Source organism: Paralichthys olivaceus, chromosome 6, assembly GCF_024713975.1.
Source record: "Paralichthys olivaceus isolate ysfri-2021 chromosome 6, ASM2471397v2, whole genome shotgun sequence".
Taxonomy (NCBI): Eukaryota; Metazoa; Chordata; class Actinopteri; order Pleuronectiformes; family Paralichthyidae; genus Paralichthys; species Paralichthys olivaceus.
The window spans coordinates 7,413,311-7,485,399 of NC_091098.1; the positions used below are offsets into that span (position 1 = coordinate 7,413,311).

The 72,089-nt window shown below is 39.4% G+C and overlaps 2 protein-coding genes across 2 annotated transcripts in view; both read left to right on the forward strand.

Moving 5' to 3' along the window:
• The first annotated feature begins 3,029 nt into the window (after positions 1-3,029).
• ctnnbl1 (catenin, beta like 1) lies at positions 3,030-53,177 on the forward strand. The gene is made up of 16 exons (XM_069527111.1): positions 3,030-3,201; positions 4,231-4,452; positions 6,666-6,772; positions 7,039-7,178; positions 7,615-7,712; positions 10,168-10,261; positions 14,501-14,592; positions 15,630-15,702; positions 17,008-17,066; positions 17,626-17,774; positions 22,960-23,141; positions 31,987-32,084; positions 33,458-33,538; positions 44,413-44,550; positions 45,823-45,895; positions 52,470-53,177. The coding sequence occupies exons 1-16, from the start codon at positions 3,172-3,174 to the stop codon at positions 52,556-52,558; spliced, it is 1,725 nt and encodes a 574-aa protein (XP_069383212.1). The 5' UTR covers positions 3,030-3,171; the 3' UTR covers positions 52,559-53,177.
• Positions 53,178-61,323: 8,146 nt separating this feature from the next.
• Positions 61,324-72,089, forward strand: part of LOC109630586 (V-set and transmembrane domain-containing protein 2-like protein) — a 42,934-nt gene continuing 32,168 nt past the window's right edge. Inside the window, exon 1 of the mRNA XM_069526608.1 lies at positions 61,324-61,583. Coding sequence (XP_069382709.1) covers positions 61,463-61,583 — 121 coding nt within the window. The 5' untranslated portion in view covers positions 61,324-61,462. The remainder of the gene's footprint in view (positions 61,584-72,089) is intronic.

The following is a 72,089-nucleotide window of genomic DNA, read 5'->3' on the forward strand; positions in this document are numbered from 1 at the left end:
AAAACTTAAGGACCTTGTAGTGTAGTAGAGCATAGCATAGCATAGTAGTATAGCATAGTTTATGCTTATTTCATGAAGTAAAGCTGCTTTGGTTTGAATGACTGACAGCCAATCAAAAACTAGCTGTGCTGTGTGTTTGTCGTGACGGACATGACTTTGTGGAAAAAGTAACATTGTTAATCTAAACAGTCAAATATAAGTCTGTAGCTGAACAAATTTTATTGGAATCTTTTGAACAGGTATTAGATATTATGGTAATACATCAGCCTGTGTTTTTTTTTATTAAATACTGAACACTCCTGGGTCTCCATAACAGAGTTCATGTGTGGTCTAGGATGTTCTGAGGCTCAAAACAAAGCAGATTTATTTGTCTTTATCCATGTTGGAAAAAATATTGAATACTATAGTTCAACTTATTTATCAAATTTTTCCAGCTCTTAAATTGAGTGTATTTATTCCTGCACAATCCGCACTGAGCCAAATCTTATGATGCACAACTGCTGAGAGTGAGGCACCTTTTTATTATTACTGTGACTTGTCAAAACATTTTCCATGAAAAAAGCCCATGGCTGTAGAACTTACTTACCAAAGGTTCACTTGGATCAAATTTAAGTCAGAATTTTCTGTCAACATGTTTATCTATAAATTGCTCTAAAGAAAAAATGTATATTGAACATTTCACACATGTATTATGATGTATCATTTTGCTACAGTCCCTGTCTTGTGCCCATCACATGAACAAGTGGCTCATCATCATTGTGCACACAGCGAACAGTAGCTGCCAGTGCATCCATCACCAACATAATCAATGATAAGCCTGGAAGCACATATAACCTTTGATTAATATACATTTTCTTGTGATAACTCACCATTAACATTCATTTTAAAGCACCAAGGCATAATTTTGGAAATATTGGTCTATTTGTATTATTAACTCAAATTCAGTTATTGACCTCTAAAAAATACTATGTCATTTGTTCAATCAAAGCTTTGTATTCATGTGACGCTGTCTGCTTTGGATTTCTGTGTACATTTTACTCTCTTTCACCCTGTAAGTTCAGGACATCAAGCTCCCCAGGAATGTTTTTTTCTCTAGTTGCTCTACCGTCACAGATCACTAGCCAGAGACTGGAGTGGCAATGGAGGCCTCTACTCACCATGCACCATGCATTTCCCAGGGATGCTCATTGAAAAGGTGATTTTCTGCCTGTCTGGAACAATGAGCCAGCTTGGCGTATCGAGCTCTGCTGGTATGCAACAAAATTGAGACCAGGATTTCATGTGCAGGTTGTGATGAGGAAATCATGTCTAATTGTATTTGTATAATGAGAGGACTGGATTGGTGAGGGAGCCTCAAGGCTTTTAGTCGAGGGAAAAACATATTTTTGTTAAAATGTGTAAATGTAGCAGTTAATTCCACCTCTGTCTAACCTGAGTGCTTGAGCTGAGACAGACAGGTGTGCTGGACTTAGAGTAAAGTCCCACCTGCTGCATCACTTCCTGCAGCCAAGATCTTTGGAAATACCCACTGCAACGCTGCCAGATCGTAGTCTGCATGTCAGTTTGCATTCAAGCCATTAAAAGATATGTTCTACTTGTAGCTCCTAGGGCCATGGCCGCAACCTCAGCTTCCCCTGTGTTTTTCTGTGTTTCCCCTTGTGTCTGTCTGCTGCTCCTTGTGTGTCTCTCTAAAGCTGCTTTCAGACATGCACTGAACTCCGGAGGAGGTGTATGTATGAACGCGAATGTCTGAGTGAGAGCCAGCCCCCTACAGTATAAAGTCTGCAGTGAGTCTTAAGGAGCCTATGTGGGAACACAGCAGGAGATCCTTTGCAGAGTTCACCTGCCAGAGGGGGACGTTCATTATGTTTCTAATGACAGACGGAAAAACGATTTTCAGTTCTGCTTCCTTGTGGTTTTTCCTTGTGGTTTTTACCTTTTTAATACTACTCAATCTGCCCTTTTCCTTCCAGTATTACAGAACTGCATTCTTTCTGGAAAATAAAACCATTTCAACCTGCTCCTGTAACATGTGTGCTAGACTTGGGTCCAGCACCTGATGAAATGAACAGTGTTGTGTTTCTGTTTTGACTTGCCTGCTTTTCTCTCCTTACAGTGCGATGTGCTCCGCTCCGTGTCCCTTTTCTCAAAACCCTTGTCCTATAAAACCTGATCCACTGCCCCCTTGCCCCCCCTCGCTCCCAACTCCTTTTCTCTTCATTAGATCCAACATAAAATATTCTTCTAGTTTATTTCAATCTCTGAGGTGACTCGTGTTTTGTCTTGACACCGAAGTTTCAAATGTGACTGTCATTTTGCAGTCATTTTCAGAATGGCATTATCATATTATATTTTTGTGCTGCCAGTAATGCTTATTTTAACTACTTTTTTCTGGTGTGGTACTTTGTGAATAGTAGTGCATCATATTTTATAAATGTATCATGTTTTATGGGACATCCTGTCTGCAAAGTAACCATAAAAGTAACTATAATCTGAGATTGTGTAACACTAAATAAAAAATGTGCTTTGCCATTAGTTTGGCAAAGCACATTTTAAGACCTGAAATGTGACAATATTAATCGTCTTTTTTAAAATTGCAATAGAAGACAAAACAGTACAAGTACATAACACAGAGGACCATAGTACAGTTCAATAACTTATAATATTATATTCTGGTTTTTATGACTAATTTGTATATATATTATTATATATTTGAATTTATTTATATATATATATCAGTTGGCTTGATGCTGGCACGCGTGTGTGTGTGTCAAAGAAGAGAAAGCCAGTAAAAAGAAAGAAAATAAAAAAAGGGAAAAAACTGAACTGAGCACAGAAGAGAAGAAAGATGTGAAATTACAGCCTTCTGTTTATTTAAAAAATATATTAAATTAATCAGAGCTCATTAGTAAGTATGGGCTTTATACATATAGATACGGTTAATTTAATTGTAGACATGACAAGTTATCACATTTTTAAACCTTGAGGGTTTTGTATTACCAGTGAATCCTTTACGACAGTATGTTGCTACGACAACAAACAACCCCCGTTTACGGCAGGCATGTGTACCAAGGAAGCTTGTTGTTAGCCGCACTGCTAACTGCTAGCTCTGGTTCTATTTCCTACACCTGGACTACACGGTGACGCGGTTGAGCTTTGTAACCGGGTCAGATGGATGTCGGAGAGCTCCTCAACTATCAGGTAGACATTTCACTCTGCGTGTCAGTGTCGGAACTCTAACTCAGCTAGCATTAGCTCACCTCATTCATTAGACGTCATGCTGTAGCTCTGCTAGCAGTTACTTCTGAACTTTAACAAAGCTTTAGCATTGTCCCGCTGTACTTTGTTGTGTCTGTGTGCGTTTGTTAGTAGACCACCAAAGAATAACACTAAGTGTTCCTTGTGTAGCACCTGACAAATGAACAACTAAACTCTAGGTGTTATTTCCATTAAACAACGTACGTACTACGTAGTTAGCGGGCTAGCTAAACAGTTAGCTCTGTGGCTGCAGAGACTGTAGAGAGAGCCTGCGATCATTAGACTGTAACTTAGACTTATGTCTTTGTTGCCATAACTAGTTTTACACACTGAAGGATTGAGATGAATACAAATGCGTCTTTGAGGGCCATTGCTTTGTCTAAGTCATTGTGTGCCAAATTCCATTCAATATTATCGTAATTGATGCATTTAAAAAAAAATGTATTTATTTGTTGATTCGGCACGTGTTTTACCTCTAAATAAGACCCAATTTCAGTAAAATGTCACCTCTTTACATGTTTTCAAAATGTTGTTATTTTCTGAGAGTAGCTGCTGATATTAGTGCAATTTGAAACAGTTTTTAAAGAAAGAACCAGATGGAAACTAAATGTAAAATGTGCAGTGATTTGTGTTTTCTAGTAGTTTCTGTAATTTTTATACAATTGGGCACATATGTTCCCTTTTTTGTTCGATTTAACACTTTCATGTGTTCTCTTGTCTACCCCAATTATGTTGATCTTATCTTATCACATACAGTGCCTTATGTTTGTGTCGTTATCTCTCATTCGATCAGTTTGCATGTGTCAAACTTTAGGAAGAATAGAGAGAGTCTACTTTCTGGTTCCACACCATTTTACACAGAGCACACTTCATTTCAAGATCTCACAGCATCCCTATAGATATGTACATCTCTAAATAGAGCAAATTCCTGTTCACACAATATAAATTCACCATCCCTTTTTTATCCTACAGCCTGATAGAGGGGCAAAGCGTCTCAGGCAGGATGATGGAGGAGCAGCAGGAGGAGAGGAGGACTCCAGAGGAGGGAAACGACAGAGTGTCAGGGAGTTGGCCAGGTACAGAGAAGCCGCAGCAGGAGTTGGGATTGAAGGAGGGATGGAGGCTGAGGAGCTGACTGGAGACAAGAAGAAGATCCTGGAGAAACTGATGGACCAGGATGAAGATGAACCTGAGGTGGGCAAATTATTATTATAGAATTGTCCCTTTTCCCTGCAAAGTATGTTTATTCTAAAATAATCTACTACCCTCTGAAAACAGCTTCTATTTTTACTTATAGCAATAAAAAGTGTCTTTTTCACTGTCAACTCAAAAAGTTAACGCACATATGTTTCCACATATTAAGCATCAGTTAGACACGCTGTCACTCACAGATAGCAGTTACACTATTGTAAGTCAGTATAAGTGATATGTACACATATAAGTTTTACTGTGTATTTACCATTGTTGTTGTTGTTGTTGCTGTTGGTTCTAGTTGAATTTTGTTCATCCCAGAGCGAACAAAGACAATATCTCCATTTCTTAATTATAAAGGGCCGGGATAGATTTAAGGTTGATTTTCCGAGCAGAGTTATTCTTCGTCATCTAAACCAGCCTAGTCTCATCAAAACATACATGTGACATCCATACAATGTTTAAAGTCACAACTGATTCATTTTCATTGCACAGTAGAGATGCTAGGATTATCTTCTACCAAAATAGGTTGAGGTTTATCAACAGTCGGCCAGTGACCAGAGATGAATGAAATTAAAATTGTAACATTGCAGTCAAACCACTTTTGTTAATCTTCATTGTTTTGTCTCATTATACTCTACACACTAAAAACTAATATGTATCCTTTCTGTTAAAATCCTGAATTATATCTTTATATCTTCACATTTGGGTGGAGATACCATTTGGAGACAATATAACTGTGATTGGTCCACATGGACTGCTTGTGTTTTCTCCAACAAGGTTCTCATGTTGTTAAAGATTGTTTAGAGTGAAGACAACATATATATGAAAAAGAGACTGAGCTGTCCTTTTCTGCCACTCATCTAACAAAGCCATGTCTACTTATAACCTTCTGCCTACCACCCCCGCTCTCCATCAAAGTAATTTAAACAGCATAAACACAGTGACAGAATGCTTTCTTATTCCGCCATTGCTTGTCTCAGTTAGAGACTGAAAGTGTAACACTAATATTGCGGGGGATAATAAATCTGCTGTATGATTCTATACTGTATGATGCAGGCATCTAGTGTTGTGGAGCTGATACGGAGAAATGTTATGTAGAACTATAACTCAGGACCTGGGGCTCCTATAAACCCTTTACCTGAAGCAGAAGTCCAGTTTAAGCCTTTGCCCGGGAGTTTGAAATCATAAGCTTCACTTACATACAGCCCCTCCAGATGATGTCAGGAGATATATGGAGTTCAGTGTATGTCTGAAAGCAGCTGAGGAAAATATGATAAGGGGGGCAAATGCAAATGCAGGACAAAACCGAGTTCACAGAGTATTTGTAATATGTGATTAATATTATTAACCTTCTAATGCTCTAATATTTCTAATATTCAAAAATATAAATACAGAAATTCAACCAACAGTTCTAAGCCATGTAATGGTTAAGTTCAGGGGTGACAATTACAGTTGAATTTATGAATCTCAACTAGCCTATTTGACTACTTGTAAACTAGGAGAACTAAAAGAAATAAAGTGGCTATTTAATAGATGAGCTTCACAAACTGTGTGCAAAGATTTGTGATAGTTCAAATTCTGGATATACTGTTTAGGTCAGAGTCTTAAGTTTGTCATCTGTGTTCACTCGACCTGAGTGGATTTTGAGTCCAGACATTTAAAACAACATTCACACCTTTGCAAAGGCAGTGGATGCAGAAAAAGAAAATGAAATGGAGAAACGTCTGGAGCAAAGAAAATAAAGTTTCTTTGCAATTATTCTTTTTTAGTACCTTTGTATCCATGTTATGAAGTGCATTAGTGAAGTGCACATCTATTATCCTGTTGTTATTATCCCTCACTGCGGCCTTTTAAAATATTCACTGTGTCAAGAGCTACTCAGAGAAAAGTGCTGCACTGTTCCATAATGTCAGACAATTGTAATTTCCCAACCTATCATTAATTGTCCAACACTTTACAGGCTTTTAAGCCATCATGAGGTCCAGCACATTCCCTTTCCAGTGAAATGCACTCAGGTTCCTCTGATTGTATAAAACTTCTGGGTACTCTGCTCCACTCACATAATTACTGTCATTCTGTATGGGCTCACATTTAAGTTTATTACCATGACATCTTTTGGTTGTTTTTACCTCAATAAAACCCTTTTTCTTTCTGTCTTGCTCTCCTCCTTTTTCCCACCCTTCTCTCTTTCCTATTATGTGCTTATCAAACAGGCAGAGCTGGTGGATGAGAGTTCAGTGAAGAAAATGATCCTGACCTTTGAGAAAAGATCTTACAAAAATCAGGAACTGAGGATTAAGTTTCCAGACAATCCAGAGAAGTAAGTCCATTAAATGACCACGTCAAGTGACAATGTTCATTTAGTTTGAGGATTTCATTGCATTTTTTTTGTAAATGACATACTGCAAAAGATTATACAACTTTTATGTGGTGACTTTACTACATTAAAAAAAAAAAAATGATATAACAAAATTTCATGAAATGTTTCTTTCTATCATAATCCTTGTAAAAGTCATGACCATTCCTGTGCTGCACTTAAGATTAATGGCTAACATGCAAACCAAAAATTCTTGTTTTCTAAACCAGGTTCATGGAGTCGGAGCTGGATCTAAACGACATTATACAGGAAATGCACGTAATCGCCACCATGCCAGATCTCTACCACCTGCTAGTGGAGCTTAATTCCGTCCACTCACTGCTGGGCCTCCTCAGTCATGAAAACACTGATATCCTTTCACTAATGGACAGATCGATGCTGTCTGTCAATTTTGATCCATTTGTCCTGATAGTATGACCCATATTTTTTTCTTTGGTCAGCAAATGTCTTGAAAGGACCCTATCTGACAATGAATTGATTTTAGTAGCAATTACTATGTCTTTAGCCTCATATCTCTTTGCCATGTTGCCATTGATAAAATCATATCAGTTAGACCCAACATTGCACTAGTTTATTAACTTAACTCAATTTGAACAACCAAGTTTATTTTTGCAGTAGGTACATAGTATATGGTAACTAAAACTATAGGCATCAACAGTCACGACACAAAAAGCACTGGACGATTTTACTGTGGTCATCCCGAGCATAGACTGGGCAACACTAATTTAATATCATAATCCCAGCAAATGAGCATCACCGTCTTCATTGTCCTTAGCCAGAACCACATGTTGCCATAGCGGTGGTGGACCTGCTGCAGGAGCTGACGGACATCGACACGCTCCAGGAGAGCGAGGAGGGGGCTGAGGTGCTCATAGATGCTCTGGTGAGTTCCTAGGTGATATTGATGAATCAGCACTTTGTGGAGTCAATACTTAAGTTTCTGGGCTCTGACATCTAAACCAGGCAGAGATGATTGATTCCCTTGTCTTTCCTAATGAATCAAAAGCGAGGCCCTGTCTGACTTCATTTACTGAAAAACACGCAGCCATTTTGACTTATTATGTTTTTGGACTACAAGCTGTTGTAATGATGCTGCTCCAGTCCAGTGTCTTTATATACTGTATATTATCCACTGATGCAATATAACATTTTTCTGCCAGAAGAAGCAGATTATCACCTCTGTCAATTTGGGATGTTTTCGCCCGTCCCTTTGTTAGTAAACCAGATTACAAAACTTGGTGGAAGGATTTAGTATAAGTCAGAGAAGAACCTAATACATTTTGGGTAGGATCTGGATCAGGGGGCAGACCCGTAATGTTTTTCTTTAACATTGTTTAATATGGCATTTTTCGAAATTTGTGTTAATTCATGGATCTTGATGAAAAAATAAGCATGTTTAGGATAATGATATTTATGAGTGTGTGCTATTTGGTGCAGATCTAAATAAAAATCCAGATCCAGTGAATTAAATGTATGGGACTGGTGGGCCTTGGTGAATGTATGCCCTCAACTGGGTGTCATTTTTAGTAATTGTAGAATTATGTTACAGTAAATTTTAGAATGTAACATGGTACAATAGATTTCCAGTTTTTCAACTTTTAAAACATTGTAGTTCAAATGGGGCTCAAAGATTCACACAATTAAATGATCTCTGTCTCAGTTTATTGATTATTAATTCATCATGTTTTGCCTCTGTCAGATGTTCTTGCAATTAAATGAATCAGTTTTATTAAGTGTCGTGAACTTAGTCAACATCTTAACATTTAATGTCATCTACACAATTACAGCACCTTCTTGCAGACTGTGTGTGTTGGCATCAGTTTTAAGTTTCAGATCCTCTCTCTTTCTCTCTCTCTCTTTCCATCACTGAGCTTGTCATGCTGTCTATGAGCCAGGGACAAATTTTGATGGCCAATTATGTTTGCTGACATTTTGCGGTACACACAAAGGTCAAACTACAATAATTTGGTGATATACTGTTAGACGAGGAAAGAAACGTGTGCCCCTGTTTCTTCATGGCTGTCGCTGTGACACTTCATCAGAGAATCTGTTGGCTGTGTTAAATGTGATAGGTTCTGTGCTGGGCATCATCCCAGTGACAATCAACAGGTTGTTTCTCACCAGAAGTCTCAGGGCTTTTCTGAACAGTCCTACTACTAGTCATATGTAAAGGCATCCAATGTAGATAAAATAACCTCTAATAATCAAAGCAGAGCTGGAGTGGAGAATAGACGATTATACTTGTTATGTGGACCCCATATGTCTGAGGGTTGGTGCAAAACATAAACATTTGTTAAACGCTCACTATTTGGCGACAGTGGAAGCTAGCAGTTGCTATCTACAGCCAGCACTTGCAACTCATGCTGTTAACTAACTGTTTCATCCAAACGTATGAGATATTTTACATTTCATTTCAGTGATTCAGTGAAAGAGACATTATAGTGAAGGGTCAGTATAAAATGAACTTTAGAATAGAGAGCACCATGAACTTTCTTTTTGTTTGGTTAGTATCTGACAGGAATGAATGTGAAACATTCAGATCACACAAGAAAAAACAGCTGTGTGTGTGTGTGTGTAATGTGACAGTTGGTGAGTTGCTCAGGTGGCTTTGCAATGCTCTGAGGTTAAAGGCATTACATCATGCAGTTCCATTTTCCATGCGATAGAGTGCCCGTAAACCACCCTCTTCTTTACAGCAACATCCAAGGGAAACACTTTCAGTGCAGTAAGGCTTAGTTGAATCCATTTGTCTCTCCTCTTTGCTGTGAGGCCTCCAGCTCCTCTATCCTTGTTGCCAGAAGGCAGAGTGGTATCCTCAATAAGATTAATCAAAAATGATCCACCACTTGTGAGCCAGTGACTCATAAATCTGTGTTGACCATCCGTCCTCTCTCATCTGTAATTGTTCCTTTATTTAGCTAGTCAGCGCCCTGCAAGGACTGTTTGGTTATGAGTCTTCAAACCTTATTAGATTGACGGCTTTTAAACATGTTCAGAGATGGTCAGACAGGAAATGTGTCTTCTACCCAGACTAAGGCTTAAAAGTGAAACTTAGTGAAATCAGTTTGACAGGTTTTTTTCAACGCAATGCAAATGCAAATGTTACTAAAGTGAACCTACACATGATTTTTCTCGCTAATGTTTTATACGCCTCCTCCAAACTGCCTTATGATTTGGCTTGTGTGATGCCATGTGATTTAAATGTTATTATAAGAAAAAAAAAATTCTTCTAAAAATGTGTTTTATCATATGTATGTCAAGAGATTGATCCCTGGTGGATCTGCTTCCGTCTTGTTTAACCTGTGTGTCGCAGCCCTGACATCTCTTTCTGTCTGTAGCTGGAGGGTCAGGTGGTGGCCTTGCTGGTGCAGAATATGGAGCGACTGGATGAGCAGGTGAAAGAAGAGGCTGACGGCATCTACAACACACTCGGTAAGGAGATGTACACCGAGCCTTAAACAAATAATTTCATGTTTGTGTTCATGCTTAGAATACTTCCATTACCATGAATAAAGTTGTATTCAGTCATTATTTTCTCCTCCAAGAACCTCATTGCCATATCCTCCATGTATAATCCCTGGACAGAAATGCAGTCAAGCTATGATTAACTCAACAAAGTATGTTTTCAGCTCTTTGTCGTACATAATTATTAGTTAATTTTTCCTAAATTGTCAATATTTTGTTTGTTTCTGCCTGTCAATGCAAATCAGAGTCTCTGACTAACTGCAGGGTGCCTGAGACCACAGCTTTGTCAGCCAGACTATATGCATTGATTGAAATAGTTAAAGAGACAGAAACAAAGCTGTCACAATTTCACTGTCACCTGCAATTGTACACAAAATACATCTGAATTAAAGAGCTGAAAACTTTGCAAACCAAATTCTAGCATGATGCTGCTTTAAACTGAATCTCAGACCACTTTAGAAACAGGCCAACAAAGCAGGTACCAGGGACCTTAAGAAAGACTGTTGTTGTTCATTGGTAACATTACAAGCCTGTATTACTCAAAGTCATTTACTGATTCTTTATACAGTGTACCTTGTCATATTATTACTTATTCAAATTCTAGATATCCTCCTTATATGTCTCATTCATGGTGGACTGAATTTTAAAGTTAAGTACATAGTTAGTTTAACATTAGAGATGTTAGGGTTAAAACAAGAGCAAGACTTCATATAAGAATAGTGTCATAGTTTGCTATCCACTCAGATTTTGGTTAGTTTCATTTCTAGTGTTGTGTGTTATAGGTTCCTGCTGCTGTAAATACAAGTCAAAAGTCTCAGGCCTTTATTGTTGAGTGTGATGTGGCCTCACTGCACCCCATCCACCATGAATATCAGATCAATAAACGTCTATAATTTCAACCAGCTAGCAAAAAGCTCAACTAGCTTTTTGTGTTATACAGCTTAGCTTATTGTTTCTAATCAGTATGACAATGTAATTTGTGTTCTTTACAGTCATTCAATTATCTGATTTTGCTTTGTCAGTGTAGATGCTGACTTATAAAGCTGCATTTTGAATGGTAACACTGATATTATATTGGTATGCACCATAGACTGTATATAAAGATTGACAACGCATCTTCACTTCTTCCCACTATCCAGCAATAAAGACAGTAGACAGTTTGGCTTCACTTTGTTGGAGCAGTCATGTCATCCATCCTTATATACCATGTATAGTATGCACACGTTAGAAAAACGCAAGTAGATTTTGACTGTCACCATGACTATTTTAACAGGCGCTGTGTCGGACAAGTGATCTTTACCATCCTCCTCTTTAATGCTGTTTATTATATTAGAAAACTGAACAAACATGTACTAATATTCTAACACAACTTACTAACAAGCAGATCTACACAAAGCACCACTTGCATAGAGGTGAAATTAAAAGACAACACACAGTGGGACAGACACATAAGCACTTACATGTGTCTCAGCAGCAAAAGAAGACCTAGACTGGGACTTTCATTGACAGCACAGCTTTGCACATTCATTCATATTCAAAACGTGGGACAAATATCTGGGAGAAATCTCAGACAAATTCCATCTCAGAGACATTTCAGTGGCTCTTTTCTGAGAATGATTTAAAAAAAAAAACAGGTTTGGATAAAACTCAATAACATTTGCATATTTGGAGCAAGACTAACTGATCAAGCTCGTCTTATTTAGTATTGAAACATGACAAGCTCCTCCAGAGGGGGGTATGCCTGCAAGGTGTGTATACGGCTGTGTTGAGGCTCTGGGCGCTACAGTGACAGGGGGTCCTCGTGGACTTGGGCTTGGGCGTAGACAAAGTTTATTTGTATTCTTTAAGCCGTGTCAGTGTGTCCCTCTGCTGTCAAGTGCCCTAAACTTTTTCAGTGAACAGAAGATGTCATTTAAATGTTTTAGAAAAGAAGAGGCAGTTTTGAATCACAAGTGGGTGGTTTTGTATTTTTTATCTGAGAGGTTTAAGACCTCGAAGTGGAGCATACAGGTTACAGAGTCAGAACCATTGGAGCGTGGATTTGACAGCGTTAAATGAAGACTCAAGGTCTAAGAGAGGGCATGGGCCAGCAGATAGTTTGAGAAGTCATGGTCTCTGTGTTTAGCCTCACATGAATCCGACTTTTCTGCCTCTCAGCTCTTTTTGTGTGCAGTGAGTCTTCTGAGATGATTTTTTCTCTGTTGCCAGATTGAGGCCGCGTGTCAGGAGGGTTGTTAAGGTGTGTGTGTGTTTGGCTCTGTTCGCGAGTGTGGGTTATATCGAGGGAGGAGAGCTTGTGCATCCTTTATTCAAGCTCCTGTGTGTGTGTGCGCTTGTGCATTTGTGTGTGTTTGTGTCATCAAGGGAGCTTTCCAAGCTTGAATAAGCCTTTTGTCTGCCTTGGCTGCTCTCTGCTCTGAGCCTGCTGTCCTCCAGGATGCTGTCTGTCTGCTCTGTTTGAATCACTGATAAAGGCGCTCCCGCTCTCTCCCTCAGCACCCTTCCTCTCCAACTTTTCTTCTCTTTCTTTTCCTCAATGTTTCTTTATCATCTGCAGGCCCTCTCTCCAGTTGTTGCTTTTTCTTTTTAATTCTCTTGGTCTTCAACTTCATCCACCCCCTTGTTTTAAGTTTGTTATATTTTAGTTTGAGCAGAGATGTTCATATATTGGCAATTTGTTTCTTAACTTTCAGCTCTATCTACATTGTTCATAAATAATTCAACCAAAATCTTTTGCTCAAAGTATAATTTGTAATGCTAAGAATAAACATCATGATGGGAGAGAGACAAAAGATGAAATTGAAAAGATACTTGAATGACTCAGAATATGTTGTTGGATTCAGATATCTCTATCATAAACATTGCTTTAATTAATATTTGAACATATACTGTCAAAGTTCTGTAAAACATTTAACCAGATCATTTCCCCGATCGGTCTCTCATGCTTCCATTTACGTATATGGCCTCGTCACTCTGCTGCTGGACATGGATCCAAAACACTGCAGCTTTCTTCCTTCTTGTTGAATTGTCAACGCAAAAATTGACATTACAACCAAGTCAGTAACTTCTTCCCTCATCATCTTCAATGCTCAGTAAACTAAGACACTGGTTTTATGTGGTGTAGAATCTCCTGCTGCGTTGTTCATATAAAAGGCAAACTCCAGAGAAAATCCCGGCCTAGTTGGACCTTCTCCAGAGTTCATGTCTGAAAATGGCTTTAGTAATGGCAGGACTCCACCATAGATAAAATCGTTCTTGAGTCTCAGCACGTTATATGTTCTACTTTATTTTCACCTTCTCAGTCTTTATATTTTATGTTGGTGCGTCAGGTTTAAGCCACTTAATGGCGATGCATTTGATTGCTGCTCTTAACAGTATTTGTAGCAGAAAAGATTTCGCTCTTCCATCAATGCAGCACAGTAGCAGCCACACCTAGACCCGAATTTTACTGAAGTTCTTTTTGAGAGCATTTGACAGCTCATCCCAAAATATTATTAATTCAGGGTATGACCTGAATACGAGGGTGTCATCATCAATATGCGTACCACCATTTCTCAAACATCTGTTTCAGTATGCTGCACATCTTCCCTTTTTATGCTCTTGCTGTTTATTCATTCCCTCACTTTCGTTTACTTTGCATCCCTCATCGTTGCCTTGTTTCGCCACCTCTTTTCGTCCCTTCCTCTCTCCCCTCCATCCTTCTTAGTTCCTCATTCTTCTCTCTTTTCATCACCACCACCACCACAGTCTCTCTCTCTCTCTTTCTCTCTCTGTCGGTCACCTTCTGCTGCAGTCTGCTCTGATGGAGATATCATGTGGCAGAAAAGGCTTTCTAATGACAATATTAGAATAAGCTGGGACTGAACCCAGACGAACCCTCTACATTTCACAGTGCTCTTCCTTCAAAGTGTGTTTGCTCAGTGTCTGCGCAGTATATGTTCACTTGAGACTGACAGGAGGCTTTGATATTGGCCTTCGACCATATTAAAGGGGTAGTGAGTGGAAACACTTTATTCTATAATAATGGTGTGAGAGAAATCGAGTTTAATGACCAACCAGTCCCTGATCCTCTTAATAAGATCATTATCATATCGATCCAGTAGTAGATTGGTGCACCCATACGTATTTAGTCTCAGAAACTGGAGCTGGTATTTTTTCAATGATTCAGCTTGATGAGTAAATATGGATTTTTGATGTCTTTTTCAGCGATCATAGAAAATATGGCGGAGTTCAGACCAGGCCTGTGTGCCGAGGCCGCGCAGCAAGGACTCATGCAGTGGCTGCTCAAGAGAATTAAGGTAAGAATGTGGCAGAGTATTTGCTTAGGTCATTTTAGAGCATTAACGATTAGTCACTTAATCAACAACCGATTGACAGATAATTAACAACTATTTTGATTTATTGTTTCAGACTAAGTAAGTATTTCTAATATTGATTTGTTTAAGTCTCCTAAATTGGAAAATGTATGTTTCCCATAACATTGTACTGAATTTACTAATTTTAAGGTTCTGACTTTTGGTTGAATAAAACATTTCATGACAATACATTGAACTGTAGGAAATTGTAGTTTTATTATTTCACATAGACCAAAACATTAATTTTGTAAATAACCTCATGATATATTGGTTAAAAACAAATCTTAAGTCGCAGCAATGTCCTTATTATTCCACCACTAATGATTGGGCTGTTACCTGAGGTTGACAAAAATGATCTAAGACAAATAATTTAACCAACACCCAAGATAGAATTTTACATGATCTTACAAAGATGTCTTTGCAAAATTGTATTAAAATGTATTTCTTTGCATTGATCCGCATTTCTTTAAACGTTCTGCTTGCTGGCAAATTTTCAGCTACCGAGAAAATCTAGAGTAATCGAAGGGACAGGGAGTAAAGTTATTTCATTTTCATGCTATGAGGACTTTTAATGGTGGATTATCGGAATATAGTTTAGATATAGATTTATGTCTCAACCATATATTCACACTGTTGTCTTGTTATTAATAATTAAAAGGTTATGTGTGTAAAATACGGATGACCACACTTATTTCATATTTAATCACTGAAGTTACAGCTTAAGCAGTTTGAGCTTCAAAAAAAATCACCTGTATTTTTGATGTGAAATACATTTTCAGTAGTGTAGCCCAGTTAATCCAGAAAATAAAAGATATACATCAGTGTTTCTTTATATCACCATGATATACAATATCTTAGGTATCATCTCTTTATGGTTTAAAAAAAATGCAGATTCAATTGTAGACTGGTAAGTTGGTAATTTCTTTAATACCTTGGACATCAGAGTTATTAAGGATGAGTAATACTTTTGTGTCTTTCAGGCAAAGATACCGTTTGATGCTAACAAGCTGTACTGCAGTGAAATCCTGGCCATCCTGCTGCAAAACAACGACAGTAAGTAAATGGCTGGTGGGTTCCTCGAACACACCTCCATTTCTTTCTGGTCCCCTTTTCTGTCCTTTTATTTTCCTCCATGCTGTTAATTTTCTTTCTTTTTTCTGCCCATATTGGCCTTTTCTTGTTCTCTTTCTGTCCTTCATCTCCCTTTCCATCCCCAATTTTTGCATCCCATCATCTCTCTTTGTCAGTGACCTTCTCTGGCACTGTCTTTTCTTGTTTCTTGTCTTTTACGTTCTTTCCTCCCTCTTCTCTTCCATCACTGTTTGATTTAATGTCACCTGTCATGTTCTTTCCATTCTCTCCCCTCTCCTCTTTCACTCTCTCCATGTCACTTCTTTTCTTCCTCCCTCCTTGTCTTTTTGCCTCCACTCTTTCACTAAAACCCTGTAAAGCCTCAGATGGCTGCAGGTCTATCAGGTCCTTCGACAGGTTTTCATTAATGATACCTGCCATATTGATATTCAGCGGGAGCCCTGTCTTCATTTCACACTGCCTCCATTTATTGTCTCCTTCCTGCCCTTCAAATGCAAAATTCAGTCTAATAAAAACGTATTTTTCACAAAACAAAGGAAAAATGTTGCCATAAATAACGTTCCATATCATAGCGCTGTCAGTGTCTTGATGCAGGAGTAAGGCGTGTCACAAGACAACTATTTAAATGCTAATTTAAATGTAATTATCACGTCCTGCTGTCAAATCTGACTTGAAACACCACTCTGAAGGGTTTATATGTAAAATACTCGCTGCTGCGAACTAGAGCTGCTTATAATCCCGACTAATTAAGACCCTGCAGATTCACTGTATTGTACAAATGTAATTCTGCTCTGAGTTATGAACATTTCACTGTTAAGAGAAAGAATGTATGAAACAGTGGAGCAAACCTGAGTGTGTTATTTGTGATTTAAAACCTTCACGATTTCAGGCTGTCGAGATGAAGACGGTTCCTCACACATGATGTCACCAAGAAGCAGCATTTTAGTGTGGAAGCATAAACACATTTCATGCACAGGTTTCGATGGAATAACTAAATATTTTTCAGTGCCCTCATTCTTTCTAATTTTCCCTCTTGAGGTCCCTCGTGTTTGTCAGCGTCCGTCGAATGCCTCCTGTTTGCGTCCCTGAATTTCTCTTTTACTTTCCCTCAACCATCCACTTAAACTTTTTTTCCTGTTTTTGTCCTCCCTCTCACCACTTAAATGTATTTTTTCCGTAAAACATCTCAATTTAATCTCGCTCATTGTCCTGTTCCTCTATTTTTATCTCATAGCCTTGCTCTCACTTTTTTTCTCTCTCACACAGATACCAGAGAACTACTGGGTGAGATGGATGGCATTGATGTGCTGCTGCAGCAACTCTCTGTAAGATTTTTTCCTTTACTTTCTATTTTTAGTTGGCTCCATCACTACTCTTTTTAAAAACCCATCATCCATTTCAGCCTCACGTGCAGGGGCTCATAAATCTTAGTAATTTCTCAAACGGGGGGTCTTTAAAGTCAGGTTTTAACATAAACACTGTGCTTTTTGGGGCTCCGCACTAAACCCAGTCTAACCCTAAACAATTAACCCCAGCCTCCATCCATAGATTCATCTTCATGGGGTTCTAAGCATCCTGTGACATTTTGATGACTCGCCTATCCAAAAGAGTATAAAACAATTTATAATCCAGTTTAGGTGTAGACTACTGATGTGTTCAGACTGTGCCTCTCTGTTCTCTTAATTATTGTACTTATCCGTCAAATCACTGTGTCACACTCTGCTTGTTGCTCCTGAGCACTTAAAAGGCTCATTTTGCCAAATCATTCCAGAAACTGTTGCTATGTTGAACAACCACCTTTCATGTAAAAGCAGCATGCCTGTCTGCGTTTCTTTTCAAAATGCTCATTTTTTCAGCGCTCTCTCCTCCTGTCTCCCCTTTCAGGTGTTTAAACGTCACAACCCCTCCACGGCCGAAGAGCAGGAGATGATGGAGAACCTCTTCAACGCTCTGTGTTCCTGCCTCATGCTTTCCTCCAATCGGGACCGCTTCCTCAGAGGGGAAGGGCTTCAGCTAATGAACCTTATGCTTAGGTAAGCTTGAGCACTGTAAGAAAAGTCGTCACTGGGACTCACTCCTTGTCTACTCAATACACCATACTCGCACTGCGGCCATTTTCCTTTTTTACACCACAGTCTGGGTGGGAAGCTGAAATGCTGTTATGAACAGAAAGAAAATGACTCTCGTGCTAATATGGGCCATTGTGTAAGTGAAACATTTTTGCAGTATATGCTTGGGATGATAATGTTAGTTTGTCTATCCGTCTGCAAGTCAATGTCCACTTTGGCCCAAGCTGAAATGTCTTAATGAACTGAATTGGATGAATTGGCATGAAATCATATTATTCACGGTGCCCACTGGCTGACACTAACTTTTGTCACACACTGTGTGCATTTACACTTGGCATTAACTTGCCTATTGCCTTTGACAAATATCCAGACACAGATCACTTAAATCTACAAGCAGCAAGCACTAACATTTCACTCCCCCTCCCTCTCCCTGCTCGATTATGCTTCACAGGGCCCTTTATCTACATCCTTGTTTTGTACATTGTCTCAGTTAACGCAGGAATCAGGACCTTTTGAGTCTGTGAGTCAGCCATGGCAACGTGACGTCTTCCAGTGTGAGCGGAGTAGTTTACCAAGAACATGTTCACATATTGATTGACAGCGGTGAGCTCCCACCCCTGACTTTGACCTTCTCTGGGGGAATATCTCTGCTCTGCTGCCAGACTGCTCGATGACTCTGAGTCACAGAAGCCTCTGACAGCACCTCTCCACATTAAGATCCATATGTTTCGTAGCGTAATTCAACAAAAACGGTTATATGCTGCAGTTCAATGCTAGTTTTCCCACTGCAGCAGTCAACATTCACTAATGTGCTTTTAGAGTACTGCTATCACTTAATGCAGTGAGAAGAATAATACAGCAACTTTGGTTAACTTTGATAGTACAGTGGAAATCATGGAGCATGTGATGAATGTACCAGCTAATGTTACCTCATGCTCCTCTGTGTTGAACTGTGCGGGGTCCATGATTACTGCCGTCACTTTACCTAGTAACATTTAGTTCAGTCCTGTGCTCTGGTTTACTGTCTCCAAAGGTTTGTCTTGACCATCAGTAACCGTTGCGCTTCTTGAAGTGTGCCGAGTTGTCCACTGAAGACAGAGTTATCCTCAAACCCTGTGTCGAGTCTTTCCCTACGACTTTGCTCCGCATCTAACTTTACACCTCAACCCCAAAATAAATAAATAAACAACCCTCCTTATGGGTCACAGTTTGACAGTTTAGTCAAATGTTGTTCAGAAAGGTTGTGCTATACTATCAATCATATTATATATAGATAAAAAATGTTCTCTACATATACTGTATATTTCAGCCTCTAGATGACTGAAAATCTCTTTGTGAAACCACGATTATTGATGGATAAATCTTATTTCTTAAAATATATATATTGCTGCTCAGAAGGCTTAGACACAAAATTTTAGGTTTGATTGTTGTAACTGCTGTATCCTTTAAATGCACATGGTGTGTTTGCCACTGAATCATTGATCACTGAATTTAGTGATACTACTGGCCATATCCTATAGGAATATTCAGTGTCACAGTTTGCAGAAACACAAATGAATTATGTATGAAATACTGTATGTTCCCGTCAATAGACCTTTAAAAATGAACTGGAAAGCTACATTAAGGGGATAAGTTATAGGAAATGGGCAATAAGCACTAGAGTGATGTGAAAATATCCCCTGAAAGGAAAATATATGGTGTTTAAGAATAAACAGAACATCTCTTGATGTAAAATTCTGTCCTTACAGCTCAGTGCAGAACTTTCTATGTTGTGAAAATGTAACCATTGATAGAATAACAGGGTGTAGCACTGCACACACCAGCATTTCTGTCTGCTGTATTGCCTGTCGAGACTGCTAATCCAATCAATCAGCAGTCAGTGGAACGCAGCAAGGCAGAGACGTAACCTTAAAGACTCATGAAGACACATTACACGGCTTTATGAAACCTATTCCCAGCTTCTGCACCTCCGCACTGATAATCACATCACTGGACACCTAGATTTAGGGTGTGGATCAATATCTCATTATTGGAATGCAAAAATGCTTTTGTGTTAAATCGTCCTCCAAGGAAACAGAGTAAGAAAAAGACAGAAAAGGAGGACAAAGGAGAAAAGACATGACTTTGGGAAAGTAGTTTGTCTTAATAGAGGATCAAATTGTGTGTTTGTTTTGATTCACGGCAAAGCTAAAAGTTTTGTTCTTGATTCATTTCATGCATGAATTATTTTCATACTTACAGAATACACAGAGTATACATGAAACAAGACACTGGTTGATTTATACACCCTTCATCCTCAGTGTTGGATTTCACTTGTTGATACCGCCGCTACAACACTTGATGGATGTCTCCTACGTTATCAGGTCATTACCATACATCAGTCATCCACCTCTAAGCTGCTGTAATATTAACAGTCGTTCTTTCGTTACGTTTTGTCTTTTCCAACAGTTAGTGAAAATGAATGTTCAATCATTAATCATTCAAGAAATAATTTGATTTCATTTACTTTGTGATCGAGAGCGATCCCTGAGCCTTTAGTCAACACAATTCATGTTGTCTTTAACATCAGCACTTCTCCACTGGCATTAAAAGCAGCAGCTTAAACTCATCAAACACAGCATTTTATTGGATCTCTTTGTAGCTGCAGTATCCCTGGTATATAGTGATATTTACACATGAATACAGTTTGTGACTGCAATAGTTTGGCCAATTGTGCAATACACTGCACATTATACCGGTTTAAATACCAGGGGCCATTATTTATGTCTATTCTATTAGTGAATTCTTAGTCAGTGAACTTTTATAGAATTGGTTGGTTTAAATAATTGGCAGCTTGAATCCTTTTTAACGTTCTCTATCATGCACATTTTACAAAATTAAGACAAGCCACAATTTTCTGTCTGAAACTCCTCCAAGCCTGAGGGAACTCGGTTTTGTAAAAATCCGAAACGCACAATAGAATACAAAATTACAATACAAAATTGAATAAAAGTAATTTTTGTATATCAATTTTTAAATCAAAAACTTTTCAAAAGCCTGCAGTTATGTTCTAGCAGAAGCTAGATATCACAAACCCGTTAAAGTAATATTAAAATGTCAAACTTGAAAGTTTTGAAGCAGTTTCATTTTAATTTTGAGGATTGATCATGTCTTGCTTGCTAACCAAGATACAATGCAGCTGCGAAATAACAAAAACAGAGCGAGCAACAGAGTACAAGAAAATAATCATCTTCCCTCACTGAGACACTTTTATTGGTTTTTCATCAAAAACTCTATTTCAATTCCCACCAGGCCTCCTCTTTGGTTTATAGCTCTGAGCTACATACAGATTTCACATCTGGTGCCTTGATAAATTCTTGGCAGAGCTAAATGTTTGTCAGACAAAACTCTGGAAAAAGTATCTTATACGTTACATCGTGAACTTTTTTGAATGCACATCATCAAGAGATGGTTACTGTTTTCTGCTTGAGGTGTTTTGGCCGGTGTTTAGGGTTGACACAGATTTAGAAACTCTCTAACCAGGTCCCATGTTTGAGTGATTCTATCTCATATAGAATGCAAGTCTAATCAAAAACCTGCGTCTGTCTTTGTGCACTGTAGCACTTAAAATAAATCGGCCCTCTATCCATTTTGGGGTGACGCCGGCACAGTTCAAGACACCAGGATGTTGAGTAAACTCAGCTGCCTACCAACTGAACTGCCCAGTTTCCCTTTGGAAAGTACACAGAGTACAGCTCCCCATCGGCTTCTCCTGCCGTCCATCAAATATAATGTGTCTGTCTGGAGAACCAGACTCAACTGCCTGAAATATGTGTCCCTCCTCTGAGATAAACACTATCATCTGTCATTGGTGGGAATGGAGGAAGTGACACTGTGACAGACGGCTACATTTCCTCAGAGGAGGTGTGAAGTGGTGTGTGTGTCTGTGTGTGTTGTGTGTGTCTGTGTGTGTGCAGTAAGTGGTTGGTCCCATTTGTCATGGGATTGCTGTGATGATGAAAAACAGATGAGTATCTAAGTTGCAATTTATTTGTTTGTCAGAACAAATATTTTCAGGTTCATTATGGTGGTAGATTATCAGAGTAATTTGTTTGCTTGTTTTATCTCATTTAAACTAGGCTGTTTGTGGAGCTTATGCGAATAGCATTTATTATGGTTTATTTTCTCGATGAGAGAATATCATCTGAGCTGGTTCCTCCTCACAGAGACCTGTACAAGACACAGAGGCAGCTGTTGGAGTGAGAGGATTTTTCGTAATGACTGCTGAACCTTATTAGTTTTTGTAACAATATTTGCCCATGAGATAAGAAATGAACAATATTGAACCTTGGTAAATTAGCAAAATCCATGATAAGGATACGGTGAACAGAATTTTATGTTTACTTCATGTGGTTTTTACAACTAATTAAAACAATTTCATACACAACATAAGGGGATAATTTTCACTTGTTACCCTTGTCAGAGAGGGTTATGTCTTCATCTGCATTTCTTTGTCTTATTAGTTAGCAGTATTACACAAAAACTACTGGATGGATTATAGCAAAACTTCCACAAAGTATGTAGTAAGGGTCAGGGAGGTTTGGAGTGGATCTGGATCAGGGGGTAGATTTTTTTTTTTCACTTTCTTAAACATTGCAAGATTGTTTCTTTGACGTATTCACCAATTTCCTAGGAAATATTGCATGAATTGAGATTTATAACAACCCAGGTACATTAAGGGGACAGATGAATGTGTACAAATTGGTGCAGCTTGATATAAGAAGACTGTTGGGCCTGGGTGGACGTTTCTGCTCTTTGGAGTGCCATATAGTTCTGTGTATACTTAAGAGAGAAATGTTATTATGAGAAAACTGGTTAATGCAACATTTGTATGTAAATGGTTCTTGAATTTTAGTACATTTTCTTTGACACTGCATAACTAAAATCATTCGTCAAACATTTTTAGTTGTTTTTGTTGTAAAATATAAAAAAGTACGTACATTGAAATAGCATCGTGTTACTGCCAGTTTTCTCAAAACTCAATGTTTATGGCTTTTATTTCAGTTGTGTCTTTGCACTTCATTTGAAACGTGCATGTTCTTTATATATATTGAAATTACAGTAAGTATCTCTGACTTCAGCATCATTTTCCTTTATTTCTTTGCTGCAGAGAAAAGAAAATGTCTCGAACCAGTGCTCTGAAGGTGCTGGACCACGGGATGATTGGACCAGAGGGAGCAGATAACTGCCATAAATTTGTGGACATCCTGGGCTTGCGAACTATCTTTCCACTCTTCATGAAAACCCCGAAGAAGATGAAAAAAACTGGGGCATCAGAGAAGGAGCATGAAGGTCAGTCACTATTGTTATGGCTCATTAGTCTGAACAGTGAAAGCTGCAGTGACAAGCATCGTTTTTTGATTGAATCCAATTAGTACTGTATGAAATGTTACAACAAACAGATATAGGAAACAAACCAATGGAAACACAACCTCTCGGGTAAAATGACTCCAGCGTTTGTGTGTGATAATGACACATTTATTCTCATAATCAATGGATTTAACAGATACAATGAAAAGAGAGAGTTTATTTTCTAAGTTCCTTCTTGTGCTGGAAAATCTGGATTGTGGAGTAGTTATAGCAAATAACTCAAATATCTTTATTTTATTTTGTTATTTTATGCAACTACTTGATCAATATTTTAAAAAATGACAGAGTTGCCAAGATTCTGCTACAATGCTTAATTTATCAGATTAAATTAAACACCTATTAAAATTGTACTTGAATCATCAATTTGAATTAATTCTGATTGCACAAGGGAGTCATAGGAAAACAAGAAATGCATATAAAATAGTCATTTTATGTCAGTTTTTTACTGTTTTATAAAAAAAATATATATATATAGCAGATTGTTGTATTTTAAATTACTATACTAATCATAACAGACTTTTTTACTTCTTCTGCTTCTACTTTTATGCATCGTCCTGTCACACTCGTCTCCTGCAGACACCCTCAATCCTAATCTGCTCATGTATCACAGTCTGCTGCCTCCTCGGCCTGTCAGTTTACTCTATCAATCCAATCTTGATTGATTTTCCTTCCTGTGCTCTCAAACCTCTCTTGGTCACTCTCTTTGAGTGAGAGATAGGAAGCCCAAATGAGAGAGAGAGAGAGAGATTGGATGTCCATATGATAAAGGGATTCAAAATAGAGAGTAGACTGAAAGAAAGAGGCAGAAACCTTGTCCATCTCATTGCTCTGTGTTTGATTACCTTGTCGAGAATGTGAAACCCCTTCTCTCCCTCTGTCTGTATTAATTAAGTTTGATACATCTGGTGGGGCTGTGCAGAGTATATTAAAGGTGTCTTTCTGTCTCACCCAGGTACTAAATTAATTAACCTTTGACCTCCGCAGTTGTCATTATCTTCACTACAGTTACCCCCCATTATTTTTATTTCACTATATTGGACTGCACAACATTTGTGTTGCTGCTATGCCTTATATCGAGGTGAATTGGAAAGCTTTTATTTTGAAAAGTTGTGAAGTCTGTCTGAAGATTAGTGCAATTGATTGTAAGAGCTCTGAAATAACTGACATGCAATGTGTGAAAAAATAACAGCTGTTCAGTAGGTCATTCAGAGTTATATATATATATATATATATAAACCACACAAGTGAACAGTAATTAAGCAAATTATGTTTCATTTTACAAAATAAACAGTAAAATCTTCATTGCAGATAAACCAGAACAGAACATACACAAACAATAAAACTGTCGAACAGTTTGAGGACTCACTATCAACAAGAAATAATTCTGATGTAGCTCTGGAGCATTAACACAGGACAAGAGAACAGAACATGCCTGATTTGATTCCAAACATGCATGTTAGAACAGGCACTGCAGTAGTGTTTTTAAATATACTCATAAAATAGACTCATTTATATTGAAATGAGAAGCAGCTGCATGTATGTAAAATAGAAACTTTAAACTGCTTTTGTGCACCATCAGATGTCCTAGATGTCTTCATCTACAAATCCAGGCTTAGTGGGATATTTGGTGTTATCAGACGCTGCAAAAATGTATAACATTCATACGACATACATTTACATCTACAGGTACATTCAAAATAATGCACACAAACACATACTCCAATCAAACATAACTAAAGGGGAAACTGCAAGCATATATCTCTGCGAAGGCTCAACAGTCCCCTAATGAAACCACATTGAAATCTTCTCGATGTTTATTTGGATCTGTCACAGATTGCCCACAAACAAAGTATCAGTCCCCTAAATTATTTTTTTCAATGGAAATCAATGAACTATCCGCAAAATTGGGGAATATGTCAAAAAATGTCCCTTCTCTCAATGTTAAAGAAAGTGAAACTAATTCCTTGATCCACCCCTTTGTACGTGTTTTTTTTCCACAGCCCGTGTCCCATCCTTCCACCAAGTTTATGGAATCCTTTCAATTTTTAATTTAATCCTGCCAACAAACAAACTCACAAGATGACAGGGGTGAAAGCATAACCTCTTCAGCAGAGGAAAAAAAATGAAACAACCTTCAAAAAATTGTTATCAATTAAACCACGCAACATGAGGTCAGCTGGACTGTAAATAGAGTGATGTCGGTGCTGAAGGACAAAACAACACATCTAAGATTTCTCTATATTCAAACTTAAAAGTCAACAATGTAACATGCACATACATGTTGCCATGGTTTCTGATGGAAATTTCAGCCTGTGTAGGCAGAGTGCATCGTGCCTCTACTGATTTGTGGAACAGCTATAGGCTTAATGAGATGCCTGTCATAATATAAGGTGTATTGAGTGAACCCTCCTTCTCAGTAACACTACTAATTGAAAATGCAATGAATCAAGTGGTTCTCCAGATTAACAGAATAACACAGTAGATTAATTAACCATCAGCTGCTTCAAACAAAAGTAATTAGGAGGTAGGGACTTTTCTGTCCTATCCCAAGTGCTCTCTCTCTCTCTCACACGTGCACACACACACACACACACACACATTCACTCCATGGCTCTCTCTATTATAAATGTAAGTGCAAAGATTCATCCCCGTAAAATCCTTTCTGAAATTGAAACAGTACAAATGACTAGGGATTTCCAGAGTGTATTAGCACACAGAAAGACATAATTAATAGAGACATTGTAAATGAATAGGAAAAAAAAGCTGAAATAAAAGGGAAAAAATATCAGTTTTCTCCGATTTTTTTCCACCCTCTGTATTTCTGCCTTATTTGAGCAGCCTGGACTCGTGCCTTGTCAGTGGCTCTACTAGGTTACCAGGACACACTACTCATGAATATTCTTGTCATAACGCTGCCATTCATCTTGTTTTTAGGTCTCAGTTTATTGGTGTGTGTACTCTATCATTACCAGTGAAATGAGATGATGGAAATTGGTGGCAGGCGGTTATTATATTTAGGTGGCTAATGACGCGAGCAAGCGTGAGAAGGAACAGAAGTAAACAACTAATTAACATGGCAAGGCCAAGTCAGAAAAGTGTTTCTTTGTGTGCATGTGCGCACATGGGTGTTTGTTTAGTAGAGAGAGAGTGCACATGCTTGAGGGAGGGAAGTGAATTCATTGTAGCTGAAGTTTGAGGCTGCTACACAAATACCTTTGAGTGCTGAGAGTGTCCTTATCATGACCCTTATCTTTTAATGATTATATTAAAATAAGTAATGAGAGGAGATGACATTTTGTGGCTCTGCAGTTCAAGTCAAATTTTATTTATATCTCCCACAGTTACAATGGATAATAGCAGTGACAACAGTGTTGACTGTAAACATTAATAAAGAATATGATCAAGCAATTTCCAGGTAGCACATACTTTCAGACATCAGAACTCCAGATAATCTCCTGAAATTATCTAGAGGTGCTGTATGTGGGACCCCAAATGTCAGAGTTTTTCCTGCTAACCCCTTAGTTAAAACTCTGAGAGATCAACATCCATACATCCATGAGACCTGCAATGACACACCAAGGGCAAGAACATGGATAGAGGTCCATGGATAGTCAATGATCAGAGCCTGTATACTCAAGTACTCAAGGGAATAAATGAACAGAAGGTTGGAAGAGATGCAGTGTTTTTCAGAAAGTTTACAGTTATCTGATTGGCAGGACTAAGACCAATCCACTGGCAGGAGATGTTAAAATGTATTACACCTGTAGTAATCAAAGAATAAGCCACTAACAAAGTTGAGGCATAAAGATTTTAAGTTTTATATTGGGGAATTAAATACCTCAATGTAAGCGACAGTCTGATGTCAGCAGGGAGATTGTTCCAGTGGAAGAGGGCATAATTGGAAAAGGCCCTACAGTCTTCTGACTTTTTTCTTAACCCTGGGTAATATAAGGTTTAAGTAGCTCAGACACGTATGAAGAGGCCAACTTATTATCTTTTTTATGTCAATAGAAGCACCACCAAAGATGAAAAGAGAGCCCATGAAAAGGAAAGAAAAATTAGCGCAAAATTGGTTACATTTTCTGAAATTGGTTAAAATTGTAGCTGCAGAGGTATGGACCATTTGAAGGCCTTGAGTATAAGCATGTGCAATGAGCACACAGAGAGGGGGAGAGATTGAAAAGGCCATCAGATAGAAATAGAATGCTTTTATTAAAAAAAAAACCTCTCCACAAATTATAGCAGTTTCTTGACAAAGATAAAATGTGGAATTTTATCAGCCCATTACTTAATCACCAGTATCTCTCTCCTGTTATTAACAAATGGAGATTTAGGAAGCATGACTATGTAGCAGAATATATAAGACCAGATAAGTGTCTTTAATGGAGAAACTTGGTTATCTGGATTTAATGACGAAACTTTCATCACATATTTCAGTCAAAAGCAGAGTATCAAATATACGCTCTCGTTTAATCATCTCCCATCGCAGAGCGACCTTTGGAACAGATTGAGATTAATACAATTTTACATGATAAAAGTTATCATGTAATCTGTTTTGTCAGAGTCATGCTGTGTAATCCTATTATTAGTGTATTTCACAGGAAGAGATTTGCCGTTAGATCCCTGTGTGAAGACACATCTAATTAACATCTTCCACAGGTTTGGTCTTTCCTCTGGTGGGGATTGATGATCATGTTCCATCTCTGTAAACTCATACCCTAATGAAATATGCTGATGTATATTTAGATGTATGTTCCAAATCACTTGATATTCCGTTGACACCCTCATCTTTCAGGGGAAATGTATCACTCTGTGGTAAGAGGAAAGTAAGATAGACGATTGGCATGCAGTGTCTCAATGCGAAACAAAATTGCAATACGTGACATGTTTTATAAGAAATAAAAATAAATAAAAGCTATGATGCCTTTTTTTCTATTAAGACTTAAAGGAATGTGTGAAAAATACTTATTACTCTTCTGTCATTAAAGACATTAAAGAGCTATATTAGTGAATTTAGACTCGGCTTGTATATTTTGCACAGAAAATGCAGTGCTTTGTTTAGAAAATTGCACTTTATACAATCTTACCCAAATTACAGTACTTTGTTTGAGTGTCTACTTAGCGTCTCCAGAGAACCCTACACTTTCCTGTTCGTATTCAACAGGACTTTTCCAGGAACCTTTACCAGAACTCAGGAGCATTTCATACATTTTGATCACAGGAATCTAATTCCTGTTATAGTCCCTGGGCTGTTAGTATCTGTCTGCCAAATGTTTCTGTCGAACTAATCTCAAGAACCTAACTAGGAAATGAAATTCCTTGTACGTGTTATGTTTCCATATCAATCAGGGAGATCAGGCAAATCAGACTGATGACCGATTTAAAAAGATGCAACAAAATGCTAATTCATTCACTTTATACATGCTACCTCTCTTAACTCTTGTTCACTCATGCTCACAGCTTGTTGCCATGGTCTCTCCTTTTTTTTTATGTGTAAGGAAACAAACTAACTGTAACTCAGATATTCAAATTTGAGTTGTGGTTGCTGCGCTAATTGATTCTGAACAATCAAAGACATTCAGCCCTGGAACTTCATCCATCCATCCATCCATCCATCCATCCATCCATTCATTATCTATACCATTTATCCTTTGAGGGGGCTGCAGCCAATCCCAGCTGACAATGGGCAAGAGCCAGTGTACACCCTGGACAGTTGGCCAGCGCGTCTCAGGGATGAAATGCAGAGATAAACAGAGATCTGCATGTTTTTGGAAGCTTAAAGATAGAGTGTGTAGAATTGTGTGATATCTAGTGTTGAAATTACATGTTGCAGCTGAACACCCCTCATCTCACTCTCTCCTTCCAAACTTTAAAAAGAACCTGTGGTAGCTTCAGTTGTCATAAAAACTCAAAAGGTGTTTAGTTTGTCCAGTCTGGAGTAATGTAAAAAACATGGCGGCCTCTGTAAAGAGGGTCCCCTCCATATAAATATAAAGTATTTAAATATAAAGGGCCTTTTCTGGGGTAAAGAAAACTACTTGTTTACAATGGAACCACTAATGTCTGACGAACCATGTCCAATTTACTGTAGAGATGAGCATGACACTGGTTGTGTGTTCCAGTTTTTGGGGGGGTTATGATAACCATAAGCCTATGGAAAATTATATTGAAATACCCTGGAGGTGGTACATTGTGTGACCAGGATGAAGAGCTCTGTGCCAACCAAAGCAACTTGATGAAACACAAGACATTAAACTGCTTAAATGTCTGAGTGTAAAGCCACCATCATACTCCAGGATGCAGCCAAACAGCAGCAGACTTGTATTTGGACAGCACACATGCATCTGTACATACTACAACTGCGTACAGAAGCAACAATAGTCTTTCATTGGTGGTGACTGACCCTGTGTTTATGACACTGTGGAGTCTGCGCAATATGTGCAGAGCTTTGTGCTGTTTTCTCTCTACAGATCTTTTTAAATGTTGCAATACATATAAAATCATTGTTGATAATTGTTAATTATTAATACATGGCTCCCGGGAAAGCCTGCGTTTATGTGATTGGCATGTATAACAAAGCAACATCATTGTTTGACTCGTAACAGCATTGTGCAACACATTTATCTTGCTTGTGCACATTTTGAAAATACATTTGAACAGATATTTTCATGGACCTTTTCTTGCTTTCTTCTTTTCCATTAGTTGTATATCTGATATTGAAGTTTAAAGCAAAGCATGTAAATTAACTATCGATTGGACACCTTTCAAAGGATAAATGAGGAAGCTGTTTTTACTCAGCCCTGCCGTCCATCTTATACCCACAAAGTAATCCCGCCTCCACCCCTTCACAAATCTAAACCAAGAGCTCGCTGTTGAGTTTTAAACTCTTTCGGAGAGAACATTCCACAGCCAGCGATCAATAGCCTCCTCGGCAGGGCGTGAAGGTGGCGACATCAATTACCACTCGGATCAACTTGATAAAGTAGTGTCCTTTTGGAAATGGCAGTTAGCCTCCCTGTCATTGTGTACAGGAAATACGGTTGTCTACATGAAAACAGGGAACCTTGGACTAAACCTAACTAAACCCAGAGCTTCATGTAATGCCTGTCATAGCAGTGTTAAGTGCATTCAGAGTTTCATCTGCTCCTCTAACATGATTAAAAGGATTTACATTAAAAAAGATGTAAAACCACATTTTCATTGACTTAAATTCATAAGTTTAAAAAAAAAAGGCTTCGAGCTGTCAGATTTATGGTTGAAACAGTTTTCAGTTTAACTTTTTTATGCATTGTGTTTTAGTGCAATTTGGTTTGAAGGATAACTGTATATCTTGAAAGATTCAAGAATGACCTGGGTGTTACAGCGTTAAGTTTTGTCAGCGTTCAAGTCTTGTGGGTGAGGTTGCTGTGGGTCGTAGAGAATTGCACAAAAGGAGCTGACAGTAAACACGACCCCTTTTAAAAAGTAGAAATGGGATTGATTCCTGTACCCTTGTTGCTTAGCAACTGCAAAGCCTCGTTGAGAGATAATATTGACCTCTTGTTGATAAAGTCCAATTACATTTTTTTCCCTCCACTCTGTATATCCAGAGATTTTACAATATCACAATCTGTTCTCCCTGTGCAGAGTTTGCCTTTCATTCAATATCAGAGAGAAATATGACACCATGTTGCCGCCCAAGGGTGCAGCCTGTGAGAAAGAAGCCATTTGAATGAGATCCTACGTAGCATGAATTGGTTGACAAGGGCACTCAATAGGACTAACTAGTTTTTGTAGCTAATTCTATTAAAAAATTTTCGACCTCCCTCTTGCTCTATTGGCCCAGAGCTGCCACAGACAAATTTCCATCACCCTGATAAATGTAATTCAGCCACAACCATTACATATGTTCCAGATGAAAATTGATTCCTAAATTTCAATAACATTTTCTCCTCTTGTTCTGCACACTCTATGTAAGAATATCCATGCCTTGCTGGCTGCGTGCTGAAATTTCAAATTATCACATGCTAATCGATTTGTTCTTTCTGAGGTCTGTGGATGTGACTGTTTGAGACAATTTTCAATAATGGAGGATAAACATAGCTCAAGCTAGTTTAAGGACATTCACCTGTTCGGCTGCATTGGTCAGTGTTATGAGCTTTTTAATACCATCATGTTGGGGGGTTGTTACGTACTGCAAGTGTTTGTCTGAGAAGATGGTGAAAAAAGAAAGGCAGTTCTGCAATATGTTCCGTAAAGTAATAATACACATGTATGAAGATTGATTTCATTTGACAATTGATCAAACTAAACTTAAGGACCCAGAGTTTGTGACAATAGGTGACCATTGAGCATCTGGAAACCGTCAGGTGTCTGCGCTCATGCTTAGAGATGAGGGTGAGGACTGAGGAGTTCAACCGCTGCTCCTTCATGTGGAAAGAGGACAGTCGAGGTGGTTCAGGCATCTTCTGAGGATGCTCCCTGGGCACCTTCCATCAGAGATTTACTGGACACACCCAACCAGGGGAAGATCCCTGGGTAAACCCAGAACTTGCTGGAGGCCTTAAATATCTCATATGGCCTGGGAACACCTTGGGATAGCCCAGGAAGAGCTGGAAAGCCTGACTAGGGAAGGGGATGTCTGAGATACCCTATTTGGCCAGCTACCTCCACGATCCTAGCCTGGATAAGCAGAAGACGATGAATGGATGGATGGAAAGCTTAGGAGAATGATTTAAAGGTTGCTTGTTGCTATAAGGAATGTTGAACTTAACTTTTCTCTCCTTAGAACACGTGTGCTCCATCATCGCCTCCATGCTGAGAAATCTCAAGTCCCAACAGAGAAGCCGACTCCTCACTAAGTTTACAGAGAATGACTGTGAGAAGGTACGTTTTCTACATCTTGTTCTTCCCTTCTTAATAGTCTTTTTCTTTATAACTCTTGTTTTTGATTGCCAGCAGATTGCTTCATCAGTATGTCTAAGCCGAGGTATTTGTGCATCTGATACCCATATGCTTTGGTTGCTGAGGATCTGCTGCTTATTGAATCAGAAGTCCCTACTAATTCAGTACTTAAGTTACTTATGTTATCATCTTCTAACAACAGGCGTGTGGGTTTAACATGAATACTTTATGTACTGCAAACGTTAGAACAGTGATGATTATTTCACCAAAGGGATTTCTGTGTTTGTGTGTTTCTCTGTGCTCTCTATACCTGGTTTGAAGTGAGCATCTGAATTCGATTTTACATGCTTCAATGCACCAATCAGGATTTACTAATATTTGATTTTACAATTTGCTCATAGCTATAGAATTGTTAATATTTAAATAATACCTTCGTGTTTTTCTCTGAACCTTGGCTTTTTTGGTGTTTATCAGAGTCATGAAAATGTAACTTACAGAATATAATTACCACATTAAAAGTCAAAATCCTTGTCATTATAACACTGTTAAAAGCATTTTGATCTTTTTGATTTAATTCTAACAAGATACTATTCTTTAGCAATGATTAAAGTAGCCAAAATGAGAATGTTGCATGAAAGTCTGAAGGATTAGATTTGAGATTTTCATAAACTGACAATAACAGAATATTTGTATCTGCTTTACTTTAAGCTGAACACAGGGTAGTTTAAATTTGTTCATGTTTAAATGCAGGTAACTCGGCTTCAGTGACTGTTCTACTCTACTCTATATTTCTTCCACATGTTGCTGAACTTGAGAAAGTAATTCAAATCTAATGCTGTGATTTTTTTATTTTTTTCACATCCCTCACATATACAAAAACATCTCATTGAATGTGTCTATTGATGTAGAAACTGCTTGTGCAAATTCAAGCATGAATAGTTTTCTTACGAGACCACCCGAGTCTCATTTCTATTATCCACTTCCTGCACTTACATCTTCATCTTATGGGAATTTTAATGTTACTATGAATAAGAAACTTTTTCTTGTCTTTGTTTTCCATATAATAAACCTGCAGAAATTTGAAAAAAAACCAATACATGCTATAAGTAAAAGAAGACCTAATTTGAACAAAGCTGAAAGTTGTTTCCACATACATAACATTTAGTCTAGACATGTAGTCAATATAATTACTTTATATGTAATATTATAAAATCATTTTGCGTATTTATCTCATTGTGTTCTGTCTCTTCTTTGCACTCTCCCTTGTCTTGCTCACACCTCTCTATTTTCACGGTCCTTTCTGGTGTGCTGCATCACTCACTTTCTGTATTTTTTCCTGTTTATTCTCTCTCCAGGTTGACCGCCTGATGGAGTTGCATTTTAAGTACCTGGAAGCTGTTCAACAGGCTGACAAGAGGATCGAAGGAGAGAAACATGTAAGCGCCTTTCTTTTTCTTCCATCTCTCCCTCCCTCTGTCCCCTCCATCCTCCTCTGCACTGTGTCTTTGTGCAGTGGCTTCATATTAAGCAGCTTGTCAAATGAATTGATTGATGGATTCACATAAACCACCAAGGAATTGTGTCTGATCAAGACATTATGAAACATACTCATGCTCTACAGGATGTTTAGAGTATTTTAGCAAAACTATATGATCACAACCTGACAAACCATTTGATCCTGTTCTGTCACCTGTTCTGTCTGTCTAAACCTGATCTGACATGTCAAATCAGTGCTGCTAGTATTAATAATGATATACTCTCTTAAAAGATGTAATTCATTGACTGTATCAATCAGGTTCTTCCAACATTAAGTTTTTAATCATACTTGTGTGAATTCCTCCATTCAAGAAAGTGATGAAATATATTTGCTCAAGTTTTTATAAATGTCAGCGTGTTGCCAACATATTTTTATAGTTTGTCTCAGCAGTCTTGTTTTTGCTCCACATCAGAAGTCATTTATTCATACCAACACACCTGAAAACTCATATTACATGGACATTCATGTGTACCGGGCAGTGTTAACAGGATGGACATTGTCTACTTTGCAATTGGTGGCTTAGTTGCAGAAAATACTAGGAACAAGAAACGACAATGATGAAAAATAAGAACAGTATTTTCTTGGACTGTCAATGAGGTGGAACTGCAACACTTTGCATTCACTGCTGGTAGACTGACTGGTAAGAAGAAACCTGGAAGCAATAGCAAGTGACTGTGTCATAGTTTCTAAATGTCTGTTTCTATCTGTCCAGACTCATACACACCCATATTTTTCCAATAAAAAACGGGGCCAAATTCTCCATTTCAATTGCAACACCCAGGTGTAGTGTGGCTGGCAGGCGTAAACGTAGCACCAGTGATTTGTCTTAAAATGAAAAATGATTTACGTGGATGCAGACTTTTACTGAAAGAAATTAAGCATCATACCGAAGTGTTGATAATAATATAAATTGTAATCATCCCTGTTATTGAAAAAGATACATTTTTCACAATATTTTGTTTTTATGAAAATGAATGAAAAATGTAGTTAAAAATTAGCTCTTAACTTTATAGATTAACTTGTAAGATAAGTTTAAGGGTCTATCTGGGGTCTCATCTCAGATTTTTTTAAACCTCAAATCAATACAGCAGGAACAATAACCTGTCATCAGTATTATCTGCAGACAGACAAAAACACAGACTCCAGTGCAATCCCATCACACTTTTGTGGTTTTCTTCAAATAAAACTTTAGAACATTTAAAAAAAATTCTAATTGCACCATAGATGCTCAGATATCAACAACAATAAGATATACAGTTATCCTGTAAAGAGTTGGGTTGCGTGATGTTGTCCGTTTTTGGTAGATAAGATGCGCAGTTCCACACGGTGTCACATTTAAAGCCATGAGTGAAGAGGCTCGAAAAACATCACAACCCTGACGGTAACAATATCACAGATTACAGAGGAATGGAAAACTTGATAGCTGTGTGTGAGGGTCCAATTGAGCTGCCTCCATGTGTGTGTATGTTAGTGCTGTTAGCTAGACAGACCAATTGAGGGATACAAATAGAAGATACGTGGCCAGGCAGGGGATAATAGCTCCAACAGAGAGAGAGAAAAAAGAGAATGAGTATTCTGTCTGCAGAGAAGGAGGAAGCCAAGAATAAAGGCAGATATTGTAAATATCAGGACAGGAAGTACAGAGTGGACTTTTAAAAAAGGGAAATCCAAGAAAATATAGACAATGGAATTTGAGTGAAAGGGAATGACGAGGGGGGAGAGAGGTGCGTGTGGAGAAAGATAAGTGTGAGATTCCTATCTTCAGATGACAGAAGATTAATTTCTCAGACAGACTTCGTGGTGGGATTGTCGGGAAAAGGCCAGACAGTTTGACATTTTCGCCTCCTCTCTTTTTTCTCCTTTTCTCTCTGCTTCGTCCGTCTCTCTCCCTCTCTCTCTTGTCTCTTCCTCTGGGATGAGCAGAGTGTGACTGCGATAACCTGGTGATAAGAAGCCTTGTCTGTGTGTGCCACTATCTTTGAAGCCAGACGGTTAGCTTCCCTCAGTTCAAAGCCACATGGTGAGCCAGGTAGATGGGAGGCAGAAAGTGATAAAACACCTATTAATGGCAAAGCAACAATATTTGATTTATGACAGATTAAAATAGGCTTAAAAAAATCATAGCTTCCAACTTTTTTACCAACAGATATTTCAAACACAGGACACAAGGACAGTAGAACTTTTGCAGACTCCTAAAAGTCTATGAAAAGATACATGAATATGAATTTACTATAAACATGTGAATAGAATAGAGTGGACTAATATCCTGTCATATAAATAATCCTGATACACGTCGCAAAATCTCAAACCAGTCTCGCAGTAACAACTACTTAGATTCTTCCATGCAAAATTGGTGTAGGGATTTAGCAATTAGAAATACTGTCTCGGTTAGGTGAACTTCTCTTAAAAGAAACTGGCTGAAGGTAGATCATTTTTCTTTTTAGTATTGCAGTTTCTAACAGAATTGTCTATGGCAGTAGCACAGGTCTGCAGTGCAACTGCACCTGCATGCAGTTCACGCTCATGCACAACAGAGTCTGAAGCATAGGCACATGGAATAGAGTGTATAGAGAGCTGCAATGAATCCCAGTCAGGGGTATGTACACAATCGTAGCTGAAACTATGAGGTCTGTCTGCGTGGACCTTAACAACTATAGAAAATGGCACAAGCAGGCAAGTGGGAGAGACTGACAGAGTTCGAGGTAAAAAGTAGCTCTGCTAGAAATCAATGGAGTAAAACACTAACTAATAAATCTCTTGTGTTATTGGGAGAAGGGTAAAGAAATTGTACGCCTCAGATGAGGCCATTATGGTAAACATAGTGAACTTTATCAGGTTAACAGCTGCATCACAGTGATCCCTCTGCATAAACATATTAGCATGCTGATATTAGCATTTATATTATAGCAGACTAGCGGCTGCAGACTCAATTTGTTTTGATTCAATAATTTCACTTAGCAGTAGAGCTAATAGGACTCAGTGTTTCAAATCCTGTGGTAAACCAGTACTCTCGATGTTGGATTGGATTTCAGAGGTGAAAGGAAGAGAAGGTACGTCGTTGGGCGACCTACTTTTTTGACAATGTGTTGATTGGCCCACAAAGCCTCCTAAGAGCTTAACAGTAACACCTGGTATCCCGGATACAACCCCCTCACCTCTAAACCCTCATGTCTTCAACTCGCCACCCTATTGTTGTCTTGTTGGAGGGAGTGACCCCTCACCTCCATCGATCGTAGATGTAGGGTTAAAAGTATCTTTCTCTAAATGAAGTACGGTATATAAATGTGATTTCTCCAGAGTGGGGGTGTTGTAGGAGTTACTCTTGGACTGAAAACTAACAATTATTAAGGCTCTTTGTGTGGATTTAGTCACACTAAATGGATGATATCTCACTTTCTGTTCTTCTTTAAGGATGTTGATGCTCTCTATCGTCTACTGTTGCTTTTTTCGACAACTTTCTCAGCCCTCTTTGAAAAAATAATTGGATTTGAATGGCGACGATGAGATTTAGGGGATCTCAATATGCATTTCTGATAGTTTTATCCTGCTTTATGTTGTTCATATTTGTTCTACTTTCAGGAAGTAATTCTTCAGTTTTTCGTAGTGAAGTGATTTCTCTTTTAGTGTATTTAGACTGCTGTAAAGTCATATCACTTTAATGTATTACTTATCCATCTATATACCCCAGCACGGTTGAGGTTCTACAGGCTTGTGTAGCTCAATGGATTGAGCAAAGGCAGTGGTGAAATCTTCTCCTAAAACTCTTCATACGGAAACCACTCCGGTGATATTTTAAATCTGCGTGAGTCAAAGCTTCCAGCAAATGTCACATGATGTGTTGAATAAGGTGACGTAGATGGCAACCCAGTTCCGTCAGTAGCGCTGTTTTATCTCTCTGCTGTGCCTTTGGTTTTCCCCAGTTAAACCTGTTTTTAAGGGGCGGTAAGCAAGATGTTTTTCCTCCGCAACACATTATCCACAGATTTCTCAGGAGGATAGCAAGGAAAAAGCTGCTGCTGCTTTTTCTCTGCATCTTCAGCTCAGTCCCTTTAATAAGCTGCTTATTTTCCTCCCACCTTGGCATCTCTCTTCTCTCGTTCTATCCTTCTGATTCTCTCCTCTTTCTTAAAGCTGCTTTTCCATGTGGCTATACTTTTCATTTTTGACTCCCATACTCGATCCTCTCCTTTTTCACTATTCCCTCTTTTCCTATCTTTTATTTACCCCAATGTCCATTTCCCTCCTCCTATGCTTATGTGTCTTGTTTTTCTCTCCCAATGTGGTTCTTTATATTTCCATATTCTCTTTTGTTACATATTCACTGTTTCCCTTTTCTTGCTTGTAATCCACTCAAATTTTCCACTTTTTCTGCATCTTGTCCTTCCCATATTGGCCTTTGCATTCACCTCTCTCCACCTCTTTTTCTTCAGAACACTATTTCTGCTCTCTCCTTGTTCCCAACAGCTCCTTCAGATTGATGAAGCTCAGCAAAACATGGCCGAGGCCAAACCTCAATACTGTAAAATGTACAGGAGAGTGCACTTTCCTAGGATCTAACAACCCAGCCTCTTTCTCTATTTTGTGTGTGCGTGCGTGTGCGTGTGTGTGTGTGTGTGTGTGTGAGACTAGTTTAGCATTGCTGACAGTAAACTTTCTCAAATAAATTCTGTGTTAAGTGAGAATTGATTTTACACCAGGATGAGATATTTTGTTATTTTATTTTGTTAATTTTTTTCCCTCTCATTGTATGACTCCTAAGCACACCCAGATCTCTGTAAACTTTTTTTTATCTGTTGAAGCCTTTTTATCCTCCCTTCATCATTGCTCTTTGTCTTCTCTCAATTTCTGTCATTCATTAATTCATTCATCCTTTCGTTGAGGATGCAGCAAACTGCAGTGCTAGGCTACTGTGAAATTCTGCACTAATAACTCAAAGCAGCACATTTGTGTTTGGAATAGTTTGTGTTAAGCGCTTGTACCTGTTAAGTCCAACTCATTTGCCCAGCTTTATGATTCTTGGATTGCACCAAAAAGCCTCTGTGCTCTTTAGTCTAACTCCTACAAATAATGATTGTATGCATCTAATTTGTTATTCATAAATTAGTTTTGGGGGAAACAATTTCATCATTTCTAACAGGCAATTACATTACAAGGTAATGTGTTCTGTTCCAGAGCAGGAAGCAGTGTCAAGTTGTATGGAGTGGGCGATTGGAATTGAGACACAGAGTGTCAATGTCACAGTGTGTAATAGTAAAACCACAGTGAACACAGCTTTTTTTTTACCACGTCTAGTTAGTTTGGTCAAAAATCAAGACTAAGAAGCTGATTGGTAGATAATACAGACATATTCTGTTCCACTGCCCAGCATTCGGGAGGAGTTGAATGATGTTATGCTCTATGCTGTAGAAAGTACCTCCTCCCTCCTGCTAACTCTCCTGCTTTGCTCGGCCTCATTTTGCGAACAAACTCATAATAGATGTGCACCCAAAGCACAGGGCTGTTGTTGCTTATGGAGATCATCATAACTTGAAATTAGCATTTTGTCTCATGCTCTCACTAAGTTCTATTTTTTTCCCTGAAAGTTTACCTCATTATCGACCTCTGTTTCTGTTTTTAATGAGGATATCTAACCTCTCTCTTTCCAGCATTTGCCTATGCTCCATAAAGCATTACATCCTACACACTCACACACACACACACACACACACACACACACACACACACACACACACACACTTGTCCACACAGAGTCACAGTGGGTTTTTGCAAAGTGCTGACAAAGAAATAACTTTAATTCTGCATCTAAGGATCCCAGCGGAAAGGAAAGCACATGACTAACAACCAGCCACACATATATATAAACACACACACAGTAACACACAAGCAACACACAAGCTTCTTGTTAAAGCTGCACACATTTCCTAAACACATGTCATGCACAGGCACTGACACACATACATGGTTTGAAATGCACACAACAGCACTCATCATGCACACACAGTCTTAAATCATACACACCCTATTGCACAAGCTCACACGATGCAGCTAAGTTACAGTAGAGGGACAGAGACTGAAAATCACTGCTTATTACTTTGTCTGTACTGTAGCCAGGCTGCCAGGCTCCCCTGAGGTTGTAGAAATTGACTTGTCCAATCCCGCCTTTAAACACGTTATTCTTCCTCTGCTTCTTCTGCCTGGTGTTTGCCAGAGGGACTGTGCTGCCACGTAAAAAGATATTGGCCGCAATGTCAAAACTCACCAGTGGACAGAACTCTGCCGCTGTAATGAATTCTGCCATGCATCTCACATCCGCCTAGGTTTTAATATCCCAAACGTCCTCTTCCTCTGCTCCGAATAATGAATATTTAATGCACCTGTCATTGTTTAAAACTCTCTGCACAGATTAAATGGTCTAACTTGATTCATCATGTGTGTTGCACACATTTTCTTACTTCCATTACAGTGAGGCTCCCTGCTAAGTGTAGCAGTCCACCTGCGGAGTGTTGCCATTGACTTTTCCCTTTTTTGCCAAAGAGTAGCCTAATAAGAGTCTGGTTCTTAACTATCCAATATCGAACACAGATATCAATATACAGCACTACTTCCTGCAGTAGTGCTGTCCTAATTATGCATTATAGCGCAATGTTCCCAATTCATTGATTTATTTATGGCCACCACGATATCAACTTTGACCACCACCTATTGATTTTCTCATTTCTACAATACCAAATGGGTAAAATTGTATTGCATTATAGAGCTTTTTGAGTCACCTGCAGAGAGCTGCTCACATTTTCCTCACATGCATTGTATAGATGAATGCATTACGGTTGCAATGGATCACATACGTCAGTTCGGACCCAATTACAGGTTTAAATCATAGATGGGATAATTATTTGGATCAGCAGTTTCATAATGAACCCAAGCATCTCATAATAACATAAGCTTTCTAAGTTAGTGTTTTTCTCCATTGACTCCTAATAGAGCTGTCTGCTATTTTCCTTCTGCTCATCTTCCATAAAGTTTTTACGATCCACAGACAGCAAGACCTCTTAGTTTCAGCTGCAGTTGTTTGCGTACCCACAAGTGCATACAGTTTTCCTACAAGCGAGAACTTCATTATCACTCACTAGTCTATGTACCTGACACTTTGGCACTGTTTCGCGTCAAAGCAAACTGTGTGCGCGTGGCACCGCCATAGGCTGGATCAATCTGTGGGAAACATCTTATGTGTCGTCCCACCACAGACAAATTAATGTAATATCACTTCAAATATGTGACAATGCTAGTTGTATTAGCATTCTCATACGGCTGTCTCATGGCACAATGCCTATACATTAGCACTATCTATTTAACCAGGAAGCCAAAAATGCACTTGTATATACCATGACCTGGATGACTGAGAATCTCCACAGAAAATTGAGTAGCAGCACCTGAGGGAAAGTAAAGGCCCCCACACACACTGACTCCGCTGCTCTCTCTCATACAGACTAACGTCTCTGAGTCGCTACAGTTTAAACATTGTTTGAAATGATGCCACAATATCAACACTGATCATCATATAATGATCGATATTTTCCTTAATGAGTTCAATCTTTCTTCAGAGCAGCACGCGCATTCATCAGCTGCTCGCTCTCTTCCCCTCTCTCTCACACACACATCGACATCGAAACGTATACAGGATATCCACAGGTTAGATGTCCATCTGTAAACCCTGTTGGAATGGAAATAATGCTTTTCCTTTCTTTAGTGTCTGCATAGTCTACTTACTGTATGGAGTCTAAGTTAGCAGTGAAACGAGAGCAGAAAGACTTAACATTGTATACTTAAGCATTTGTTTATTCATCGCAGATCATATCCTCGTCGCAATATTCAAGGTTTTTTTCTTAATGTTGTGCAGTGCTAGTCGCATTTGCACCATCAACTGCTTTAAGATGCACAGTTCACGTGGTCGCAGCTGCTTTGATTTAACTGCATATCTGGCTTGAAATGTATGAAAAAATTACATTAAAAGGTAGAAATTAAATTGTATATTACACTTGCATGAATACTTTGCAATTAGTCTGCTGTTCATATGCGTTCCAAACTGTTGGGGTCAATCTGAACAGATCCATTACACCACTAGTAGGCATGCATGTATGTATCATTTGGTTCCTATCATTATTTAAGTCTCTCTTCTACCCCATGACACAGAATAGACATTTTTATACATACTTAAGAGCATGATTGGATGGTTACTGCTTAATTGACGTCAGTGACAACCCCCAGTTGCACATCACTGGTTTAGATGATGGCAACACGGATTGTTCCGAGAGAGTAAATCACTACACAACTCCAAACAACACAACAGCATGTAACCAGTCTTTATCCTGCATTTCGTTAATGTTGCTTAGTTGCCTTGACGTTTTACCTTGCTCTAGGAATTCATTTCTGATTGCAGACACACATTGCAGTAAAGCGTACTGTATTCCTTCTAATCTTCCCAGTACACACATCATAGACTGCACCGTAGTCACATGGCTTCATACGGTTGAGATAAAGTCCCATTCATCTGCAGCTGACGCCTGAAATGGAAACATGTGGATATGAAGTAATTGACTTGTCCAAGGCCTTCTCAGAAAATGCCTCCAGCTCTTCTTTGCTGTGGTGTCCAATCAGCAGCGTTGAGGATGACAGGAAGTTAACTTGCTTCTTGTCTGAAACAATGACAGAAAATGCAAACGCTGTGTGCGCATATGCTGTTTTAACTTTCCCCCAGGGCTCACATTTATGTATTGTGTCCTATTAGAATATTAGGCCTACATCCTGTGTTTCGTATCTTTGCTGAAGTTGGATTGGAAGATTTGTGCAACTTTGCCGCCAGCCACTATATTGCCTCTGAATAATGAGTCGAGTTGTCCTGGAAACAGAGATAATCTTTTTCTCCTACAGGAAATAGAGGGAACACAGTTTATATTCAGATATCTTTGTTTCATGGTTTTTTCTTTTTGCATATTTAATAGCGTCAGTTGACAGCTAGGCCAAGCTTTGGGACTTTACAATGTGATAACTCTCCTTTTTGTAATAAAACAGAATTCTAGGCCAGTTTTTTACCCAGAGGACGCAGAAGAGGCAAATGCCCTACATTCAGTGACTATTAAAGGTCCTTGTTTTGATAATCTGCCGTGTTTGGAATCTTTAACAAGCTACAATTCACGTTCTACAATAATCCTTTGTTCTAAAGTTGTATCTGCTTGTCTTTTCTTCTCGCAGTATGAAATCCTGCTTTGAGAACTCTGTGCTATATTTTGCTGTGTTAAGTGTTATTTTAGAGGACCACAATGAAAATAAGCCTGAGGGCTTTATTGTATTTTTATCCTTTGTCATTTCTAATACCTGTAATGACTGCGTTGCAGCGTTATAGGTGTCTTTAATATCTAATAAATATCACAGTCTGTTTGTTAATCACAGAAATTGACATCTTGTCTTCCATCCCAGATCTCAAGTGGTTTTCCAAAGCTAGTCTTGCACTGTAGTCCTCACTCTCTGCCCTTTTCATTGTCGCATGTTAATAAGCTTAACGTCACAGCTGTTATTGTGTTTAACGGTGTAATTGATCTTAAAGGACAAAACCTTTTTGAAAGTTTTAATTTTCCCTGAGATTAAATCATTGGGATCTAAATGTCATGTGTAGTACCCTTTAGCGTGGCACGGAAAGCTATTTGTTTTCATTAGGAAAGGTTTGAAAAGTTGCCCTTTTTCTTGATCTGCAGTGTAACATTCCAATGAACATTAGCAGCGGAAAAAAAGATACAGGTTGATTTAGAGAGTTTATTTCTACAAGCAAATCTGATCATAGAGAATTTTTTTTTTTTTTAAAGAGTTATCGATAAATGCGCAGAATCCTTTCCTTTCATAATAATAGATTATAAAGTCATCAGGGAAAGAAAATCATATTTTTTCTTTTTTGATGGAATGTTAATCAGAATTTAATACTATTTGGTAGATGTTTTCAGCACCATTCACGCCACGGCCCTGTTTAGACCTGGTATTGTGTATTTGCATTTAGAGCAGGAAAGTGATTTCTGATTGAATGTTTTCTACACGTGATTGGATCACTCAGGATGGAACCAAGTCTGAACCAGTTCTACGTGTCTTTTAAGCTGTGTCTCTGCTATATCTGATGAACAAGTGTTGCGCAAAGAGTCCTATTTGGAAAATATCTCGATTAAGAACCTAAAATTTTGGTCTGAAGCAGAATTAATTGTTTGGAAATCCTTCTAATAACTTAGCATTAGCTTTAATACAGTATAGTAATTTATCTTATCCCGCTGTACATGTATACTGTTTAAACTGTGGGACAGTTTCTATGTTTCTGTCCCACTCAAATGGCTCACACTCCAGACTCCCCTCTCCCCCTCAGGTCTGCTTCTTAATCTCTAATGATGATTAATGTGGGCTGTGTGTGTATTGGCAGCTCTGTGTTATTGGCATACTGACAGGGTTGTTAAGATGGATAACTATGTAAGTCTGTGTATGTATGTGTGAGTGTGGGCCTCTCTCCTCCCTTTTTTGTTTTGCAGCTTTGTCGTGACATCAATTGATTTGTATGCTGGTCAATGGAGAAAATGGATTTGCAGGAAAGGCTGAAAAACAACTCCTAAATTAAACTTAGTCTCTGATTTTCTGTTTGTTGAATCTATTTGAAACGTGCAGTGAACAATGAAAAACCACACAAAGAAAACTCTGTTTTTATGAGCGTGATGTAACTTTGTGTCTGTGTGTGTGTGTTTGCAGGAGATGGTTCGTCGTGGGGAGATCTTGGATGACAGCATGGAGGATGAGTTCTACCTTCGTCGCCTGGATGCCGGACTATTCGTCCTCCAGTTAATCTGCTACATAATGGTGGAGATAAGCAACTCTGGGATCTCACAGGTAAACACACACGCACACATTCTGGTTTGCCAAACAAGTTCTCTCTCGCATTAATTATTGTTACGAGAACATCTGATCAGACAAGATATAAAAGCAGACAGGACTCAGATGGTTTTTATGGCCCCTGCAGTCAAATGGCTCATTCCCTTCACCACTAATTTGGGTTTCACTGGTGTCTTGCCGTGCTGTGGTGTCTCAGAATGGACACAGAAACTATTTGTTCCCGCAGTTTAAATAGCTGCAATCAAGCTCTGCTCACTTCATGGTATTTAGGGAATAATCACAAATTAGTTTCCTCTTAAAGCTGCAGTTCAGATAACTATCCATCATGCCTCCTCTTTGATATTATAACTGAAATTTAAATTCTCCTCATGTCTCGTCAAGAAATATGAGCTGTAATAATTCTGTGCATATTTTTCCATTTAGTTCTATTTTGTCTGTGGATAAACATGAACAAAAACTCAGCTTCAAGCCTTTTGAGTGGGTGTCTCCAGTGGCAGTGACTGACATCTCTCAGCCAGTGTTGCCTGGAGAAATGCTGACAGTTTCTGTGGCAAGCTACTGACTTGAACACATCATAGCCTCAAAGTCCTGTATAGCTTACAAACACTGATACAAAACCAGCCATCCATGCATTCTACATCTTGAACAGGTCACCTGATACAAAAGCTTTTTTAATTCTCAACAAGCTCTCCTGGTTTTAGCCATCCACAAGCTAACTAGGTTTCAAGGCCTTCATATATCAATGGAGCCGAATTTCGACACATAACTATTCACATCAAGCGCAACAATACTCATTCGGATTGGTTAGATGTGTACATTACAAAGGCTTAACTATGGAAAAATCCACTTTGGTCTGAAAAAATATACTCAGCAATATCACTCAACAAGATGTGAAAGCTTGCATCAACTGGATAGTGTGAATAATTGCACGAGAAAATGCGTGAAGTGTGCAAAGGTTTACTCACAAAATTAAAGCTGTTAGCAATGATTCTCACTAGATGTTGCTTTTTGGTCATGTTATTTCAACAACTGCTGAGTCAAAGTTGGCAGCTTCCATCTAGCACCATTTATGTCCCAGAATGTTGCTAGCATTAGCTGTTTGGGTCTAATTGAAGAAATGACTTTGTCCTTGAATTCAATTATATTAGACAAATCAAATATATAAACACAATTTTTTTTTTTTTCGCAAGAGCGAATTAAAATTTTTACCTGACACTTTTGACTCTAAAATGTCAGCATGTTTCTGATCCTCGTTTTCTGTCCATGTAGCTGCAGCAGAGAGTCCATCAAATCCTCAACCTGAGAGGAGGCTCTGTCAAAGTAGTACGCCACATAATGAGAGGTAAGTAACACAGTAAACAATAATCATCACATCACTTAATGAAAAGTATTTCAGGGGCCATGTACATGATATACACCTGTATCAGGCAATTCAATCATTCCAATCATATGATCTAAATGGTTTTTCGGTCTATATAATATAGTCTAATATGATGCAGAGATATCTTGAAACATGCATTTATTGTGCAATGATATTGCAGGGATATTATGGAAAATGTTTTTCAGACTATATTTTCATGGACCTTGACCCATCACCTTGAAAAGTTAATTTTCGGAGATACCCTGCAAGTAATGTTGATACCAAATGTCCTGAAAATCTGTCTTTGTATTATTGAGTTATTTTAGACACACACATACACACTTATCTTGGTAACAAACAGATAAATGCAATATAGTGTGATGTGGAGGAAATTTCTAACCAGTTCATGTAGTGATGAATTCCTCCTGCTCATCTTAGTTTCTCTCTTTTAACAGAATCTGATCTCTCTCACCGGTTAATGAATCCCAATCAGTTCTGCTTTGCTCTGGTTTCTCTGCAGTAATCTGCTCTCTGAAACTCATTTCTTGCAGATGTTTCACAACAAGGAATTATTCTGAACTGCTGGAGCCTTTTAATGTAAAACATGTGGAGGAATTGTGAGAAAATGAATTTGGCTTCTCACCAAAATAAGGTGAAATCTACGCAAATAATGAGGCGGGTTAGAAATAAAGGCACCTCTTTCTTAATAGCCTGTTTCAAATAAGCAAGTTCCTCCCAATAAAGAACATAATCAAATGTTTACATAAAGAACCCTTCCATATGCAGTTACTGAGAAATCAAATATTTTACTCCATCTTTTTGTCATTCAATTTCTTGCATGAATTTCGACCACTAATATTTAATCCCATTAACAAACACACATGGTTGTCTAAATAAAACTCACATTCCCTCTGTGCCTTCATCAGTTCTTCAGGTTGACCTGGCTTCACTAGAAAGTCAAATAGACGAGATAAAAGGTTTAAAAGATGTGTATTTTTGCAGTATTTTGTGGTGCTCCTACATCTAAAGCAGACCATATTGCTTCCAGAGAAGCATTTTATTGACACATTTTTTTAAATCCTGTTTTTGAGTGCTTCTCACACTGGCAGGGAAGCAACATTTTGGGGGGGAATGTTGGTATAATCATTGCTCTTTGGCTGTGGCAGTCGTTTGATAGCAAGCCCATGCTGTTCGCCTGCCAAAGCGGTTGCGCTGGAATATAATGAAATGCTATGAATAATGTCATTCTTCTTATTCTCTGGAACAAAGAAATAAACTTGGGCCAACTTTGGAGCCTGGGTGTCAAAATGCAGCTTTCTTTTTTTAAGGTTGAGTAGGTTTTGTTCTTTATAATCCAATATAAGCCAGTGTGCCGATGTCAGTTCAATACATCCTTCCTTTGCAGAACTGATCACACTGTGCTGTTTATGGAGACCTCCTGCAGCATAGGAATAGAGGTGGATATGTAATAATGATGGTCCTGACTATCATTTAATATAAAAACCAGATTAAAAGGAATGAAAATAAACGAAATTTAAATTAATTTCAGCTATAAACACAGAATACAATCCAGCATTTAAACCACCTGTGTACAGATGGTAAAACATTTAGAAGAAATGCCTCCCGGCGTATAAATATATGTTATTTGTTCATATTGTCACTGTGAGAGGAGCACACATTGTCAATCATTCTCTTTTTTCTGCTGTCCTGTCGTTTTTGTTTCCTGTTTGCTTTTCAAAACCCTGGCAGTTGTGTTATTTTCTTCCCGGTGTGACATCCATCCTTCTTGTATCATTGTCGGATAAAGCCCGAGGACGCGGCTCCACTCACACACCCTCTGGCTCTCGGTGGCATGTAGCACTGTAGATAAAGCCATCCGTCACACATGGCAGTGCCAGCAAACATGGCGGTTCTCCAGTCTTTATTCTGTGTGTGTGCATTTGTGTGTTTCAGCGTGTGCGTGCATTTGTGTGCATTCACATATTCATCTGCATATTTGCATAAAGGTGTGCGTTGCTTGTCTTTGTACTTTTTGCTTACGAACATGATTTTTTTGTTTGTCTGTGCATATAAATGTTTGCCCGTAACACGTCAACGTGTTTCTGTGTGCATGCCCTTGCTTGCTTTTATGTGCATATTTTCTTACATACTAATCTATGCAGATATGTACATGTTGAGTTTGCTCCTTTGTGATACAGTTTGCATATTGTAATCATGTCTGCCCTTGCATGTTTTTGCATATTAATGGGCATCATACTCGTCCTTGATCTTCTCGTGGACTTATTTGTCATGCATTGTGTTGTGTTTGTGTGTTTTAGGCTGAGTGTATACGCACCTCTAATGTCATGAAGCTGGTGTCTCCGTCCATCTGAAAGTGTGTGTGTGTGTGTGGTTCACAGAGGTGTGCCCTCACCTTTTTCTTCAGGCCACACTGTGGAGCCCTTGCCCATTTAAAGTGCCCCTCCCGGTCAATGTGAAGACACAGAAAAAAGGTTAAGCGCATGCAGAGTACGTCGCCGGCTCTGATATCTTGACCTTAATGACGTTAGTTCACTGAATGAGAAGCAGTTCTGCTGGAGGGAAGGATTAGCACACTGCATGGGAGAACATTGATTTTACTGACTTGGTGATAATCTGCAGTGATGTTTTCCTCTTAAATGAAACTTCAGATAGGTCATATCACAGGTGGTTAAACTTTGCGTAATAATAAAGGGACCTTCATTGTCTTTCTTTGCATCAATAAGCAGACATATTGTTACATCTGGTTATGTTTAACACTTCAATGGGCCTTCTGAGTTGATAGTAAATAAACGGAATGGTCAAACAACGTATGATGAAGTAAAAACACATTACTAGCCAGTGGATCATGTTATTCACAACCTTTTGCTGAGTAACATGAAGAAAACTTCCATACATTGAGTACATACATTACCTCATCCATTAACGTGATTTACAACTGAGTTGCGTGCGGTACATTTTCATTAATGTTGATGACAACTCAATTGAGGAACCGCTAGAGGCTGAAGTTATATATTGTACGTTTCTGCTCAAGTAGGATTAGGTCGTGCCACACGTTGCCTGATGGTGAAAGTGTTTCTTAAGAAGAGCCAGGCGGTCACAGATAGGAGGAGAAGTAATTTTGTTACATCGGGCGTTATATGAGTTTTTTTCCCATCTTTAATCAAGAGCAGTGTGACAGCAGGATTTGCTGATTTCACATTCAATATTTGGAATACTCAAAACCCTCTCACAAATATTCCCTGGCTTTGCTTAGATTTGCTGCTCTCCAGCTTCTGCTCTTCTCCTCAAGCTCACGCTGCTTCTGTGCGTGCATGAAATGTCTGCTCTTTGATTCTTCCTCTGCGCTTCCATTTTTCTTTTGTGCTTGGATTTTATTTAATTTATTTTTTTCCGCAAAAATCTGTCAAAATTCCCCAACCAGTAGAATTCTAAGTGTACGAATGTAACGTCGTTTTGTAACCTGATCTTGAAAGTCAGCAGCATCTTGCCTGACACACAACATTTCTCCAGAGATACACAATGCACTTATTGTAATGAAGCAATATGTTGCCCAATGCGACAGTCGGGGTCTTTGATTCGATGGATACATCGGTGATAGTTAATGCTGCCATTTTCATTTAAAGGCCTCGGAAACACACTTCAGCAGATGGCTGGCTGAATGTAGCCATACATATTAGCTGGTGTTTTTGTCAAGGTGTCCTTTTTAATGTTTTGACGCTCATGTTTTAGAGACATCATTGCACTCAGCATTATTTCAGACCAATGTGTGTGTGCGTGTGTGTTATTGAAACCTAGATATTAAGCATCGGTTGGTCTTGATGATGAGGGCTGATAAGAGAGGGGCTTTGATTTCTTCTTTGTGAAGCAACACGTGTGTCCAGGACGCTCTCTGTGACGACTTCTGATGATTTGAGAGCATGATTCGATTAACACGCAGCAGGATCCTTTGTGAAACTGCTCTGACTGTTGTAACAGCCGCAGCTGTAATCACACTCAAACGTCCTGGAGTGCCACTACCCGTGGCTGCTGCTGCAGAGGCAGCTCCTGGAAATGATTCTCCTTGTACTCATGGCAGATCAGTCCCAGTCACTGACCTGAGTAATAGCGATGCTCAGTACTGTATTGTCCCTCCGCCTTGTTGCCGTGGAGACAGCAGAAGAGAGTAGCAGCATGGCAAAGAAAAGGTTCTGCAGAGAGTTGAGGTGTCACAGAATCTCTGACCTTTCTGTCTGTGCGGCTGCCTGCACACCCATTTATAGTCACACACATGCACACACACACACACAGGGACAATGGCAGGCGAACAATGAAAAGAGGCTGTAGGTTTTCATGTCTCTGTTGAATTGCTCCCTCTCCATGTCCCCGAAAACCTGCTTTTCTCAGTCAACCTTAAAATTCTGCCTATTTTTAGTTGAGTAGCATCCCACACCTCCAGGGATCACATTTAAATCCCTGGTGCTGCCATTCAAGGCTGCTGTGGAAGCTGCATATCTCTGTGCCAAGGTCCAAACAGACCCCCCCCCACCACCACCACCTCAGAATCCTGGACTTACTTTTATAACTTTACTCCCAGTGCTTCGGTCTTTCTCAGCCCAACTCTCCTCAGAATACGCAATGATGGAGTGACCTCTGCGTGTCTTCTGAGCTCAGCCAAAAACTCAACAAGCTGTTCATGTACGATACTGTTCGGCTTCCCTTACAACTCAAAATATTACTGATGTTGCTACACACTGTCTGATCTATTCCTGCACTCCTCTGTCATGCAGTGATGGAAGGTACTGCAGTTACCTGATTTATAGAGGAATTTCTTTTTTGTCGCTTCGTGCTTCTCCTCAATGACATTTGAGAGAGAGATGTCGTACCTTTCATTCCTCCACATTTATTTGATAATCAGACTTAGTTTTATATCAAGAAACTTTTTTATAGCTATTCTGTAGAACATTTATTTTGGACACTTAAAATGCATTTTGATCACTATACATCTGTTCTTTTAGTTATGTGGGATTTGTTTGCTGAACGTTAACTTTAATGTATTTTAATATTGCTGATCTTGTACTTTGAAAAAATGCAACCGATACATCCCACCACCTCCCATCACCTCTCATTAAAACTAGCCCCCCAAAACACATGAAAGTGCACAACATGTGGACAACTGCTAGAAGCAGATGTTTCCCTCGCTCGCTCGCTAACTCCTGACTATCGTCTCTGATTCAGCTGTGGATGTTTCTCAGCCTTAAGATGCACTGGGTGCGCTCAGGGCGGCAGGTTGGTTAGCCAGCCAATCATTTGATTCAGTCTGACTTTATTCATTGCTAGTTATCAGGACGTGAAGAGGATTTCAACAAATAAGATAAAAAACAACTTTACTTTAATGTACAGAATCTGAGTGCTTCTTCCTTTTTCTGCTTTCGTGCAACATTGTGGTACCATTACTTTGAATTGTCATTATTAAACTTTGCAAGCTTTCAGCTTTTCGGAACCCTGGTGGAAATGCTGGTTTCAGGGCACCTTTACAGAATAATTGTATTAAAACCTCGATCTAGCTTTTGTAGGTTTGGCATCATTCCTATCAATGATTATAAGACAGTACAATTAACAAGAGCAGCTTGATAATCAGAACATTTTCAGTTAACCCCCTTTTAGGCCAGCCGTGTATGATAGGGAAAATAAAAACAGCCCTGTTTCGCCCTAAGCCCTTCAGGCTCTCGTCAGGAAAGCCCCCTTCATTCACTCCTCCCTGCAGTGTCTCCCGGCGAAGAATCGTCTTTTCATCTTTCTGTCTGCCACATCCTCAGGTTTAATGTGTAATCCCTGCGTCGGCACAGAGGATGGCTGAGAGACAGAGCAAATGCCCCGCACTCCACCGGGGCCGCAGCAGCTGCAACTTTCTCTTTCAGCACATTAGACTCACAAATCGACTGTCGGTGGGTCTCAGAGGCCTTGTGTGGGAGGCAGACGCACAAAATGAAGAAAGCGCTCAGGAGAGTACGATGAAGTACGAGCACGGCACAATACACCTGGACCGATTACTGCTCATAGCCCGAGGACACGGTTGCCATCCTGGGACTTCTCACGATATGACAGCAATTTTTCAAGGAAATATCTTGTTATATGACTTTTGTTTCAAAGAGATAACTTGAGACGGTCTAGACTAGATTATTGAATGCTCTCTCTCAGCTTTGTCACTAAAAAACAAAGTCACCTGTGTTGCTCTTTTCCTTACAATAACCTGAATTGTTTATTCAGTGTTTGTGTATATATTTAAAAGTGGCCAGTCTATGTTTGATTAAAATTTGCGGCGGTTGATCTACTCACCTTTTACTCCTCATTTGTGGTCATCAGATCACTACAGGTCATTCTGCTGTTTAGCTCTGAATGTGACTAAACAACGTATTATCACATTTGTCTTTCATTTTGTGGCTGGAGCGATCCAGCTAATGAGTTTCTGGCTCAGAGGATGTTCCCTCAAGCCTCTAAAGTCAGTCGAGCCTGAGCTGTCGACTCAACTAATCCACCTTTTCTTTGTCTTGTGCAGAGTACGCAGAGAGCATCGGAGATGGGAAGAGTGACGAGTTCAAAGAAGCCGAGCGGAAGAGGATCATGGACCTTGTCGACAGCTTCTAATCTCACTTTTTCTATCTTCAAATACACAAACAAATCCTTTCTTTCTCATGAGAACATTGAAGCCCCCTCCGGTTCTGATCTGGAACCAGATTTGAACGGGACCTTGATCCAGTCGTCTGTTTTTCTGCGACATTCTGAAGGTAAAGTCACTGAGGACATTTACATGCACGAATTTACTGCAAAATACCTGTCTGCCCTGAGCAATCTGTTTTTTTTCTTATTTTTATTTATTTATTTTTAAAGGAATTACATGAATTACCTTGCCTCGATCTTTCACATCCACTTTGGGGAATAAAGAAAAATAAATTCAAAAAAGAAACTCACAATTAGATGTTTCATTAAATTCAATCTTATTCGTCCTGGTTAGAATCGTTGTTAAAATCCATTGACAATCGTGCATGTAAAATGTTCTCATCATAGAAGCAGTAGTAGATCAGAATATTATAGACTGACTGAAACACACAACAAACACGAGACTTACTCAGAGCTGCAGATTCTGTTCAGTGGTGTTGGATATTAACAGACATTCCTCTCTCACTCTACCTGGTTTGTTTGTTTTTGAATTTTGTGTCTAAACTATTTTGTAATAAAACATTTGGTAATAAATTCCTTGATATTATCTAATGCATGTTTGATTATTGTCACTGTTGATAACCGTCTGTGCACATGAATCTCATTATAAGTGCACTTGGTTATTGTTGCACATGGGCATAGACAACAAAGCTGTATCTGTAAACACACACGGTCCTCACACAAAGACTGCTGCTTCTTTATTTGTGTCAACACTGCTGGCTCTCAGCAGAGCTCTCTGGAGGAGGTGTATTGTGGTTGAGCTGCACACGCAAATAAACTCACTGTTTTATTACGCTTGTGACAGTGACGGCCAAAGACACATTATTTCAGGAACGCCTTGAGAGAATTTCGGTCACTTGGATGAACTGATTCGATTTTGGTCAAAGATCACTTTGACTGCACGTGTTTGACCATAATTCAATTTCTTCAACTAATACTTTCTTAACTACATACAAAATCAATCAATTAATCAGTTCTGAGGCGCATCTTAAAATAGTCTCATGACCTCTAGACCATGCAACTTCATTTAGCAAACACCCTCTGCTGGTCATTTGAGAGAATACTGGTTTCAGGCATTTCTGCATTGCCTTCACTTTACGGACCTGGAGTCTACATCCATTGTTATATTCATCAGTGGTTTGAACTTTGTAGAGGTAAGTAGAGAACAGTGGGTTTTCTGGTTAATCACTGCAAACAAACGTTTAATGTTCAATTGATAAATTCTTATTGGACAACATATTATTACCAATTTCTGTTGTGCAGCATTTCAGAAAGTATCTGCAGAGAAAATGACTCCAATGACCAATGTTTTTAATCACATGCTTTTACAATATATGAATGTATTTTATTCATATATTATATATAGATGGACGATGCATCTCCTCTTCCTCACATTGTTCAAAAATGATGCTAAAATATCTAATATGGAGCAACTGCATTAGCAATCAAGGTTGGGAGCTGCAGAATCAAGGTCTAGCCAATATACAAGCTATACAAGCAACCAATCGCAACTATAGGAGGATAGATATGAACTGAGGCTTTTAGAGAAGCAAAAACATCTCTTACTCTCTCCCTCTCTCTCTCACAATCTGACAAACCTATCTCATTAACAGACTCACTACCTGTCCGTTGTAACATTTGCTCCCTCTCTCCCTCCTCCCTGGCCTCATCTGCTTTAACAGCCCTCCCCTCATCTGACTCTTTCTCGCTCATGCATCCTACCTTTTACATACACTCTCCTCTGTCGATTCTCTCTGTCCTCTTATTTCACGACAGGTCCATAAGTCCTCCCCAGCTCGGTGGTTGTCTGACTCAGTGCTTGCAGACAGAGCCACTATGCGAGCTTCAGAAAGGAAATGGCGAAAATCTAAACATCCAGATGACCTGCTCATCTATCAACCCCAAAAAAACTCCACTTTTTCCAACCTCCTTGACCCCCCCCCCAGTCCCCCTCCTCCTTCCACCCTTCTACCAAGTCACTTTGTCAACTACTTCTCAAGAAAGATAGATGACATATGCGCCTTCTTTTTCACCCCCTGTACATTTCCATCAACTTCATCTTCATCTTCTTCCCCTTCTCTTTCCTCTTTCACCCCCGTCTCCCAATCAGGTTCTTACCCTGGTAACGTCCGCCCGTCCATCCACCTGCCACCTTGACCCCATCCCTTCTCACATTCTCCAATCTATTGCTCCCGACCTTCTTCCTTTTCTCACCCATCTCATAAAAACTTCCCTGCTCACTGGCTGTTTCCCTAACTCTCTTAAGGAGTGTTGTATATTGAGTGGCAATGATGTGAAGATGATGAAGGAATCTCCGCTCACACCGTCTTGCTTGAATAAAAGGTTTATTACAAGAAGTTCAGCATCAATACAAGCACTGCAGTATGCCGTGAGAGAGATTCGGAGCCGATGTGAATCTCTTCTCCCTAACAGCTCCAACTCCCCGTTTGTATAAGGAGTGTTGTCGTCGTAATATTGAAAAAACTCAAATTAGAGTGGTAATTAGAGCCTTGACCTATAGACCTGATGCCCACACTTAGATTTTCTCAGGAACCTAAAGGCATATGGACCTCCAGATTATCAGGGCCTGTGGACCTCCGACCCATAATCAACTTCCTTCAGAGATAAAATCAACACATGGCTTTTCAGACACCAAGGAGGCACAGGTTCTGGTCGTCATCTCAGGCCTAGACTACTGCAACTCCTTCCTGGCTGGTCTATCCGCTAGTGCTGTCTGACCGCTGCAGCTCATCCAGAATGCAGCAGCTCGACTGGTCTTTAACTTACCTAAATTCACTGACATTACTCTGCTCCTCCCCTCCCTTCACTGGTTACCATCCGTTTCAAAACACTAGTACTTGCGTACCGTGCTGTGAACGGATCGGGTCTAGTCTACATCCAGTCAGCTTGCTGCTCCCTGGCTGCGAGCAAACCACCAAACAAAATCACGACTGTTTGCTGTCCTTGCTCCTAAATGGTGGAACAAGCTCCCCATTTACAACAGCACAGCAGAAATCTTCCGCCACAGACTAAAGACACATCTCTCCCGACTACACCTGTTTCAGAGGTCAAAAAAGATCTGTCTATTTCCACTGGGTTCATGCAAATACACTTTCTCAAAATTCTCTTAACTACACAAACGTCTTAAACACACTGGTAAATTGTTCCTTTATGTGTGACCAGCAGGTGCTTGTTGGTGAGATTTGATCATCAAAATAAATGTTGATAAAACCTTATATCTGCTTTATTTGTGGGGCCACTTCAAGTGCTGTTGTCCAAATCACTCAGACAATCTCCAAGTTATATGACTCATACAACAAGTCAGGATTACACAGATTTCAGTCATAAATCACTGAAAACTAGTGAATGACACACATTGTCATCAAACACTCATATGTACCACTTACGAACAAATCCGTTTTTTAAAAATTATTATTATTATTTTATTTTTTTCGCGCTTTTATTTGGAGAGAACAGGAATATATGCAGTACAGGGATTCTAGCTAAGGCCTCTATGGGTGAGGCATCTCTCAAATCAATTTGTTTTGAGATCAAGTGACAGTAAATTTAAGTCGATAACATATTCACGATCATGGTTAAATTCAGTTTTGTCATCTTGCACTAGTGGCAATATGCTTTGTGCTTTACCAGCAATACTGAGTGGCCAAAGCTGGTTAGCCCATTTGTTTTCCCAATTTTTTCTCTCTCACTCATTGTGATCTGAAATTGAACTTGTTTACATGGGACTGATCAAAGCGATCTGAAGTCAGTGTGTTTCTATGAAATTTAATCTAAGTGGTGATAGATGGAGAGATGGTGAATTTCCTGTTAGCACTGTACTGATGACAGTTCCTTCGCTGCCTCTGAGTTAGACTTCAATGATTTGATATTTGCCTCTTTTATGCCCTGTAAAAGTGGAAATGACCTGAGACAGGAACTGAAAACCAAGCATGTATTTGTTGCTGTGAATGTGGTTTTCAGAAGACCTTGAATTGAATCTGATCTGTTGTCATGTCACACTTGCTCATACAGAACTAATTATATTCAATGGGTACATATGTGAACTAGTTTTTAACAAGATTTAAGGTAAACAACTTTCTCTAATTGACTTTTATAAGTTGTCTTCCCAATGTTAAACTATAACTATTCACTTCTTACTCTAAATTCCTGCATAACTCATTTTGTGCCACACCCTCTCTGGGTCCCTGACTATGATCCTGGCAGGAAGCCACAGTGACGGGAGGGAACGGGGGGGTGGCTCACTGACAGCCGTCACATCTGTTGCCTTTCCTAAGTGTCTTCACAAACTCTAATATCGCTTGGTAACAAGATGGGTAAAACGGCAGGGCGTCGTTTGCATATTGTATTGGCAGAGGAGGCTCGGCCCCATGCATCTCTTATCAGTGATTATGACTGTGGCGTGTTTAACAGCAGTTGTACAGCAATTTCACAGCCGAGGGGAGGGAGAATAATTGTATTTTCCGAATGAATGAGTGCAAACACTGTGCACCGCTGTGCTTTTGGGATTCTCTCCTTTAGTAGGGGACTGAGAAGAGAAGATATTCTGTTATTGAGTAAGCACACATTTGAAAAAAGTGCACAACAGGGGCATTGCAACTTAAAGCTTTGGTGTGTACACAGGACTCTTGGACCTTTATATAAAGCTTTTGAGTGTCTGTACCTATAGCTTAGAGATACTCTCCTTCTTTGTAACCACTAGTGCAGTATAGGTCCACTACCACTGATCCTGATCATGTTAAAATGTGCCCTAAAATGAAATAACCTGTATCTGAACATTTGAGAAAAAAAGCCTGTCTTTAACTGTCCAATCACTAACAGAGTCATGCAATAAAGAGGACAACAAAATGAAACAGGAAGAATGAGGCGCAAAACAACAGCATATTTGAGGGTTATATTGGGCCTCGCAGGACCAATCTGAGAGGCCCATTCTTTCCAGGTAATAGGACAATAAAATGCATTAGTGCATCCTTGCAAATTAAAGGTGAAACTGGAGCCTCCACGACATAATGATACCGTAGCTACCATGACTACGTGGCATCTATTCAAGACAGGTATTTTTTCATTTGTCTCTCTGCAATTCTACATGCATTTACTCCAGGAGAGCATGGGCAAAAAAATGCAAATTATCCCATGGTGCAACAGAGCTAATATGGTAACTTCCTTAATTTTACAGATCTCTGGTCCCTGAAATCTACCATCTCAGAAATTTTAAAAAATTGATAATTTTAAATGTGAGAGATTTAGAAAGGATTATCCATACTTACTTCACACCTTTATTTCTGCAACAACCTTTTCTCTGGTCCCAATGAAAAAAAAACTGAAATGACTTGGGGTGCCATGTTATCATTGTTCTATCATCTCTATTATTATTATAATTGTTATTATTTTTATTTTATAATTATTATTGTTATTTATACATCCTTCTTTATTTTAACCATTTGCTTTCTTGCTGTTATGAACTTTATACCTTTTTTTGAAAAGTCCATTACATATAAACATATTAACTTATTGTTTTTATTATTATTCATAAAAGTGTCTGTAAAAGCTGTCATGACTTGACCCTTACAGCCTTAGTATAATTGAGGTTAAATCTAGTAAGAAAAAAAAAATCAGGGAGAAACATGCAGCCATGAACATGCTCATATACAGACTACAGACACTCGTTACCGTGTAATGGTGCTGACGGAGGAGGAGGCAGCCCCTGTGCTGGCTTCTTAACACCACTCTATATTTATTTATGTCTATCTGAAGTTAGAGACAGTGGGTGAATGTAGACGACAACCAGTGGAAATAGTATTTGAATTTTAAGATTTCTGAAATTAAAGGCAGATATTGATTTTCAGAGAGGGAAGATTTTGCAGTTTGGATCACTGGCACAATGAAACAGAGACATGAACTAAACCCCGGATACAGTCTCTGGAGGGGCCGCACGTGAGAACGCAAATGTCAGAGTGAGAGGCTCCAGACTTTCTCTGGAGTTTCTCCTGCCAGGCTTCTAGTGAAAACTCTGAAGAATGTCGGAATGAGCCCATTTATGGAAAACAGCAGGTGATCCTCTGCAGGATTCCCTGCAAATGAATGGGGGTGTTGATGACGTTTCTAACAGCGATGGAGGCAAAAATTAAAAAACAAATATCTCAGGGTGAAAAAGCAGTGCCATTCCCGTGGAAGACACAGATGAAGATGAGCTTTTGTTGACACCGGTAAACAAAAGCGAGTGATCCCTACAGAAGAATTTATACATTACATCGTGCCTCTCGGACCCAATTTAGAGTTTATGTCTGGATATGGCTTTAGATGTATAAATGGCAATAACAGATCCCGAAGAAAGATCATCATGCCTTGTTGCCTTGTAAATATGAGTTCACACACACATAACGCTGTCATAATTCAGACACATGAGCTCAAAACAAAGCTTTTAACTGCTAAACCGACAGTCAGGCTACAGCAGGGGTCAGCACAGGTCCTGAGCCCAGCTGCTGTAAAAGTTTGGCCGCCCTCATTGTCTACATGTTATCTGACAATGCAAAAACACATTAATTTCCCCTGACTGTTTTATTGTGGCATGGGAAAAATATTACCAAGGCGCATGCTTCAGTAAATGGGGCCTAATGACATCCCAGAGGTAAACTGTCCACCAGTTGGTGATCATTACAAAGACTTCACTGCTAGCAGGAGAAAAGAATCTAATACATTGTTCTGTTTTCTTACATAACACCCTCTGCATTGTTTGCTGCACTGATCTATTTCATGAAAAGCTGTAATAACATCATTTTAGTTATTTTCTTTATTATGTTTTCATGGAGAGTCGCCTCTTAGACTGAGAAATGCACATGAATGTCTGCAATAATGGGGCTAATTGAAAAGGGTAATTGGAGTCAGGTAATGTAATCAGTGTGTTGGGGTCCCTGGCAGTGCTAAGAAAAATTTGACAGGTGACCACCTGAGTTTAAAACCAAGGTTGTATTGATAGCTTCCAATAGTCTACCTGTGAGGAGTTTAGGACATATGTAAAAAGTAGCTACAGAAAATAACCTATGTTACACTCCCCCCTCTAAACTGCATTTACATGAACATTAGTCACATGCCGCTCCACGAGTGAGCAGTGACTTCAGGTTTCAGACACTTTCTAATCATCATCATTTCATCACTGGCAGCTAAACTCAAAACGGAAATGATCAGAGTAGTTAAATACATACTTAGCTGTTCAGTCACATAAACAGTCATTTCTGCATCTATAATGTGCATACAGCATATATACTGCTTTTTTTCTTACAATGTGGACCTTTTAAGAGCACGACATGATTAACTGTAGCTCCTACTATAAATAACCAAGCTGCTTTAAGGATACAAAAACCCTGATGACAACACCATAAAAGAATATTTCATGTAAACAACATAGTTGAGATGGGCTGTCTTCCCTCTCTGCTAGAAAATAATGTTTACATGGACACATGTACTCCAACTATTGACCTTACTCAGAATAAGACATTATTTTGATTGTGGTGTTTACATGAGTTGCTTAGAGATTATTTCGATTATATTCCTGTTTACATGTTACAGAGTTTAGCCCGATTACGACTCATGTCATTATGCCCAAAATTATTCCACCAGTTTTAAAACCCTAACCTGAAATAGTTTAATGTACGATGCCACCATAGACCCTGTTGTCTTTCTAATTTTGCAAACGCTACAGCTCCTTTATATTTTCCCACCTGTTTAGCTACACTCAGGGCCTGTGTCATCAAGCAGTAGGTCACTAGATGTCCTAAAATAATGGGAATGCTCCAATAGGCCGTTATAATGTGATAATGATGTATAAATGTTTACTTAATGTGATTAAGAATGAAACATTTAACAGTTCGATTATTTCTGACTACGAGTTTGACCTAATTTATAAGTTAATCAGAATATTATGTTTACATGGTAGAGTCTTATGCCGTGTTCCATGACACCTCGGAGCCAAGCCCTTGGGATGACGTCACACCTGAATAGGTTGATAGCGCTCCAGTTGCACAGGAACAATGTTTACCTTAGCCATTCATAATAACTCACTACGCAGCATTTCACACATACTAACACTATAGTAAAACGTCCACAGCCAGTAATTGGACAGTACTATGAGTACGACACATTTAAGGACAGTGCTCCCTGAACTTTCGAGTGAAAATTCAGACCTAAGGTGGCGTTACAGATGCAACTTCAGACTTGGGGGTTGGAAATTTCGAGCTCAAAGATTTAATAGAACGCAGCATTGTTCAGACTATTGTCTTGATCAGGTTAATGTCAGAATATAGTCAATGTTAACATCAGTCAGTGTAGCTCGGAGCACCTCCATGTTATTTACCTGGTTGGTGTTCTTATTGTATTTTATTTTATGTATTGTAACCCTAACCCTATCTACCATTAATGTTACATGACCATAATACTGATGTTAGGATGTGTTTCTTGTCTTTACAGGAAAAGCGCGTAAAATTGCACGTGGTCCAAATAAAGGTTAGTGGAGGTGTGTTTAATATCCCTCCTCTCATAATTGATATTCCTTCATCTCAAGCCGCGGCACTCCCCGTCAGGGAGCAGTGTCCCTCCGCCCCGTGCAGAGCGCAGTGAGGAGAAGCAGAGCGTCAGTCAGTGTGCTGGATACAGAGCGAGGCTGCAGCTCCGTCTCCTCTCAGGTACCTCACTCCTCTGCCCGACAGAAACTCACCTGGATCTAAAACACTACAGATAGAGAGACAGAAAACATTGCGAACGACGTGTCCTCCACCCGATGTGAAAAGAAGAGAGGGGAGCAGATCTACACCAGAAGAGATGGGAGCGTTTCGGCTGCTGCTGAGGAGTTTGCATTACATGGTGGGACTCTACATCCAACTTAGTGTCTCCACGAGGCAGGCTGGACACGGGGAGGTGGAGAACCACATCTCCGGGAACGGTAGGTCCACAGCCCCCCTCCTTCCTCACGGTGCTTCAGGTGCTGATGCTGTATGAGAAGGGGGGGGGGGGGGGGGACTCAACAAAGAGCAGGCTGATAACAACTGATGCCACAGTGTGTGTGTGTGTGTGTGTGTGTGTGTGTGTGTGTGTGTGTGTGTGTGTGTGTGTAAACCCAAAATGCTTGTGGTTTGCTCTGTCAATGGTTGAGGTATCGTCACTCATTCAGTGAGCACATGTCTAAATCCATCATATAACTCCAACAAGGCTTGAACACTCTACACTTATATATTTTCAGGCATTTTCTACCTATAGATCATAGATTATAGATCTTGCCTTGAGCTGAGATACATGTGTAATGGTTTGGAGGCAGAGAAAAAAAGACATACAAAAATCTAAAAATGATGGATGAAATGACGGCTCCCCAAAAGTGGAGCCAGAGCGTCTCAATTTCCACTTGGTGGCTGGCTGCAGCGTAGGTCATAAATCCCACCTCCTCCATGTTAATTAATGGGAGATGGAGCAAACTAAAAAGTATATACACATCAAAAAGAATGTTCTTAAATATGGTTTCTGTCATTGTCTGTAGTTGTTATCACACTGATGTCTGTATAATGTATGTCTGGGAAGTTATGTTTTAATTAGTTATCTGAGGCCGTAAAAATGGGCTGAATTGTCATGATGACAACTGAGTCTGGCTCATTATTGGTCGAGTGCACGTATCGATGTCATTTTCGCAACCACGGCTCCGCCCCTGATCGGTTATACTAAACAAAGTTAATTTCCATGGCCTCTTGTTAAAGAGTGTAAGGATTGTGTTCTTGAGATGTGCAGTGAGTCAGTGCTCATGACGGACACAGGGTTGAGTCTCCTCCTCACTCTCTTCTGATCACTGGCTTATTTATTCAGCTGATAAATGATAGAAGTTAATAAGCCTCTTTTAACATCTGATGAACAATCTCTGCTCCAGCTCACATCTGCCTCATCCTCTCTCTCGGAGAGCTTCCCCAAATGGCCTCCAGTGTTTACACTTGGTTACGTCATATCATCTTAACACAGAGGAGTGTGTGTCACGGCTCTCTGGTTTGTCCCAGCAACTTTGCCGATCTCCACAGGTGTCAGGCCAGCAGATGTGCCGACGCCACCGAGTTTGTTTGAAAAAATCAGGCGAGGAGCAAAGGGAAGGGAGATGGAGTGGAAGTGATGGCCAGCAGGTCTGAACGCCTCGGTGCCCTTGAGGCAATGACTCTCCTCCTGCCGATCTGTTATCAGCCTCTCTGACTCCTGCGAATTTGCTCCATCATCATCACACACAGCAAACAGCTACCTCAAACTGTATGACACGCACGGCTCTGTTTGCATCCCATAAACACTAAACTGCACTGTGCATCCATAATGGACACTTCAACTATATTAAATCTCATGATTTCAACATGAATGAGATTCACACTCCCTTTAACGTGAGACGCTGGTGTCAGGAATGAGCATGTCCGCACCCACAGAAAAAGATTCATTGAAATTTGAGAAGAGTGAATTGAGTTAAAAGTCATTTTGCAAGCAGCACAGAGCGAGTGCATCCTCCAGAGGGAGCGAAACTCAGAAATGTTGGATATTACCTGAAGAAATAGTTTGACATTTTGGGAAATGTTCACTTGCGTTCTGAGAATGAGATGAGACGATCTATTGTATATAAATCTCATATCTGTTTATTAAATTTGAGAAGGGGGTGAATGAGACCCAATGTGATCCCCTCACTGCCCCTGTAGATGCACTTAGGGGTTTTTGTCTGGTCTTGTATGTTTACGTTGTTCATTCAGCCTCTTGCAAGCCTCTCCGACGTTTCTCTACTTCGTACTTACACCGGTCACATGTGATTTAATCCACTGCTGACATCTTCCCCTGTGAGGTCTGTGTCTTCAGGTTGTACCAGCAGAGACCTTAAGGTGTTTAGTTTAGTTCTGACTGCTGTCTAGATATTCTCACAGCCACAGCTACGTAACTGAGTCCCACTTTGATGCGTCTGTCTGTCCCTGTTGTTTAGCAATGTCCATCCTGCTCGATAACATTATTGTTATCAAATACTGTCCATTAGATGTCATGTTAAATAATGTATCCAAGTGTAAAATAGTCAGCAAGCTGTTGCTATGTGCAGTAATATGAGTAGTATCTCATGGCAGGTTAGTGAATACATAACATAAAGGAGCTGAGCTAATGTGCTGGTGGGAAGAGATATGTTCGAACAGTGTGTGTGTGTGTGTGTGTTTATTTCAACCTGAGGGTAAAATTAAAGAATTCTTTTTAAGCAAGTAATTAATAAATATAATAATTAATGAAATATTCAGAACACAAATAATGCTGTGGAATAATGGGAAATCGAATAGGATTGTCAGATGATTTTCAAGGCTGGAATAATGAAAAATGACATAGAGTATGAGGTTAAGCTCACCTGAACCCACTATTATCGATGTACAGTATTCTCTGCAGGATAAGTTTAACGGCTTTTTTTTTGTTGCTGTCCATAGATATGATTTGAATTCACAGAGTGAGCTTCACCACAGTGAGTCATATCAAAACAAAAGAGGACAGGGTCAGCAGCCTTCTTCTGCTTTACTGAAAATATGTACACTTTTTTTCCATTAGACATTAAAGCCTTTCCAAACGACTGCTTCATCCTTATAACGTGAAAACATTCAATGGGATGAATGGTTTAGTTATTCAACATTATCCAAAAGGTATCAGAGGAACAAGCCGGGCAAACAGCCCCCCCGATGTCCTCTCTCTGCCAAAGAGCATTAAGAAAACACTGACTTTAAAGGTGAAACTGCTTGAATCTGTATTTTTACTGGTTTAAAACATTTGTTCTGCTTATTTTGGAGAGATGGAGAACTCTGCAGAGAATTCAGCTCTTGGTAAAAAAAATACTCCTGAACGATGAATACTGAATCAACCAGAAGTCAAACCAGAAAATGAGTTGTTTGACAACGACGACAACATCCCCTGAAATTATATGTCACTATGAACCAATATTACATGAAATCAATGTTTTAAAGGTTAGGAGCAGCTTATTAGTATCTTTAATTTCAATGTATGATGATAGATAACCTTTGCTTACATTGCCCCCCCTCCCACCACACACACACACACACACACACACACACACACACACACACACACACACACACACACACACACACATACATATCCAGCAACATTGTATGCACTAGTGTCAGACCCTAAATATACTACAATTTGTGGTGTGTTTGTGTTTTCTGAGCCCCTGGGAGTCATAATTCATCCCATCTTTGCACTGGCTCCCAACCACATGGACTACAGAACAGGAAAGGGTAGAAAAAAATTAAAAAGAAGAACGAGAAACTAAAGAAAAACTGTTAGGAAAATCTTTACTTGAATTTCCCAGTGGTCTGGTCTACATCTGCCCAGACGTTGTTTTAGTCATTGATACTTTTCAATTAACTCCTAATTAGAGCGTGGTTATCCAGCGAGGAGATTGTTCCAGCCAATCAATGGGCTTAATTAATCGGAGAAGGGTATATTAGCTGTTCGGCCAATGAGATGGTAAAACTTTGCAGAGGAAAACAAATTGCAGTGAGACAGCAGGAGCAACAATAACAGTTCACAGTTCCATTTAAATATACCAGAGCTTGCCCTTTTATTCATCAATGGATTTAAATTATACTTATTTAAATTATATTATTGTCCCCACATAAAGTCAAGACTTGATGAAAGAAGTTATCCACACCTGCAGGCCTTCCCTCAGAGTCCTATCTTCACCCTGTTTTTACCTCCATCCTCAGAGAAACCAGCCTTGATCTGACTCCTATTATTAGATTGGATTTTAACCATTTTCCAATTCAACACATGAATCATTTTCCATTCAGTGAAGACAGAATCCTTTACGGCTGCTGCGCCACCTTATAAGGCTTCAGGCGTGGCTGCTCCTCTACACTATGACAGTAGTGGAGGAGAATGCAGAGGGATACATGAGTGTAAACTTAGGTCTGGCACAGATGCATTCACAGCCTGAGGTGGATAAGCCTCCTTGTCTCTTTGTCACCATCTCTCTTTTTACTATTTTTCTATTTTTGGGTGAGTTGCATGATGAATATAATTGTGGCGTAGGAGTGGGACTTCCGCTGAAAGCAAGCTGGAGGACAGAGGCAGCATCACCACTCTACTGTTAGAATATTAAAAATGTAACAATGGCCAATGCAGTATCACTGGCAAAGTTTCAGCAGCAGCTTGTGGGGTTTACTCACGTCTTCTGCGGAATCAGACACCAAATGTTCCCGTCTGCTCCTTGCCTCCCACTCACTGTCATGTAAGACTCCAAATCAGGTGCACTGATGTTGGATTTTTCACTGTTATATATGTAGATAACAGTTAGCTGGATGAGCTAATATGAAGTAGCACTGAATTAACACTTGGAATTAATTTTCTAAAGTAATTACATGAGCATTTGTTTGGTTACAGAGAGATTTTGTAAAGTTTTTGAGGTTGAAATTTGAGAATTGTATTTTTTTCATTTGGGTTATAAAGAAAAAACTCTTCTCTTGGATCCAATCTAATCCCAGCTGAGCGAGAGGTGGGGTACATCCTGGACCGGTCGCCAGTGTAGCACAGAGCTAGAAGTAAATGTAAAAACATAGATTGCCTAAGAGAATGCATTGATTCTTTTTATGTCTTTTGTTCAGCCACCATGAAAATATAGCAACAGCCCGACAACTTCATGGTAAAAAACAAGCATCTGGCAAATCACTGAGCAACATCCCCTCCAGTAAAACCATATTTGTTTTGACCCTTTCCCTTGGTATACAAGTTTACAAACAGGTTTTACTATCTGCTTGCTAAAGCTGCTTTCAGACATGCACTGAAGTCCGAAGATTATCCTCACTTTCTCGGGAGGAGGTGCACGTATGAACGCAAATGTCCAAATGAGAGCCTCCGGATTATCACCTTGTAAGAAGTCTGCAGGAGAATCCGGTGTGAGAACACAGCAGGAGGTCCTCGCTGGATTAGTGAGTGGGGTGGTTGATGAGGTTTCTAACTCAAGACAGATCCAAGAATGGAAAAAAACAAAAAGCAAACAAATAACAAACAAATATATCCAGGTGAAAAAGTGGTGTTATAGATAAAGATGTCAAGAGCTGACACGTTGTCTGTGTGTCAAGAAAAATTACGGAATTAATTAGTTACTTCCTGCCTCTGCCTGCTGCCCCCGGCTGCACCACCCCACGCCTGAATAGTCAGGAGGAGTTACTGCTGTTGTGAACGCGTGAACGTGTGTGTTGTGTGTGAAAATCCAAACTGCGGGTTAAGTCTGGAACCAATTCTTCATACTTTGTCCACAGGTCATGTCTGCAAACGGTGTGAAGTAATACCCATGTCTGGGCCCAAACCTTCAGGTAGCAAGCAGTGAGGGATAGTGAGCAGGAGCTGACTCAACCTGTTGAATCAACTTCATTTTGGTCTCCACACAGACAAACTTGGATTTCTCCTGTTCGCTTGGAATTTTTTGTGTCACAACTCTGTCAAAAGTCCCCAACCAATAGAATGCCAGGCGTCGTTCCCTTTCCTTCAGTGCGTCCCGTGCGGGCGGTTACTCTGAAGGGAAACGACGTCACTTAACTCAAAGGTTTAGCGGATCGCCAGCCAACATGCACCAGCAAAGTCAAGGACCTCAAGTAAGTTTCTTTTTATTTCAATAGTTTCATAACTGGATTCAACTTTTGAGTTAAATGACATAGTTTCCCTTCAGAGTAACCACCCGCACGGGACGCACTGAAGTAAAGCGAACGTGCCCACAACGAGGCAGGGATCATATCGGTCATTTCATTGGTTGACCAGTGGTCAACATGACACCTGGCATTCTATTGGTCGGGGACACAGTTTGACCAGGAGCCGAGCAAATGTACTATAAACAATATTTGCCCACACATCCAGGAAAATGAATGATCAGTGTTGTTGTCTGTCTTAAATCTTAGGTTTTAAAATAACCTAGTACTGTCAGGTATCAGTAAATGTAATGTAAGCCCAGACCTTTATGTAATTGTGCAAAGTAACACAGTACCTTGATATTCTTTCCATATTTGCTTTTGAAGCTCTTTCCATCATGTGATTTAAACTTGGAGCCCTTTTACACACACACACACACACACACACACACACACACACACACACACTGTCAGTATCTATGTTGCTCAGAAGGAGACATGAAAGTGTAAGAAGCAAAGTGTCAGAACAAACAGGAAGGATGGGCGAGGAAGCGGAGGAGAGGGGGACAGGCTGACAGTTTTAAAGCTTGTTGGTGCTCAGCAGTAGGTAGAGCCAGTGTGTTTAGGTCCTGACCTCAGTATATACTCGTCACTGAGAAGACAAGTGCTGCAGGGCAGCCTGGGATAAACTACAGAGAGGAGAGAAATTATTACTGTAGCACCTTCCCTCTGCTACACGGCTTGGTTGTCTCAGGAATGAAAAATCAATATTTTATGTTTCCCTGCTTTGTCTGCATATTCTTTCATGAGTAAATTGTACTTAAAGATATGATTCATAATCTTTTCTTATTAATAGGTGTTGATTTTCCTGCACTTTATTGACACAATTCAGTAGTGATTGAATATTTCATATCCTTGCCACACCTTGTTAATAATGCCTGGCTCAACATTGTGATGACTGTTAGTCATCAGCGGTCCACATACCTTCGTCCTTTGGCCTTCACTTACTCAACCAATAGGAGCCATGTCTTTGCAGATGTTGTGACAGCAGCCATTATCTTGTGTTTTATTGGGCGCAAAAGCCTCCTGCTACATCTGAGATTTCTTTAGCTCTCAGCTGTACTTTAGTCATCTCATCTTTGGATTCTCCCCTTACTGTTTGACATGATTGTTGCGTTTGAGGGTTTTTTCAGTTTGTTGTAGGACCATTCTGCAGCATAATATGTGAGCTGCAGGTTTGTGGTCTGTGTCAAGCTTCTCATTTCAAAACCATGTGACTGAAGTTACCGCTCTTTGAGATACAAGCTCCTCGATTTTTCTAGCTGGTCAGATTATTCAGTTTCGGAAATACCTTGTTCTGTATCACATTTAGTTGTTTGATATATAGTCCTGCCTGCATCCATGTTGTGTGGAAGAACAAATAGCTCCATCCTATTGATGAAAATCTAAGATACAATTTAAAAAGCACCAGTGTAACCTCAAAAACCAAAAAAAGACTTTAGAAAGCCGCTGAAATACAACATTTATATTTGTTTCATGTAAGAATGAAGGAACAGCCTTGTTATTGTTCCACACAGATCTGATGTTTTCGTCTGCTGCTATTTTCAGTCTCTTCAGATTCTACAAGGTCTACAGTGAACACTTCATGTATGTCATGACTCAGTTGTAAAGTCTGTTTCCATCCATGTTTTTAACTTTCATCCACCTCAGAGTAAAACATTTCCACATCGTTCTTATACATATACATTTCTTAAATGCAAAAAACACAACCTCTTCCTCGACATTCAGTCTAAAGACATTTGCAGCTCAGATGTTTCATCCTATTCAGCCGTATAACAGCTCAGCAGTATACCATATACGTTTGAAAATGAATAATGGCTTTCCAGGGAGATAAGAGAACAATGCAGAGAATTGATAGAATATGCCCGGAGCGTTAAAAACTTCACTCCAGCTGTCACCGACAGTTGTTCTGTCGCTGTGGTCACGGAAGAAGTCATTTGAGTGGACAGCACTAATCGGTTGTTCCTGATTCAAGCAGCCAATTTATCATTCTAACCAGTAAAAAAACATGGCAGCAGTTCAGGTGTTGACAATGTAGACTTGGTGTCCTCCATCATCCCCGTCTCCTCCTTCCTTCCCTCGCCTGCTGCCGCTCGCTGTGCTGTGTGTAATAAACTCTGAATCTTCTTCCTTCCCCCTCGATGAGAGCACTCTCCTCAAAACCGGCACAAACAAGCTGTGGGGTCAGTTGGCAGTCAAGGACTCTCACTCTGTCTTTCTCTATATGTTCCTCTTGCCGAGCTCATCCTTTGCTCTCTTCACGGGCGTGTGTGTGGGGACATACTTTGGAGGAGAAATGATTGCAGGCAGTTTTGAGCGTGGTGATCCAAAGCTTCACTTCCTCTGAGGTGTCCCTCTATGACTCATCTTGGGACTCATCATCCAACCCGTGCGTGCTTGTATAAGGCTCTGCGGACTTTGTGTGTGAGATGATTAAGACAGCTTTGAGACAAAAGATCCTAACCATCGCATTTTGTACTCTGTGTGTGTGTTTGTCTTTGCATGAGTGTACAGTCTGTGGTGTGTGTGTGTGTGTGTGTGTGTGTGTGTGTGTGTGTGTGTGTGTGTGTGTGTGTGTGTGTGTGTGTGTGTGTGTGTGTTTGTAGTCATAGAGATGGAGGGGGATAGAGTATTCCCTCTGTTGCACTCAGCATGATGATGTTGGGGAGGCTGCTTGGCTGAGAATACTTGTCTGAAAGAGGGTTGCTTATCTTCTATTAGACACATTACTGCCAACGTTGCCGTCAACGTGAAGACACACGGACTCACACACACTTTCAGATTTAGAGAGACACACACACACACTTCTCCTGGGGAGGCACTTGGCAGGATTCATCTGTTGGCAGTGTCACTGAGGGAGGAAAGAGGAGGAGGAGGAGGGAGACAGGAGAAGAGGGGAACGTGATGTATCCGTGGTCCAGGATCAGTCATTTGCAGCCTGAAAGAGCTTCTCAGCCTCCGACTGGCTGCCACATAATTTGATGAAGTATCTGTGTTCTCTGGAGAGTCTATGATTTTGTCTGTACAAGTCTTCCTTTAAGACACATGTTTGCTTGACATTGATTATTAGTTTTTTTTGTCTGCTCCCGGGTCACTACAGTTCTGAGATGATCTACATTTATTTGACACGTATATAGAAGATAGATAACAATAGAATAGTGTTTCTCGTCAGTTTCAGCACCTGTCATGGCACTGTATGGAGGTTTGAAATTGCACAATGCCTCATCTCCCTACAGGGATTCTGAGAAATGTAAAAGAAATAATCAGGAAACAAGAAGAAAAAGAAAAGTCACTCTGGCATATTTGTTTTGTTCCATTTTAAAAAGAATCAAGGGCACGCTGCAAAAAGCTGCTTTCAGTGCTTTTTAATCACATTTAATGGAGCGATGCGACGCTGCCTCATCACACAGTCGCACTGAATTTATAATTCAAGCACTGCGGAGACCATGAAAATAATCATCAAGTCCCTTGTGCAGATGGTAAAATACACATATCATAGGCCACTATATAAACGTCCTGTTATTGTAACACATCCTTAGACACACACACACACACACACACACACACTGGCAGAATGCCTTTGGCTGAGCTCCACAACAAGCAAATAATTATTGGAAAATTCATTAGAAAATGTTTTATTATCTCCATTCTCATGTTGGTAAAGTTTGTTGGAGGGAAACTGACTCATGGGTAAACAAGCTCACTCGCATATTACTGCCATTAAGAATTATATTCCAAAAATGATTTAATGTGGTAAATCTGTCATCGTTGTCATCGCACTGCGTATTTGCCATGCAAGACACTGAAACTTAACCAACAGTAACTGACTGGCCTGGTTCAAAATTAAGTGACAAACCAGGTTACTTCGCAAATCCAATGTTGCTATAAAGCAATAGCAGCTTCTACCAGTGATATGAAATAACCCAACTGATATGGATTTTTGGAGCCAAATAACGATATAAAGGATTAAAACATTACAGACAACTTTTTTGCCATGATTCCTTCCGATGTCGTCATCAAACTCTTATGACAAAGAAATTTAACTGAGGCTAGATATTTAAAAATGTAACCATAAACTTCATTATGAATAACTAAAACATAAAAACAAAACACAAAAAAAATTAAATATAGAGAACTTGAATTAAGCCAATATTATATAAAGAAAATACAATCAAAAGCACCTTTCCTGCATTGTATATGTCTTTGTTGATCATTGTAAACTTATTAAAACAAATAATAACAACAAACTATGACACCATTACCGATGTGTTTTGCTGCATTATCAATAACATGTCAAATAAACATTTTAATATGGACAAACATTAACGCTGATATGTCTGTGAAAGACATAACCGTTAAATCAGTCAGGCTCTAGTGTCATGGGAATGGAACAAAATGATATCAACCTATATAATCGTTATCTGTAGTCTGTGTGTGTGTGTGTGTGTGTGTGTGTGTGTGTGTGTGTGTGTGTGTGTGTGTGTGTGTGTGTGTGTGTGTGTGTGTGTGTCACAGATGCTAGTTTTCTTTTGAAAATTGACATTTTACTGCGTGAGTTGCTGCCTCACTGTATGCTGTTCATTAGCTTCTATTTCCATGTCACTGGTCATATATCACTTTTCATTGTTTTGAACAGCCGCCCTCTCTCCTAACCTCCTGCCTCTTCACCATGGCAACCGTCTCTGGTGGGCCTCCTCTGTTCTATATGCCATGAT

What these genes read in the sequence shown, in the direction of transcription:
- ctnnbl1 (XM_069527111.1), top strand. Translation starts at nt 3,172, where the DNA reads ATGGATGTCGGAGAGCTCCTCAACTATCAG. An exon ending in TGCTGCTGCAGCAACTCTCT is followed by an intron (nt 17,067 to 17,625) that starts GTAAGATTTTTT and finishes CTCCCCTTTCAG; the next exon opens with GTGTTTAAACGTCACAACCC. An exon ending in CTAATGAACCTTATGCTTAG is followed by an intron (nt 17,775 to 22,959) that starts GTAAGCTTGAGC and finishes TCTTTGCTGCAG; the next exon opens with AGAAAAGAAAATGTCTCGAA.